Source organism: Pinus tabuliformis, chromosome 1_2 (genome assembly GCF_031772625.1).
Source record: "Pinus tabuliformis cultivar Carrire ecotype Pingquan chromosome 1_2, CPIR1, whole genome shotgun sequence".
In the NCBI taxonomy this organism is placed as follows: Eukaryota; Viridiplantae; Streptophyta; class Pinopsida; order Pinales; family Pinaceae; genus Pinus; species Pinus tabuliformis.
Window position 1 is genome coordinate 590,740,955 of NC_142298.1, and position 72,089 is coordinate 590,813,043.

The 72,089-nt window shown below is 40.0% G+C and overlaps 1 protein-coding gene across 1 annotated transcript; it reads left to right on the top strand.

The window, feature by feature from the left end:
* The first annotated feature begins 6,224 nt into the window (after nucleotides 1-6,224).
* Nucleotides 6,225-49,829, top strand: LOC149207036 (rhomboid-like protein 14, mitochondrial). The gene is made up of 3 exons (XM_089395647.1): nucleotides 6,225-6,598; nucleotides 7,213-7,610; nucleotides 49,010-49,829. The coding sequence occupies exons 2-3, from the start codon at nucleotides 7,482-7,484 to the stop codon at nucleotides 49,781-49,783; spliced, it is 903 nt and encodes a 300-aa protein (XP_089251773.1). The 5' UTR covers nucleotides 6,225-6,598; nucleotides 7,213-7,481; the 3' UTR covers nucleotides 49,784-49,829.
* Nucleotides 49,830-72,089: the final 22,260 nt, after the last annotated feature.

Genomic DNA, 72,089 nt, shown 5'->3' on the forward strand with positions numbered 1-72,089 from the left:
TTTCATAGATTAAGTTGCAATGAGTTTCTTTTAATAGGATCTTTCAAGTTAGAATTGCTATCATAGGTGTTCTTTTTGAGCAAGTGTATGGTGTGTTCTTTTAAGAATTTCTTTTACAGCAAGTGAGTGGTGTTCATTTGTAAGTAGTGATCAGAAGTTCTTTTATAGCAGTAAAATAGTAAATTGATTTCGTACTCTAATTTAGGTTAGATGCTCTGATCTTGCGTTACCTGTGCTTGTGCCTCAAAGCTTACGAGTCCCGAATTGATAATTTAATGTTGGAATTATAACACATATAATTTCCCCAACAAGTATCACAGTAGAAGCCATTGCTAAGCTCTTATTTAAACGAGTGTGGGTTCACTTTGGGATCCCATAGTCCATTATCTTAGATCGGGACAACAGGTTCCTGAGTACATTTTGGTCAAGCCTCTGATCGATGATCGATACCAAGCTCACTAAGTCAATGACCTTCCACTCCCAAACTGATGGCCAAACAAAGGTAGTCAACATGATGATCGTGCACATTCAGCGCATGTACAACACAAAGCATCCACACACATGGGATAAAAGCCTCCCCTATGTCCAACACAGTTACAACAGAGCTCTCCATAGCTTACCTGGCCACATCCCCTTTCAGATGGGATTGGTCTTCCAGCCACTATGTCCCATTGATGTGGCCATACCATTTCCAAATACTCAGGTAGATTCGGCTCATGTCCAGGCCGAAGTTGACAGGACTAACAACTTCATTGAGTGCATTTAGCACATCCGATGACATATTAGACAAATCCAATGCTAAGTACAAGAAATGTCATGATCAACATCGGGTGCCACACTGGTTCTAGGTGGGTGACAAAGTTTGGTTACATTTGCATAAGGAGCATCTCGCTAGCGCCCACCACAAGCTTCACTCGGTCCGATATGGGCCTTACACCATCACTAAGACTATGGGAGATAATGATTTTAAGCTTAGCATTCCCTCATTCCTTGGTCTGCACCCAATGTTCAATGTGGATCACCTTCGGCCATACTTTCCACAATTACTAGACACATGAGACATTGCAGAACAACTCACACCAACAGAGCTAAATCCAGACTGCATTGGAACAGGCCACAACTGATCATATCATGGACACGTAGATCAAGAACACTCGCCGCTAGAAGATCCAATTTTACGAGTTGTCAAAGCTAGCCAACTCCAATACTAAGGCAAGTGGCTCAATAGGGACCAAGTTCAATGAGAGTTTCCCCATCTCATGGAGAATCTCAACGTAATGGAGACCATTTCTTTTTATGGGGAGAGGACTAATCCAAGTGGACATTGGTGGCCACCCGCCTATTCCACTTGGACCCCCACTATTGTTTCTTTTTAGTGCCCTTAATTGTAGCATAACTTGCTATTTTTGGCAGTTTTCTAGGTCTTAAACTTCTAGAGCCGTTTTGAGAGACAAAAATATGTTTTTAGGGAAAACATAGAGACCAAAAAAGTGCCAAATCTAGTTTACCTATTTATTTTTAACCTCCTCTTTGAGAGCTTCAAAATGAGGTATTATGATAGCCAAACAGAGATCGTATGCCAAAGTTATGACCCCGGGAAGTTGACGTTCCAACTTACCCCAACGGGGCCCACAAGCTTTTGGCGCTTCATCTCCTAGGGTTAGGTTTTTGGATGTTTAAGGTTTCTCATTGTTTCTCAATGATAAAATGGCCACTGAGCCTCATTGTAACATATTTCAGAGGCATGTAGCCACCACATCTCTTCTTAGAGATAAGCTACCACCACCCGAGCCAGTTTATTTCCATTCTGTATGTAAGTATATTTCAGTTCTTTGATATTAATGAAATGAAGTTTTATTTATGCTGCATCACGGTGTTTATGTTTGTATCTGTATTCTGTTGCGTTCCTGTATAAGTTTGGATCAGAGAGGCATTGCCATTATCCACATTAGAATAATAATTATAAAAGTGCTTGCCATGGGAAAGCTACCAAACCCTCATCCCCATGCTAATGCTTTGTAACTCAATTATGGGTAGAGAGCCACAAAGCTAATGATGTGAATTAAATGTTTTAAGCCAAGAGTTGTTACATCTCCTTGCCACTTAATATTCATTACATCCTTAATGAGCCAAGGTTGAGTGGTAGGCATGTTGGGTGAAGAAATATCCTCATGAAATTTGGTATATGCCATGACTATATGGGAATTCGTCGAATGACGTTTCTAGAGCTTGAACTGATATATCATGCTGATTGCAAGGTGGTGGTTTGAAAGGCTTCCCTTGCCCCTTGCATGCCTTTACCTGAAACATTATGGGGGCATGATGATCTGTCTCACTACAAAGTGGCTTGGTGGGATAGTGGTACCCTGCCCCATACTATCTCTCGATTCAAGCACTCCACCTTGGGGTTATATTTGAAAGATATTATTTAATAAAGAAAATTTATTTTTTATAAAATATTGTTATTTGAAATAAATAAAAATACAACATCCTTAATATTTTTATAATATAACACATATTATTTATAAAATAATTAGAAATACATAATAAAATTTATTTGTCTTATGCATTAAGAAACTATAGATTTAAAAGAAGTTCATAAATCATTGAAAGAAAATTGATATAAAATTGTTATTTGGTTATCTTGTATTTTTTCCAAATAATCATAAATTCAAGTAAATAAGTCTTTTCTTTGAGAGTTCATTTGCAAATTTGTTATATATATATATATATATATATATAATTATTTTAATTGTTGTGTTAATGGAATGAGAGAATTATTTTATATTTTGAGGTTTTTATTTATTCAATTAATAATAATAATAATAATAAATGAATCATCCATGTAAAAAGCTTATCAATATTTTTATTTGTTGAATGAGTTGTTGAACACCACAACCTCCACGTTGCATCGAGGATTGAACAACATTTGTAGTCATGACACCTCTTCCAACTTTGGCACTATGGAGATCCACGCTTCTAGATTTGATGGGGCTCAACGCTTCAACTGCATATTTGTAGATTGCCTTTCACCACCGTTACGAACAACTAATAAATATTCTTGATCTTGAATGACTGGTAAATGCAACACAACTGTAAATACTCTGCTGATCTTCCACTACATAGGAAAATGTAAGTCGAAAACGACAACATTAAATGCCAACAGAATAATGACATGCTGAAAAGACTCAGATTGAGCCGTAATCTTTAACACTAGCATTTGCACCACTGTGCAAAGAAAAGCTTTCGACTTAATAAATGGAGGGAAGTGCGTGGAGGGGGAGGGATGACGGTTCAGATTCTATCAAAAATGACAAATCTGAACAGTGACATGAGGATAAACCTCACCATAGAAAAGCCTTCGGCTTAACTACAACCAAGCTGCTGATCTGAGGGAAAAATCTTCAGATATCACAGAGAAATAGTTCATCCCATCACAGGAAAACCACAAATAGCTTATATTTCGATAACTACTGACATGAAGATGACCACATCTTCCAGTTGATGCTCTTTGGTTCGAGGACATCTCTTCAACTTCATAATCTTAAGTTGTTCCAACAAGTTCCCAATAAACTTCAAGTGTTGTGCAAACTGACAACAACATTCTTTTAATGCATCTGCCCATCAGGAGTACCCAACCCTCCTTGGCATTTTTAGAGAAAAAATGGAGCGCTTACAAGAATGGCTCGAACGCCGAGTAGAAAGGTGATACCTAATAAATATTCAGACAGGAGAAAAGGTCTTTGACCTATGCAAAAACCAATCAATTGAATCCTTAGGGATCATCCTTGCCCCGATTTAAAAGATCTAAAACAATACCATATCTGGTCAAATTAGAAATAGTTCTGTGATTAGATCCTCTAAAGCATAAAATTTGATAACATTCATCCACAACTAAAAATAACATGGAATTCCCTTTCAAATCTAAATTACATCAAAATCATCATCACTCAAACAGATTGATAGATCTCAAAAGAAATTTTGAGACACCACTAAAATAGAAATTCTGTACAAGATCATAAGAAAATACAAAACTCCAAAAAAATACCCAACATGGCAAGCACTGCCCACTCTGATACTATGCGAGAGTATTGTATTACTCACAATGTTATGTAAAAGTGCATAAAAGACCTCCATTATATAGCAATGGAGGAGGCCTAGTGTAAGCTAAGGATAACTACAACAATTGGGTAGATGCAAGTCCCTATGTGAGCTTACAACTCACCATACTTAGCTCGTAGGGAAATAAATCATTGAAAAAGACAAACTCCAACATTATTTAAAACATATTTCAAGAAATAAAAGAAAACTTTGAATTTGTATTATTTATTTGTTCCTATTTCTATATTACTTTTACTTTCAATACAACTTTTGACTTTCTATATCACTGTTTACTTGAATTTTATATCTTTCTAGAATATACAAAATGAAGTCAATCCCTAATCTTAACTTTAATAAACCCATTTAAAATATCCCCACATTAAATAGTTGTACACTATCATGCATATGACTTGTACGGTTAGTGAATGGTTTACTAGAAATGCTCTTAATTATTTTTTAATATTCAAATGATTTTTTATTAATATTTAATAAATTATAAATTTACGTAATTTAAATATTTAATTTAATATATAAATTTTATTTTTATTTTTATTTCTATATAAATTAATTATAAATTATGTTATCTATATCAAATATTTTCAGACAAAATCACATTCAAATTTAAAATCTATGGATAACTAAAATTTATTATTATTATTATTTTTAAATAAATAATTATTTTTTTATTAAAAACATATATAATGTTATTAAGTATATTAAAAAATAGTAGTTTGAATAAATTATTTTGAAGAATTTTAAAATCATACTTTTTAAAATGTTTTTAGTTGGAATTTCTCGTAAAGTCTATTTTCCTATTGGGAAAGCTTGGACCAGAGGAAGGAGGATAAGGTCCCCCACGATACCCAACTCACCTTCACAACGTGACACATCCAACATGGGAAGAAGCCACGGGACGAGAAAGAATCACTTGAGTAACTAAGTTTGCTTGACTCACTCAGTGCTTAGTATCGTGAATCTCCTACTTGTAGCATGGACACAAACTAGGGGTAGCTACTCTTTATTAAAAACATAGGACTTTGCAAGTGGTAACCTGATGTATAGAGTCTAACACTTGGAAGGAGAAGTGTGATAAATATTGAATGAAGGCCTCTGTAAACGACTTTCTAAGAATTGGTGAAGTTTTCAAGGTCCCAAACACATCACTTGAGATATTGTGGGTAGGAAGAATGTATCTAAGGCTCTGACACATCCTGACCATATTGTACATGAAGATACACAAGTCCATGTGTACACTTCGATATATTATCACCTCTCTCAATTTCTCCATGAAGTAACCCACATATTGTACATGAAGATACACAAGTCCATGTGTACACTTCGATATATTATCACCTCCCTCAATTTCTTCATGAAGTAACCCACCTGGTTGACACTACACCAAGAATAAGTGCTCTAAGATAAAATGACTCTGCTACTTTATTGTTATAATGAGGTGTGTTGTTCTTTCCACACCTGAGTATGGTCACTTGGTTATTAGTAATTTTATAAGTGCAAGTGAATTTAACTAAAACAAAGACTTCATAGTAACTGCAAAGACAAATCTTTCTATATCAAGATCATTTAACAATCCTAAACCTTCGTTTCTCTATTCCATGAAAAAACTACTACTCTCCAATCTTATATTTCACAATCCTAAATCTGGTATTAAAATATAAAACATTTAATTTAACTTATTTTATAAAAAAAAACTACCGCCCTCCTATCTTATGTTTCACAAAAATAAATTGTAAAGAATAAAAAAAAAGAGAGACATAAATCCATTTTTCAAATGGGGTATCATATCTCCAATTTTTGAAATTCCAACCATTCTCACTTAAATCACATCACAAGCTAATCTCAAATTTATAATACTAAAAAAAAGAAAAATGACCACCAATGAAAACTGTGAGGTTCAAGCCGTTACAAACATATGCTGCTAAATCAAGTGACGTCGCAGTGAAAAACAACCTATACAGTCGCAGTGAAAAACAACCTATACAGATCAATCAATTTCACCTTGATCCGGTCCTTCCACCATTCAGATCTCCCATTTCATGGTGTGAAGGGCAGTGCTGCACAAGGCCCGCTGCCCAAGTACTTTTATTTTACATGTTGAAAAATAAAATGTGTGGAATATAAAACTACCGCGTCCTCCTGCTAATTTACTTGCTACCTTTAAAACAACACGGTCCTCCCTAATCACCACCATTGCAACTGTTACTCCCAATATATGTCAACAATGGCACAAGGCGACAGGAATTGGGTCGGTGAACAGAGAACCTGCCTTGAAATTGTTGTTGTTGGAATAGGTCATTACGCGTATCAGCAAATGCGTCAGCAAGAACACAAACGAATTGGGAGAGTCTCGTGATATAGTGGATGTCAGACAGATAGATCTGGTCTGCGTATTTTATTAGTTTGGGACGAATTTTGAACCGTATGAGGTGGTTGGAAAAGGGTAAATTCGGTTCTGCATTGGAGCTTCCTGAGGTTTTAGGTATGGGTACATCTCGTATTTGTACTACTTCCAGACTCCTGTCAACTGGGTTTGGATTTCAATAGATTTGGCTGTTAATTACTTCTCTTCGGCTGGATTGTCGTTGGAATTCGGATTGTGTATAGGGTTGACAATAGGGATTGTGCACAGGATTTGCTATTTGGGCTTTTGGTTTTCTTGCATTCACTTCGTTGTTTGAGCATTGATATTTTAGTGGGTATGGAGCGGAATTGAGTTTTTCTTTTCTTTTCTGTCTGTTCACCGGTTAATTTTATATATATATATATATATTTTTATTTTTTTTTCCTTGCTGTTTTTGTAGTATCGGCCGTTGTTGGTTTTGCCTGCCTGGTTGCGGAGGTTGCCAATGAATATGAACATTGGATTTTCATTTAACTTTCATTTGGGTCAAATCTTGATGGGCTGATAATAAATCTAAGTTTTGGATTTCATTTTTCTACTCCTTCTGTATTGAATTTTGGGGGAAATTGGCCTCTGGGCCATTTTCCCTTAGGATGGTGGTTCTTGACAGTGTTTTGCATCTCTGAGCCTCACATTTATTTGATTGGTATTGAAATTGATTTTTGGATTTGGATGTTTTGGGGTTTTCACAGGGCGCCTCTTGGCTCTATTTGCTCTATTTTTGTCCAAACTTGGGCCCGCGGGCTCAGTTTACATATTGGGCGGAAGTAGTGTTTGAGGACCATTTACATGAAAAAGATTGCAGTACTTGTGCTGGGTTAAAGTTCTTTTCATATATCTAATATTGGAATTCATCCGCTGAAATAAATTATTGGCAATATTCATCTCGTCTTCTACCGGCTCTTTGAAGGAAGCTACAGAAGGAAGGGCAGAAAGGGTTCCTATAAGATTGGCATTTTTTATGGCTGAATTGAAAGAACCCCTAGTGACACTGGCCTTAATCGTGGGCATACTTCTATTTGAAATTAAGCCCAGAATATTGCAGTTTTTCTTTCCTTCCATTTCAGACGTTTCGTGTGCCACGATGGAGGTAAACATGAGTGTTTTATGCTTCCCAACTCATGACGTTGTTATCCTTTCCAAGGAATATATGTTTGAATGTAGTTTACCGAGCTAATTTTTTGTATCATGAATGGGAATTGAAGTTCATATCTTTCTGTTAGCAGTCTTTTAAAGCTTAATTTGCCAGTCTTCTAGGGTTTTTGAGTCCTTACTGCAGTCCTCCATTTCATCTATTCATGATTTTGACCCCTTGGATATAGTAGCGTATTTTTATCAAAATCATTTGTTTGGGTTAACAAAGAGGGACAGGTACAATGCTCGCAGCCTCGCGCCTTGTCTATTTATAAGTGCCGAGTCACACTTTCAACAGAATTATCTAATTTTTCCATATTCCAGTTGGGCCTTCATATTGCATATGATGTCACTTAGATTATTTAACAAAAAATATGTTTTCTTACTCTTAGAAACTAAATATCCAACCTCATGCAATTTAAATTGTTCATTCAGTGAAGGAAACAACAAAAACATTACAGGAATGAAACGTTAGCATAATCCGGTATCGCCAAAACAGTGCATATTATTATTAATAAAGAAGAAACATGTCCAACCCTAGGTTGTACCTTAAATAGTTCATTCATGACGGAAACAATAAAAACATTACATGAATGAACCATTACATAATCCATTATATTCGTAACAATTCATACAATAAGAAAGAAACAATATCTGAACAAAAATCAAAAGTAAAATGCCCATTACTATGATGACGTTGATGTCCAACCATAAACATAACATCAATAAAAGTAACAGGTCACACTTGAAGGAAGCACTGATTTATGGTGGGAAGCGTGAGAACTGAGCAGATGACCCACTCTGAAAGCATGTCTTCCTTGCCTAACAATAGAGTGCAATGAGAAACATTTCTATGCAAGAAGTGCTGGATAGGTGCTGCTGTCCTCTACTGCAGCTATTGTACAATACATAGCATGAAAGACCTGTCCCTAAAATGCTCGTCACTTGTCCTCAAATATAACTGGAAAAACACTAACTAATAACTAATCTTAGCCTTAGACCATTAAAGGGTCAGCTTTTACAATAATGCCCAAGACTTCGCCAAAATTGATTACCACACTAAAAAGCCATGCAACATGTATCTAACTCCTGAATTCTCGGTAGTCTCTTTGGTACGCTGCTACATCTTGTCTTCAGTGAGATTTCTTGGTTGTACTTCCTTGCCAGCTTTGTACCTGTGACATCTTGTACAAAGTTTTTTATTTTCCCTTTTCTTGGTCCTGTCTTGTCCTGCAAGAATAATCTTTTATTGTCTGCTTCTATTTGTTTTCCTCTCTGCCTTCATTTCTTTGCTACTGTTGTTGCTTTCCTTGTTTTGGACTCAATTCTCCTGATTTTGTTCTCTTGGACATCCAATGAACTTCTGCCATCTCTATTTTCCTGTCCTCTGCCTGCACCCACTTATAGTCTTCTCTTCTATCTCCTCTTTTTTTAACTTTTCTCCAATGCATCTCTTGCTCGTTTGTCCTCCCATTCCTCATCTTTGTCAAATTTATCTTCTTTGCCTTTCCATTTTGAGCTTTTGCTTTGTTCTAGCCCTTCCTCTATACCTTTCTCTTTGGACTCTTTCCCTTTCTTGCACCCTTCTCATTGTCTTATTTTAATATTTCTTGTCTAATTGAGTCTTCATTGTTCTCAGGCTGCTCTGTCTTTTCTTGTTTTGTCCAGGGCTTTTGGTCTTCTGGGGATGTTTGTCCTTCAGACTCTTCTTCCTTCCCTGGATTCATTTCTTTTTGGGATTCTATTCTTGTTTCAAGCTTTTGTGTCCATCTCCTTGTGGGTTGGGGGAGTATGTTAGCTGACATCCCCTAGTACTGACTAGTCTTGTCCACTCGATGTTTTGGGTGTTGAATTTGTAACTATGGTCGGTCTTCATAATGTACATTTGGTCACTTGATGTAATTGTATTTATTATTATAAAGCATATTTATAAATGCTTGAGTCAAAAGAAAATTTATTTTGAGTCAAAGTCCCATTGCAACTTTTAAAAGATGAAAATTTGAATTTTTGAAATGTAAATTTTGGCTCCAAAAGTGACAAGTCAGCTTCCCTCCAAGTCAAGCCGACCTGGCCAAGAGACACATACATTCACCCAAGACAAACTACTATATAAAGGCAACTCAACCTCCTCCTTTGGCACATTCGCATTCTCTCACACAAGACAGTTGCTGGGTAAGTGAGTGAAGGACAAGAACGACAAAGAAGGCCTAGATTTCTCTCTTCTCTGTCTCTCTAGCAACTTGCACATGTGAAATCATCTCTCTTTCTGTGGTTTGCATTTTTCTGGGGCAACTGTTGCAGGGGGCCAAAATTTCCATGTTATTGGGGCAATTGTTGTAGGGCCGAAATTCTAGGGCAATTGGCTATTGCAAGAGGGCCAAAATTCTGGAAGTGTATGTCAAAATTGGCAACTAGGGCCAAACTCCACACGGGTCATCGTATTTATGACAACTGATATTTTTCTTGGATTCCTCTCTTCGAGAGGTGTAGGATTGATCTAGAGATAATCCGATTCTGACATGTACAAATGAAGTTATGAATTTATTTTGATTATGGACAAATTGTCAAGGTCGGCCAACAAACTTATGTAGGCTCAGAAGCCCAATAGTCACATCTATTCATCCTCAACGTTGCATATAAATAGAAGGTGATTTAGCCTCATTTGGACACACTCATCTTCACACATCTCTCTCTCTCCTCATTGATTGGGTACGCATTTGGGCAGCATCTCTCTCCACACGTGCGAAGGAAAGAAGGGCAATTTTCTGTTTTGGGCGTTGACCGAATTTCAGGGATAGTTTGACCAAGCGTTGACCAACAATGTTGACTTGTTTGACTGCATTTTTGAGTGAGGAATTTTGTTTGGGTAGTCCGCATTTCTGGGCATAAAAATCGAGGCAAATCGTTGACTGTTTGACCAGTGTTCACTGTGTTAGGGTTGACTGCAGGTTGACTATTTGACCAAACTTTGACTGGGCTGAATTTCATTGTTTTGAGGGCTGATTCATCTTGCTGTTTGGAGGCCGAAGTTGACTGAAGTTGATCGAATTGTTGAGGGTCAAATCTGACCTGTTGACCAACTTGACTTTTCTGGTTAGGGCTCTTTTGCTGCTGTTATAAATTATCAGATTTGTAAATTGTACTATCTCTCTCTGTTGAACTATTGAAGACTATAAGAAGAATTGATCAAGGGTTTCCACACATTGGGGTTTGTCCCTGGTTGGCGCCACATCTTGTTTCCTCTTGTCTTGGCTTGTCTTCTACTGTTTATATTAATGTTCTATCTGCATTTTACTATCATGTTGATGTGATTGAAAAACTGGATATTGATATTGGGCTAATAAAGAAATTGAAGTAAAATTGCTCTAAAGCATAGAACATACCATTGTTGTCTAAAATTAACATGGTATCAGAGCTGAGGTGAAGACAAAGCCCATGCAACAGTGAAAGAGCAATCACCAAAGACAGTTGGACAAGGACAAAAGACTCAATAGGTTCCTCATCCTACTTCCTAGCTGAAGACAAACTCCATGATAAATCTGACTATCATGGATGGAAGATGTCTCTTGATTTGACCTTCGAAGAAAAAGAAGTGATGGATTATATGCAGGGTAAAATCCTTGAAACTCCTTCAAATGCACCGGCTGCTACGAAGACCAAGTACAATAGAGCTAAAGTCAAAGCGAAGAAGATTATCAGGGATTCCATTGACAAGCATCTGGTGGCCTACATCTTCGAATTGAAGACCTCTAAGGAGATCTATGATAGGTTGGTTGCCATGTTCAAGGTTAGTAATGCTAATCAAATTCTCTTTCTCAAGAATAAATTGAAGAATATTAAGAAGGGCAAGGACGAGGACATTCAATTCTATTTGTTGAGGATTACTGAGATCAAGAATGATCTACTCTCGATTGGAGAAGTCATTCATGATAGGGAACTTACTCTCACCACCCTTGGAGGACTCCCACCTGAGTGGTATGTATTTAGAACCACTATACTCAACAATGATCGAATTCCAGGGTTTGAAGAATTGATGTCGAGATGCATTCAAGAAGAAACAAGAATGGTGGAACAAGAAATGCCTTCCAATAGAAACAACCCCACTGCATTCTCCGCTCATGCAAAGAGGAAGAACAATGCAGGTTCAAAGAAGCAGGAAGACCAGGATTCAAAAATGGAAGGAAGGGAAGATGCTTTGTTTGCAATAAGTTTGGCCACTATGCAAGGGAGTGTCCAAATAGAAGGGACACATCGCATGATGATGATCACAATCATTCCAGGGGCAACTTCAACAACAACGATCAAAGGAATGGCAGGTCCAATGGTAAGGGAAAAGGGAATGCAGGACATCAAGAAATGGTCGACCCTCCAAGAAATCAAGGAACTCTAGGTATGAAGAATCCAATGTTGTTAACAATAAGCAAAAAGAGTACTATCTTATATTGGTTCTCTCCACTGCCTCTCCTCCGGACACTTTGGGAAATTGGCTGATTGATAGTGGTGTCTCAAGGCACTTCATTGGATATAAGGAAGCCCTCTCTAATTTGATAGAAAAGGAGACAAACTTGGAGATCATCCTTGGAGATGATGCCACCTATCCCGTAACGGGAGTAGGGAATGTTACCCTGCAATTGAATCAAGGTAACACTATTCATTTGCAAGAAGTACTATATGTACCCGACCTTAAGAAGAACGTGGTGTCCATTTTAGCAATGGAAGATTAAGGATTGAAGGTGGCTTTTATCGATCGAAAGGTACATGTTTGGAAAAGAAATTTTAAAGATGCTTTTACTCTTAGGTTCAGGGTTGACACTTTATATCAAGTTGGAGGAAGTCCATTGGGAGCCATGTCTTGCGACACATCTCTACAATCTGAACTATGGCACCAGAGGTTTGCCCATCTTCATTATAAGGCCCTACTTGATGTGAGACAGATGGTGACAAGTATGCCCGAGTTCAAAGTAGAGCATGAAGGTGTATGTTCGGGATGTGCCGAAGGAAAATTTACAAGGGGACCATTCCCCTCAAGTAATAGTAAGACCACAGACATATTGCAATTGATCCACTTCGACATATCTTGTATGATGCCCGTAAACTCCTTGGGAGGATACTTATATTATCTCACTTTTGTGGATGATTATTCTTGCAAGACCTGGATCTACTTCTTGAAGAAGAAGGATGAAGTGTTCACCTATTTTCGACACTTCAAAACCTTGATCGAAAACCAATTTGAGAAGAAAATCAAGATATTGAGGACTGATAATGGGATTGAGTACGAATCCATTGAATTCCAAGATTATTGCAGAGAAGCTGGCATTAAGAAGGAGACTACAACGCCATACACTCCCGAGCAGAATGGTGTGGTTGAAAGGAAGAATCGCTTTATTGTAGAAGCTGTTCATGCCATGCTTCATGATCAAGGCCTTCCGAAGTTTCTATGGGCTGAAGTTGCCAATATCGCCGTATATGTTCAAAACTGATGCCCTTATCAAGCATTGGACTCCAAGACTCCTGAAGAAATGTTCACTGGTAAGAAACCCGATGTCTCTCATTTTAGAATTTTTGGAAGCCCGTATATTTTCATGTGCCGAAAGAGAAAAGAAGCAAATTGGGTGCATCGGGGAAGAAATGAAACTTTATGGGCTATAGTGAAAATTCTAAGGGATATAGAATTTATGTGGCTGGTCAAAAGGAAGTTGAGATAAGTCATGATGTCACCTTCGATGAAGATATTGCCCTCAGGAAGATCAACAACCTTCCTATCTTAAAGAAGGACAAAGAAGTTGACACAGGAAATTAGCGTGAAAAAGAAGACGAAACGATGCCTGATGTTGATGAACCCATGGATCCTATTGATTCTCCTCATGAGCCCTCCTCCTCCAAAAGGAGACCCTCATGTCTTAGGGAGACTCTCGAAGATGCTGAGAGGCACATTGCACCAAGGGGGACTTTCCGTGAAAGCAAGAAGCCAAACAGGTATCAAGGATATTTGATCGCCATGAGCACTATTAGTCAAAATGAGCCTTCATCATTCGAAGAAGCTGTGAAGCAACAAGTATGGAAGGATGCTATGGATGAAGAATACGAGTCAATTATGAAGAATGATGTCTGGGATGTGGTCCCTAGATCCCAAGACAAATTGGTTTTCACTTATAAGTGGCTCTACAAAATCAAGCATGGAGCTGATGGAAGTGCAAAAAAGTTCAAGGCTCGCTTTGTTGCTCGAGGCTTCTCTCAAAAGGAAGGTGTAGATTACGATGAGATATTTGCACTTGTTGCCCGATACACCACCATCCGCTCGATCATAGCCCTTGCTGCCTCGCAAGGATGGAACCTACATCAGATGGATGTCAAGACCGCCTTCTTGTATGGTTCAATCAAAGAGGAAGTCTATGTGGAACAACCCGAGGGGTTTGAAGTACATGATCGGTAATCTCATGTATGCAGGTTGAAGAAAACTCTCTATGGATTGAAGCAAGCGCCCCGAGCTTGGTATGAGAGGATCAATAGCTATATGATGAAGTTGGGATTCACTAGAAGTGAAACCGATCCGAACCTTTACTTTAAGGTTGTAAATGATAAACCTCTCATTCTAGTACTTTATGTGGACGACCTCTTTCTGATAGGTGCAAACCCTCTCATTCACAAATGTAAGAGGGAGTTGGCTTCTGAATTTGAGATGGACCTAGGACCGATGCACTATTTCCTAGGATTGGAGGTTTGGCAAAAGCCAGGTGAAATTTTCATCTCTCAAGGAAAATATGTTGTGAAGATATTGGAAAGATTTGGGATGGTGGACTGCAAGCCTATGACTACTCCGACGGAACTTAAATTTAAGAAGTTATGTGGTAGTGCTGTTGGACCCGAATTGGGAAATGCTTCTGAGTATCATCAACTCATAGGAGCACCAGTGTTCTTGGTGAACTCTCGTCCGGACATATGTTTTGCAGTTAACACATTGAGCCAATACATGGTTGAGCCTCATCATATACATTGGATTGCTGCCAAGAATCTTCTGAGATATCTTCGGGGCACAATCACTCATGGACTGAGATACACTGCCGAAAATGTGAGGTTGCATGGTTATTCTGATGCTGATTAGACTGGTAGTGTGGTGGATCGCAAGAGCACTTCTGGATGCTGTTTTTCTTTGGGTTCTGCTTCGATATCCTAGATGAGCAGGAAGTAGAAATCGACTGCCTTGAGCACAGTTGAGGCCGAATACATAGCTGCTAGTATAGCCTCCTGTGAAGTTGTTTGGTTGAGGAAGCTCTTCAGTGAGCTGTTTGGACATGTGCTGGATACCACCGTGATCCTCTGCGACAACCAGAGTGGGATTCGATTATCAGAGAATCCTGTGTTTCATGATCACTCCAAGCATATAGATATCAGGTACCACTTTATCCGGGACATGGTACAACGAGGAGCAATAAGGCTCCATCACATTGGGACTGATGAGCAGGTCGCCGATATTCTGACAAAGCCCTTGGGAAAGGTCAAATTCTTGGCCTTCCGAGAATGACTTGGAGTCGTGGAGAGACCCTCTTATGAGAGTCCTGTATGAGATGGACATTGAGCTCTGGGAGCTCCGAGGGGCTTGGGGTACTTCTTGGAGCGGTAAGCAACCGTAGGGTGAGTGGTTCAGCCTTCCCTTGTGATACCCCTTGGCAACATGTAGGCAGGATGAGTGGTTCATCCTTCTCCTGCTGAGACATCCTACCCATGTAGTCTGGGACTCATGGGAAGTACCTCTCATTTGGCCAATGAGTAGGGAAATGAGGATAGGGACCATAGTATTACCGATGGACGCATCGTGTAATACCGTACTCCCTATGCTAGGATGACCGATATTGATCTGGGATCAATAGGAACTGACTTCGGGTTAGTAAGACTGGTATGAGACACTCTCTTTTGATGGGAATTGACTTCGGGTTAGTAAGAGTGGTATGAGACACTCTTTTGATTGGGACTGACTTCGAGTCAGTAGAGAATGGTATGATACATTCTCGATCACTTTTTCTTCTTCATAGTTCAGCAAAGCAGTGCATTGATGGCAGAGATAGTACAGATTGGTAGATGGATTAGCAGGTGGAATTATCCCTAGTTGAGAAGCAGTGTTAAAATTGACAACTAGGGCCAAACTCCACATGGGTCATTTTATTTATGACAACTGATATTTTTCTTGGATTCCTCTCTCCGAGAGGTGTAGGATTGATCTAGAGATCATCCAATTCTGACATGTACAAATGAAGTTATGAATTTATTTTGATTATGGACAAATTGTCAAGGTCAGCCAACAAACTTATGTAGGTTCAGAAGCCCAACAATCACGTCTATTCATCCTCAACGTTGCATATAAATAGAAGGTGACTTAGCCTCATTTGGACACACTCATCTTCACACATCTCTCTCTCTCCTCATTGATTGGGTACGCATTTCTGGGCAGCATCTCTCTCCACACGTGCGAAGGAAAGAAGGGCCATTTTCTGTTTTGGGCGTTGACCAGCGTTGACCGAATTTCAGGGACAATTTGACCAAGCGTTGACCAACAACGTTGACTTGTTTGACTGCGTTTTTGAGTGAGGAATTTTTGTTTGGGCAGTTCGCATTTATGGGCACAAAAATTGAGGCAAACTGTTGATTGTTTGACTAGCATTGACTGTGGTTAGGGCTAACTGCAGGTTGACTATTTGACCAGACTTTGACTGGGCTGAATTTGACTGTTTTGAGGGCTGATTCATCTTGCTGTTTGGAGGCCGAAGTTGACCGAATTGTTGAGGGTCAAATCTACCTTGTTGACCAACGTTGACTTTTCTGGTTAGGGCTCTTTTGCTGTTGTTATAAATGATCAGATTTGTAAATTGTACTATCTCTCTCTGTTGAACTATTGAAGACTATAAGAAGAATTGATTAAGGGTTTCCCCACATTGGGGTTTGTCCCTGGCTGGTGCCACATCTTGTGTCCTTTTGTCTTGGCTTGTTTTCTACTGTTTATGTTTATGTTCTATTTGCATTTACTATCATGTTGATGTGATTGCTAAACTGGATATTGATATTGTGCTAATAAAGAAATTGAAGTAAAATTGCTTTAAAGCATAGAACATACCATTGTTGTCTAAAATTAACAATGTAGGATCAAGAGCGAAGTGCAGGATTAGATTGGGTGACTTGACTTGGAGGAGAAGACCAAGTTTGACCATAGGTCTAGGTGTGTCTCACATTGAACAAGAAGAATACCTCTATTGAAAAGGTTGCTGGGTTTTTCCCTCTAGTGGGTTTTACTAGGGTAAATCTTGTGTTGTGATCTCAACTGTTCTACTGTTCTTTATGGTTGAATTTCTAAAGTATAATTGCTGAATGATATATTGGAATAAGCTAAAAGAAGATTTACATCAAAAGTAATTATTAGAATTTCAGAAATATTGTGCTAACCCTAATTGCACTAAGAAAATCAACATGGTATTAGAGCTTTGGTGAAGGAAGAAGGGAACATTGAGATCACCTTGACAAAACCCTAGAGAGCATTTTATTCAAGTTCTTCTTGTAGATTGGTTTCTATGGCTTCCTCTATGAAATCTAAAAACAAGCTAGAGGGAGCATCTAATTTCAGAGCTTGGAAAGTTAGAATAGATATTCTTCTTGCCAAGAATAAGGTTTTGGACATTGTGAAAGGAAAGGTTGTTGAACTAGAAGATGATGCAGGAAAAGCAAAGTTCAAGGAGGATGACATCAATGTTATGAGCATCATAGTGGACTCCATTAGGGATCATTTGGTTCCCTACATTGCAAAACTTGATACCTCAAAGAAGATGTACAATGCCCTAATGAATCTCTACACAATCAAGAATGTTGGTCAATCAATGAGCTTGAAGAATGAACTTCGAAATACAAGGATGACTAATGACGACATTGTGGCTTCTTACTTCATAAGGATTTCCCAAATAAGAGATCAAATTCAAGCAATTGGAGAATCCATCCTTGATCAAGAACTAGTAATTACAACACTCAATGGTCTTCCTAGATCATGGGATGCTTTTGCAGCAGGTATAAGTAGTTGGAAGGAAGCGCCTACATTTGAACAACTATGGACATCGTGTGCTCAAGAAGAAGCAAGATTGATGACTAGAGATCGTCAAGATGAGGAAGTTCAAGCCCTTGCAACTTGTTTCAAGAACAAGGGAAAGAAGAAGTTTGGACCTCAACACAAAAAGTCAGGAAAATGATCTTCTTCCTCTAAGAAGAAGAAAGACTTATCAAAGATACAATGTTATGGTTGTCAAGAATATGGACATTTCAAGAGAGATTGTCCTAATATGGCTAACAAGAAAAGAAAGGGAAACAACATGCTTCCATAGCAAAAGTTGAAGAAGATGAAATCCAAAGAAGACCAAAAGTGAAAAATATTTCTTCTACTATTCTACTTTGATAGGTTCCTTTGCAGATGATGATGACATGTGGCTGGTAGCTAGTGGATTTCAAGAGAGATTGTTCTAATATGGCTAACAAGAAAAGAAAGGGAAACAACATGCTTCCGTACAAAAGTTGAAGAAGATGAAATCCAAAGAAGACCAAAAGTGAAAAATATTTCTTCTACTATTCTACTTTGACAGGTTCCTTTGCAGATGATGATGACATGTGGCTGGTAGATAGTGGAGCATCAAGGCACATGACTAGAGAGCGTGGGAATCTCTCAAGCATGACAGAAAAGAAGTTGTCTCAAAGGGTTGAACTGGGAGACAATAACAACTATGCAGTCAAAGGAGTTGGAAAGGTATCCATAGAGTTGGAATCTGGTAACAATGTACATCTCAACAATGTTCTCTATGTACCAGGTTTGAAAAAGAATCTTGTCTTTGTTTCTTGTTTAGAAGATAAAGGAGATAGAGTTGCTTTTGTGGATGGCAAAGTACTCGTTTGGTCCAAGGGCTCTAGTATAGATGATGCTAGGGTTATTGGGATTCATGATGGAAGACTGTATAGACTTGTAAGTCAACCAGATCAAGCACTAGTACATGACGAAATAAATCCAAGTGAGTTATGGCACCGAAGGTATGGACATCTTCATTTTAGAGCATTGCCTAAATTGAGTCAAATAGTGTCAGGGGTTCTTGAACTACAAATTAAAAATGATGGTGTATGCAAAGGTTGTGCTCTTAGGAAGAACATCAAGAAACCATTTCCAAATAGTGGCAACAGATCTAAGGAAGCTTTAGACTTTATTCATTTTGATGTATGCAGTCTGATGCTTGTTAAATCACTTGGTGGTTTGCTGTACTATGTGACATTTATTGATGACTTCTCTTGTAAGACATGGATATATCTCTTGAAGACTAAGGACGAAGTATTTGACAAGTTCCAGGAATTCAAAGTTGAAGTGGAAAACTTGACAGGCAAAAAGATCAAGATATTGAGATTTGATAATGGAGGAGAATACACCTCAAAGGAGCTTGTTGCTTTCTGCAAGCAAGCTGGGATTAAGAGGGAGCTAATTGTCCCCTATAATCCACAACAAAATGGTGTAGTAAAACGAAAGAATAGGTCCATTGAAGAATCTGTCAAGGCCATGATGCATGACTTGGACTTGCCGTTGTTCTTATGGGGTGAAGCATCACAGATAGCTGTGTACATTCAAAATTGAAGTCCTCATAGAGTTCTGGAAGGTATGACTCCTGAAGAAGCCTTCTCTAAAAGGAAGCTAGAGGTCGGGCACATGAGAATCTTTGGTTGTCCTGTATATATTCATGTTCCTAAGGATAAAAGGAACAAGCTTGAGCCTTTAGGAAAGAAAGGCATATTTGTTGGATATAACGAATCTTCAAAGGCCTACAAAATATACATTCTAGAGCAATGACAGATTGAGGTCAGCTGAGATGTCACCTTTGATGAGAAAGTGGCATATTGGAGGTCTAAGGAAGTCTTCATAGATTCCTTGGATGAAGTAAAGCAGGAGGCCTCAAGGGAGGAGCATTCAAGTTCTACAGAATGTATCAGAAGGCTAGAAGGGCCTCAAGATCTAGCAAAACCAGTCATAGTTCTAGAGATCAAGAAGAGACCAACATGGCTTAGATCCACATTGGAAGAGGCAAAAGGACATGCAACTCCTGATGGCACATCTAGAGAGGTGAAGAAACCTAAGAGGTTCTCCAGCTATGCAACTCTCATGACAAAACTCATTGATGAAGAACCTTCCACATATGAAGAAGCAACTAGTCAGTAGGTTTGGAAGGAAGCAATGAATGAAGAGTACCAATCAATCATGAAGAATGATGTTTGGGAAATCGTGCCAAGGCCTGAAGGGAAGTCAGTGGTGAATTCCAAGTGGATATACAAGATTAAGCATGTTGCAGATGGGAGTATTGACAAATACAAGGCACGATTTGTGGTTAGAGGATCTTCCTAGAAAGAGGGAGAAGACTATGATGAGACTTTTGCTCCAGTTTCCAGGTATATGTCCATTAGATCCATCATCTCACTTGCTCCTTCTATGGGATGGGAACTACACCAAATGGATGTAAATACTGTTTTTCTCAATGGTGTGATTGAAGAAGAGGTGTACATAGAGCGATATCAAGGATTTGAGGTATATGGAAAGGAGTCTCATGTTTGTAGGTTGAAAAAGGATTTGTATGGACTCATGCAAGCTCCTAGAGCTTGGTATGCCCGTATTGGCAGTTATTTGACAAGATTGGGACTTACCAAGAGTGAAGTCGATCCAAACCTTTACTTTAAGATTGTGAAAAATGCACCTGTAATCTTATTATTATATGTTGATGACTTGTTTCTGACAGGCACCAAGCCTCTCATCATTTAGTGCAAGAAGCAGTTGGCTTCTGAGTTCGACATGAAGGATCTTGGGTTGATGCATTATTACTTGGGATTAGAAGTATGGCAGAAACTTGGCTATGTCTTCCTTGGTCAAGGAAAGTATGTATTAGAGATCCTTTAGAAATTTGGTATGATGGATTGCAAATCCATGGCGACTCCCATTGTGACTAACTTGAAGAAGCTAAGAGGCTCTTACTCCGCATTGGTAGACTTTGCTGTGAACACCTTGAGCCAGTTCCAGGTAGAACTGAAACACAAACATTGGATTGCAATGCATATCTTGAGATATTTGCGTGGTACAACAAACTATGGCTTGAGGTATGTTGCAAACAAGGATGTACAACTTTAGGGATATACAGATGCTGATTGGGCAGGAAGTGTTGAGGATAGGAAGAGTACCTTGGGAGTATGCTTCAGTTTGGGATCTGCTATGATATCATGGATGAGCAGGAAGCAGAGGTTGATTGCACTCAACATTGTTGAAGCAGAGTACATTGCAACCAATGAGGCTTGTACCGAAGCAATATGGCTTCGAAAATTATTTGTAGGATTGTTTGGCCAAGAGTTGGAACTGATAGTGATACACTGCGATAATCAAAGCTGTGTGAAGCTTTCAGAGAATCCTGTGTTCCATGACAGGTCGAAGCATATTGAGATCAAGTACCACTACATCTGTGACATGGTGCAAAGGAGAGCAATAAGGCTCGAGTACATCTCCATTGATGAGCAGACAATTGATGTTTTGATGAAGCCGTTGCCGAGAGACAAGTTCGTGTACTTTAGAGACAAGCTGGGACTCGTGGAGATTACCCCTCTCGTTGAGAGGGAGTGCTAATATGTCTGCAACATGGATGGACATTCTCCCGAAAGGGAGAATGGGTCCAAGAGACCCAAAGGGATCAACAAGCAATGTTGAGTGAGTGTCTCTTGGAGGAGGACCCTGATCACACACCAGGAATGGTGGAGTGAGGTCCTAGACCCTGATCACACACCAAGCATGGTGGAGTGAGGTCCTTCAGCATCTGGATGTTGGCCACACACCAAGCATGGTGGAGTGAGGTCCTTCAGCATCTAGACCCTGATCACACACCGAAAGGGTGGAGTGAGGTCTTGGACCCTGATCACACATTGGAAAGGGTGGAGTGAGGTCCTTTCAACATCTAGACTCGATCACCAACCAGGAAGGGGTTGAGTGAGGTCTTGGCCTAAAGAGCAAAGAGCTCACCAGGATGGGTGAGTGAGTGCTTACTAGATGAGGGTCTCAACATTTTTGGCCTAGGTAGAGGCCAAGGGATTCGAGGACCGATCACTTTGAAGGAGTGAGTTCTAATACGCTGATGACATTGCGATGGGTTTGGTACTGCCCCAGATATGGCCACTAGCAGATGTTGACGATGGATGATGGTGCTGGTAATAATGGATAGCCTTTTCTTTAGAGAAATTTGTTCAATGGCCAATAGCAGATGTTGATGATAGATGATGATGCTAGTAATAATGGATAACCTTTTCTTTAGAGAAATTTGTTCAATTTGAGAACATCTATGACAATGATTATGAATACCTCCCTAGTTAAGAGGGAGTGTTGAATTTGTAACTATGGTCGGTCTTCATAATGTACATTTGGTCACTTGATGTAATTGTATTTATCATTGTAAAGCATATTTATAAATGATTGAGTCAAAGGAAAATTTATTTTGAGTCAAATTCCCATTGCGACTTTTAAAAGATGAAAATTTGAATTTTTGAAATGTAATTTTTGGCTCAAAAAGTGACAAGTTGGCTTCCCTCCAAGTCAAGTCGGCCCTGGCCAAGAGACATGTCCATTCACCCAAGACAAACTACTATATAAAGGTAGCTCAATCTCCTCCTTTGGCACATTCACATTCTCTCACACAAGACAGTTACAGGGCAAGTGAGTGAAAGGCAAGAAGGACGAAGAAGAAAGGCTTGGTTTTCTCTCTTCTCTCTCTCTCTAGCAACTTGCAAGTGTGAAGTAATCTCTTTCTGTGGTTCACATTTTTTTGGTGCAACTATTGCAGGGGGCCGAAATTTTTGGGTTACTGGGGCAACTATTGCAGGGCCAAAATTATGGGGTAATTGGCTATTGCAGGAGGGTTGAAATTCTGGAAGTGCAGGATTAGATTAGGTGACTTGACTTGGAGGAGAACACTAGGTTTGACCATAGGTCTAGATGTGTCTCTCATTGAACAAGAAGACTTTCTCTATTGATAAGGTTGCTGGGTTTTTCCCCGTAGTGGTTTTTCCTAGGGTAAATCGTGGGGGTTGTGATCTCTATTGTTCTTTATGGTTGAATTTTTGAAGTATAATTGCTGAATGATATATTGGAATAAGCTAAAAGAAGATCTACATCAAAAGTAATTATCATAATTTCAGAAATATTGTGCTTACCTTAATTGCACTAAGAAAATCAACACTAGGGTGGACGTGCTTAGAGTTTTCGTCAATTTTCACCTTGGTAACCATCTCCATCCTCAATGTTTCTAAGGTGGGAGACTTTAGAATTTTTCCTACATGCTTCATAATATTCATCTCCCATGACTTGATTAGTGTGGATTCTCCCCAACTAATAAATGTAATGTGCATACATATGTGAAACCTTCTCATGTTTGTGCTTCCCATGCTACTAGTAGTTCCGAGCTTGGCTCATGAATATACTTTGTGTCCCAGGGGCTTTGGTGTAAGGTGCTTATGTATGCTAAGCTGTTGAATTCCACTACTCACTCTGACTCTCTCATCAAAGTTTCCTATGTGATCTATTTGTACCTTGCCCTTTGCTAGTCTAATATTCTTAGATTTTGGTCAAATGTGAGACCCTATTTAGACCTTTTGGAGGTATTAGATTAAATTGTATAAATTGTAAACAAGTATTTATAATGACAAGAATTGGGCCAATAAGCTTAAAAAATGCCCCCATGTGTAAATGATTTAACATCTTTTATTAGTTCCTTGTGCAAAGCTCAATGCCAAGGCCTAACTAGTAAATGGCTAGGCATGTGATTGTGATAATTATGTCTCTATGTATCATTTGATAGACTTGCCACTAGGAAACATTCTAGGGCTAAAACTTGTCATTTGGCATATTTCCCCTTTTTTTCCAAAATTGATTCGCCAATTTCCATTTCTTTTGTCTTGAAAATGATTGGCCTAGATTCTATAAGGATAAAATGAGTTTACTTAAAAAATTGTCAATTTTTTTTAGAAATTATATAAAATTCTTAGAAATTTGAATATTTTTGCAAAGTATTGTGAAATGTTTTATAGTTATAAATTCCAAGAATTGATAGGATTCTCCAAGGTTTCTACCCTTTAAGTAAGTATAAATCCTTTAAATTTTTTCTTGCCTTCCACGGTATGTTTAACTATGTAAAAAAATATTTCAAAAATGACTACAAAGGTCTAATATGGATGCATACAACATGAGAGGGGCTATGAGTCCACTAGAGGGGAAGAGGAAAGGGGGTCCACAGGGGGGAGAAAAATAATCCCATGTTGCCTAAGAACTCCTATCTCTTTATCATGTACTTTATTTAAAATTTTGAATCTGAACCATCTTTAACTTAGAAACCAATCATTGAATGCATGTGGTGGTTGGTAAAGGAGTCCACCTTACATCGTTATGAAGGTATGTGGGTTGACTACAAACATCGCGGGGAAGTGTAAGAGATCCCATCCTCGTGGAAATTTGAACCTCCTCCACTGTCATGCACTCTTTTCCTATTCTAATTTTAATGTGCTCATTAACACCACCATTGTCATGCTTAAGAACCATTGAAGTTCTGAAAAAGTTCATCCTCGTGTTTTAAATTTAAATACAAACATGAAAATTACCAAAATCACCTGAGAGTGATTTGTGGACCTAAGAAGAGAGATGGATGGACATGGAGAACATAGAGGCTTGGTTGTTTATGTAACCTTCCTTTCCTTTATTAATTGCTGCGCCTTAGGTGCCTTAGAGCGAAGATATATTTTGGCTAGGTTAATTTAGAAGATAAACAACAAGATGTTTCCTTCTTGCCTACATTGAGAGCACTAGAAGTGAGAATACCCTTGAGGGACTATTTGTTAGTTTATGGTAGCATCAGACAAGTGTGCTAGTCTTAGAAGGTGCTAATGTTGGGTTGTGTTATATTCTTTCCACAATTAGCCCACGTAGTTAACCGGGGGGTTAGAGGGGGGGCAGAGCCCCCCCTTCGTTGCGCTGATTGCGTAGCGGGGGGGTCACATGGGGTTTGAGGGGTGCAGGTAACCCTCCTCTATGGGGTCCAAGGCAGCGCCTCGGAAAATTTTGTTTTTTGGACCCTATATTAGGTTGGGCGGACCTACCTATGGTTTTGTGCATGATTTTCGCACATGGTTTTGGACGCGATGGTTTTCGATCCATGGTATTGGATGCTTCGACATGTATAAATATGTATTGTAACATTGAAAGGAACATAATGAAAAATCAAGTTGGTAGACCCGGTTTTGGGATCCAGGGGAAAATCTCTGTGTATATGTGTTTATGTGTTATGCTCTCGCATTGTTTATTTTCTGTGTTTTAGAATTTGTATGCAGGTAATTTCTGTACGGGGTTAAAACCTACATTTGGTATCAGAGCTGTTTTTGGCTTCAAGGGGACACCTTTGTTGTTGAGGGGTTTCGCTTGGGCCTGTGGTAGACCCTGTTCAGTGGGAGATCTGCGAGATCGATTCTGGTGGTGAAAGAAGATGGCGAGCAGTGGAAAGATAGAGATCGAGAAATTTAATGGTTAGAGTTTTGAGTTGTGGAAACTCAAGATGGAGGATCTGTTGGTGGATAAAAATCAGTGGATCGCGGTAGATCCGGGGACTAAACCAACGGGAGTGTTTGATGAAGAATGGAAGAAGTTGGATCGGAAAGCAAAGAGCACAATACGATTGTGTGTCTCAGATTCAGTATTGCTGAATGTATCAGGGGAAGCTACGACGAAGGCTTTGTGGGACAAGTTAGGGACTTTGTACCAATCTAAGTCTTTGGTGAATAAACTGTTCCTGCGGAAAACGTTGTATAACCTGAGGATGAAAAATGGAGACTCGGTGACAGAGCATCTGAACGCATTTAATACTGTGGTAAGTTAGTTATTGTCTGTTGATATTAAAATTTCAGATGAAGATAAGTGCATCAGTTTGTTGTGTTCTCTACTAGATTCGTGGGATAGTCTAGTTATTGCAATAGGTAGCAATGCAACTGCCTTGCAGTTTGATGAAATAGTCTCATCCTTGCTGACGGAGGAGATGAGACGGAAAAATATGGAGAGCCAGAATGGTGATGCCTTGTCTGTAAGAGGACGGTCATACAACAGAAACAAAAATAAGTCATCGAGTGGGAGATCTAAATCTAGAGGAGATCTAAATCTCTAGAAAAACCTGTAAAGGTGGTGTGCTGGAAATGCGGAAAGGAAGGGCACTACAAAAGGGACTGTAAATCTAAAGCTCCTGATAAAGGGATGGGATCTGATGATGCTCCTTTTGCAGAGGTGAAAACCACCTCAGATGAAGGTGGGGATGTGTACTTGGCTTCTTCAAATATACATGTAGATCATGAGGCATGGTTGATTAACTCAAGGGCATCCTTTCACTTCACTCCCCATAGAGAGTGGTTCTGCGAGTATGAGAAATACGATGGTGGTGATGCCTTCTTAGGGGATGATAGGAAGGCTAGAATCGTTGGTCGCGGAAAAGTAAAGTTGAAGTTGCAAGGTGGAAGGGTTAGAACGCTTTCGGATGTTCTGCATATTCCTTCATTGGCCAAAAATCTGATTTCTGTAAGCAAGCTGGATGATGCAGGTGTAAAAACAGTGTTCGAGAAGGATACCTGCAAGATGGTTCGGGGAGCACTAGTATTGATGCGGGGAGTTCGGATTGGAACTCTGTACAAGCTGCAAGGTGGCACTGTTGTTGATGGGTGCAACAACTCTGTGGTTCTTGAAAGTGGACATAAAATCTAGTGGTCTTTGGAGAGAAGACCTTGTTGTGGCATCAAAGGCTTGGATATATTGGAGAGAAGGGCCTTCGAATACTTCATGGTAAAGGTATGGTAGAAGGTATGAGTAATAGCTCTCTAGATTTTGATTTTTGTGAAAATTGTGTATATGGGAAGCAGAATCAGGTGAGTTTCCCCTCTAGTGGTAAGAGGGCGAAACAAATATTAGAACTTGTGCACAGTGATGTGTTTGGACCTGTGAAGGTTCCATCACTGGGTAAGTCTGTGTACTATGTATCATTTATAGATGACTTCTCAAGGAATACATGGATATATTTCCTTAAGAAGAAATTTGAAGTCTTTGACAGGTTTAAAGAATTTAAGGCTCTTGTGGAAAACCAGACAGAGAAGAAGATAAAGGTGTTGAGGACAGATAACGGTGGAGAGTTTTGCAGTAAGGAATTTGAAGAATTCTGTAAAAAGTGTGGTATAGCACGACAGAATACTACATACACACGTGAGCAAAATGGAGTTGTAGAAAGAATGAACAAGACGTTGATGGAAAGGGCAAGAAGCATGCTCAGTGGTGCCGGGTTAGGACAGGGATTCTGGGCAGAGGCGGTGGAGACAGCATGTTACCTGGTCAACAGATCACCTTCATCAGCGTTGGAGGATAAGACTCCAGAAGAGGTATGGACTGGTAAGAAACCCTCTTTTTCACATTTGAGGGTATTTGGATGTGATGCATATGTACATGTTCCAAAGGAGAAAAGAACCAAGTTGAATAGTAAATCTGAAAAGTGCATCTTTATTGGGTATAAGGATGGTTTAAAGGGTTATAAGTTTTGGAATTCAGTAATAAGGAAGGTTATGTATAGCCGAGATGTGGTGTTCAGAGAGGTGAAAGATGTTATTAAACATGAAGTCCAACCAAAGGAACTTGAGAAAGAGTTTGAGCTTAAGGAGAAAGAATCAAACTCTACAGCAGAAGAGGAATCAGAAGACAAAGAACCACAAACTCCAATTGTGAGAAGATCAGTTCGAGAAAGAAGGCAACTGGAAAGGTATAGTCCATCTGCTTTCTGTTCAAATTTTGCTTTATCTGTTACTGATGATGATCTCAGAACTATGAAGGAAGCAGTAAATTCAGAGGATGGTAAACTCTGGAAAGAGGCCATGGTTGATGAAATGGCATCTTTGCACAAAAATGAGACTTGGGATCTGGTGGAGTTGTTGGCTGGAAAGAAACCCATTGGCAGCAAATGGTGTTCAAGAAGAAAACAAATGCAGAAGGAAAGGTGGAGAAATACAAAGCTCGGTTGGTAGCAAAGGGTTATTCCCAGGTGCCAGGAATGGATTTTGGTGATATTTTTTCTCCTGTTGCCAAGGTAGCTTATATTAGATTAATTTTATCTATTGTTGCTGCTTTTGATTTTGAGGTAGAACAGATGGATGTGAAGACATCATTTCTTCACGGGGATCTGGAAGAGGAGATGTACATGAAACAACTTGAAGGTTTTGCGGTTAAGGGTAAGAAAGAAATGGCATGCAAGTTAAAGAAGTCTCTGTATGGGTTAAAACAGTCACCAAGGATGTGGTATCAGAAATTTGATACATTTATACGGGGACTTGGCTTCACCAGAAGCAAAGCAGATCACTGTGTGTATTTTAAATTAATTGGTGACCGTGTTATTTATCTGGTCTTGTATGTGGATGATATGTTGCTGGTTGGAAATGACAAAGAAATTATCCAGGATTTGAAGACCCAATTGTCCTCCAAATTTGACATGAAATATCTTGGAACTGCAAACTATATTTTGGGCATGGAAATTAAAAGAGAACGGGCAAAGAGGAAGCTTTGGTTAAACCAGAGAAAGTATGTTGAGACAATACTGCAGAGGTTTAATATGCAGGATAGTAAACCAGTGAAGGTTCCTATTCCTATAGGTGTGAAGTTATCTGTTGAACAATGTTCCAAGACACAAGATGAGGAAGAGGACATGTCCTGTGTTCCATATGCAAGTGCAGTCGGTAGCCTGATGTATGCAATGGTCTGTACTAGACCAGACATTGCACATGCAGTGGGAGTATTGAGCAGGTTTATGTCAAAACTAGGGAAGGAGCACTGGACAACAGTGAAGCGAGTTTTCAGGTATTTGCGTGGCACTAGTGATTATGGTTTGTGCTACCAAGGAAGACCAGGATTGGACAAAGTGTTGGATATTCGTGGTTTTGTTGATGCAGACTGGGCTGGAGATCTGGATTAGAGAAGATCTACAAGTGGGTATGTGTTTAACCTATTTTGGAGGTGCAGTCAGTTGGATGAGTAAGAAACAATCTGTAGTGGCACTATCAACTACAGACTCAGTATCATAGAGTTGATTCCTTAAAGACATCTTTTGGCCAATGTTGTTGATTGAGTACAAATTAATAAGAGTATCATAGACTTCCTTTGATGTAGCCAATTCTAAAACAAATGGGATTAAATGGTCCTTGAGAGATTCAAATAGAATTCTTTGAGCCTTGACCTCACCCTTCCTAAACTTTACTTTCCTTGCAGCATCATTTTCATTTGGTTGAGGTACTTTACCTTGGACATATTGCAAAACTTCATGTTCTTCTAGGACAAGATCAATCCTCTTCTTCCATGCTTTGAAGTTTGATGCTCCTTCAAGTTTGTTTCCTTCCTTGCAAGAGGGAACCATTTGCTTAGAAATCTTGGACATAGAGATAAGATTTCTTCCTTGAGAGAGAGATTCAACAATGTGTGATTTTCAACTTTCTTTCTTCACCAAAGCTTTGATACCATGCTGAAAAATCAAGTGCAATGTAGACTAGCACTAATTTTTGAACATGACAATTACTTATGATTATTTATATGTCTTCTTTTGGCATTTACAACTTCTTCATCAAGCAATTATACTTCAAAAATTCAACCATACAAGAATAAGAAAAATAGAGATCATAATGTAGAGAATCAACACAATATTTACGTTGGGAAAACCCACATGGGGCAAAAACCCAACAATCCTTAACTTAGAGAATCAATTCAACAAGAGAGACATCAAAGTCAAAATGATAGACAAACTGACCAGCAAGATTGTCCACCAAGGATCCAAATCAAAGCCCTCACAATTTGCCTTAGCCACCTCAGTCAAGGGGTCTACAACATGGGTCTGAAGTTTGACCTATCTTCCACAGGAGTTCAGTCTTAACAACAAAGAGATATCATAGAGTTTCAACCCTTTTCCACAAATAGTAAATATAGAAGTTTCAACCTCTTTTCACAGAGAAAAACCACATATATCTCGGTGTTTTTCCACAAAGAATTCACCACAGAAGAGTTGGCTTGATCCACAAAAGTTTCGTCCCTTTTCCTCATAAAATAATCACTAAAACTTCGACTTCTTTACAGAGATTAGTCTTGCACTTTGATGTTTTGATAAGCTTCTTATTCTTTTCGTTCTGCTCTTTGTTGTCCTTCATATGGCTAGAAGAAATTGATACTTGATACTCAGATTGATTCATGCTTGAGAAGTGGACGAGTGCCTCATATATATAGTGATCAATGGGTCGAATGGGTGCCATGAAGAGCAGGGCCGACTTGGACAACTTGTGGAGTCGAAATAAAATTCAAAATTTAAAATTTTCTTTTGATAAATACATGAATAATATAATTTTATTTTGAGCATGAAGAACATGCTTTACATAAACAAGTACATCATTGATAAAAATATTTTAATATGAAGACCAACCGTAGCTACAAACTTCAACATATGGGTTATAGGAGGGGCACTACTTGGAAAGCCATGATTGAGATAGCGTAGTTCAACTTTCCAGTGTGTCATAATTAACACCTTCCATCTTACATTACAAGCCCTATACCTCACCTCCATGCTTTGGGTACAATTTGTTGTCGGTTCTTTAGGATTTGGCACTCATATGTCCACATACCTTGGGTGCGGCTCGAAAATGTTACCTTAGGAGGTTGATGCAGCTAAGAGAACAAAAAGAGCAAATCATGGCCACAATCAAATAAAAGAAAAAAAAATCAAACTACAAATTATGGCCAGGGACATAAAGATTAGCAAGTGGGCAAAAGCCTACTATGAGCTCTACCTCACTCATGTGGCCATCACTTGGTTCCTGAGCACATGTTGTTCCATTACATTAAAAGAAAGAGCCCTTGCATGTCCTGATTCCGATGAGAAATATACTAACTGAACTTAAATGGGTAATAAAACTGCTATATCATACAAAGCAAGCTCTAACCCTTGAGCTATGAGCAGTAATGCAAGGAAAAATCAAGAAGAAGTAAAAGGCACACAGGGGGGTGGAAAAACAAAGGTCGCGCTGGTATGTCATGCATCCATGAATGCTCCCTTCTCACATCTATACACTCAGGATGTAGACACCCCCATTAGCTAGTCCCTTTGACCATGGCACTTGGCCATGAAGCACTTTTCCCTCCATTGCCATCAATTATCATTCACTAATACCTATCAATTGAAGGGTGGACCAGGGAAATGTTACTTATCCTTAGGGGATAAAAGCACCTAATAGGGTTGACCTTTAGTCACCTGTACCTAGGGACGAAACACCTTTGCAATATCATGGTCCTGATTTTGGAAAGGGATCCTTATCTAAAGAATTAAATTGCCCTTAGCATTCAAGTGTGTTTCACTTAGATGCATTATTGATCTTAGTCCTTAATGACTAGTTGCTTTCACTAGAATCCATCTTTCTTTTGTTAGGTGGTTCAAGAACTCAGGCCTTGGGCACCTACTCCAAAGGTACCCAAGCCCTTCCTAGGAGTACATTGGCACCAATAGGTGAAGTGTTGAGAGTTTGGAGCCTCCGAGCAACATCATCATCTGGCACATGTCCCAAAGAACCTTCAATACCTAGGGTGTTTGTTGACTTTGACCCGAATTTGAGGATTCTTCAAGATGACATAGATGGACCCAGCGTGCCCCTGGGTTGGCCTTGACACAACTTGATGGGCAGTAGTTGATTCAGAGCCCAGTTGAGGATGGTCTCACATTGAGAGACTAGGGAGGGCTTGTTGCACTAGAAGAAGCCCTAATGTTGGAGGAAAGGAGGTCACTTTTAGCATTTGGAGGCCCATGGAGACCACTTTGTGGCACCCCAGCTAGATCTTGGGACCCCACTGGAGGCAATGAGGTGAATTTGAGGGCTAACCCTCAAATCATGGACTTCACTTGCATCTACGCCAACTAGGACACCTCATCGCCCTTGGACATGGCATTTGGAGCACTTATTGTTGATGACATCAACATGAGAGAGTTTACGAATCACACATGTGGGCTAATTAGGGCATGTTTTGATAAAGCTAGTGGGTTGGCTTGTAACCTGAGGGCATTTTAGCATCAAACTTGTTTTAGGGGCTTTGCTAGGCTAATTGTTAGTCATACTCATATAAATAGAGGAGAGAGTCGAGACTTATTGTATTGGATCATCACTTGTGACTTATTTCGTCCCTCTTGGAGTATTTTGGCCTTTTTTTTTCTTGTAGAGATGTGACTCTATGATGTACTCTTGCTATTTGGAGCTATTTCTTTGGTCTTGGAGATGTCATTTTGGAGCAATAAAGGCTTGTTCATGCATTCTATCTTGTAAGTGTACCTTGGATTTGATAATTTTTTATTCTTGTGTCTAATGTATGGAATGGTTAATTATCTAGGGTTTCTATTGTGCTAGTTATTGTTGAAAATCATTATACGTAATCTAGATGATAACATTGTATGCATTACTCACCTATAGAATGTGAATGGAAATCCCATTGGTGAATCTTTAAACTAGCTCTCCCAATTGATTTTGCTCCCTCACAAAAGTGATAGCTACAGTTTTGAGACCTAGGGTTTCATTATTCTCTTACTCCTTGCCAAGATTTAGCATATTTTACACTCCCATGGACTCTTACAATCCCAAGGATTAGGCATTGACCTTGGTCACTTGGTTGAACATCCATAAAATTTTACATAAACATCAGTTTACCTCTCCTAATTTGATTTTCAACCCCTTAAGGATAAGTTGTTAGCTAGGGCTAGGGCACAAATTTGGCTAGGGTTCAAGTTGTTGGCTTGTGGAAGGATTCAACATTGGAAGGAGTGTTGGTTGCCTCAAAATCAACCCCTTTTAGTGGCTAATCCGTCCATTTCAAGGCTAAACTCTTTTTCCCTAGATATATCTTGCCCTACAAAAAGCCCTAGTTTGCCCTAGGCTTCAACTAGGGGCTTGTTGAAGGCTTCTTGTTCCATTGGTTGCTAGTATTCATTGTTTGGAAGCTTTTTCTTGGCCTTTTGATTCTAAGGGTGCTACTTTGGCTAGCTATTTTTCAAGCTCTAGATAATTTGTGTCCTAAATATACCTTATTGGTGTATGTAAATTGCTCTATTATGCTTGTTAAACCTTGTTCTTAGAAAGAGTTGTCCTCTCTAGGTTTATCTCGTTACCTTGCTCCTTGAACTTAGCATATCCTCTAGGTGACGTAACTACAGGGAAGCCTCCCTAGTGGTCAAAGTCCACAAAAGAGCAGGAGGCAGTCGCTGTAATGATAGTGGGCCACACTTCATTGTCGTCCCTTGGTCTAGCTCTTGTGTTCTGAGCTATCCTCACAAGACTTGCTAGATTTTGAGGCAACAAGACTAGTCACAAATCCTAAATTTTATAGCATATATCTCTGAAAGTATAGTGAACCAAAATCTGAATTTTTAACTATATGTTCCCTGTGATCTCTCTTCAATATACTCAAAATTTCACCATCTGAAGCATCCCAAAAAATAGCTATAGCAAAAATGACGAGTTGACTCATTTGAAGTAGTAAAGCCTTGGGGTATATGCTCTGATAGCAAATGTTATGAACCTTGCACCTTAAAAATAATAAGAAACCAATAATTACAATCGACTTCAATGGGGAAACCTTCTTCTACAATGAATACAATGCACATGACAAGATTTGATGATCCTAAGACTAGGTCTCCTTAGTGTATATATATATATTAGGAGACAAAGGGTACAATAGTAATAAAATGAGGCCATGAACGGTTCTACATAACAATATAAAATAAAAATGTAATCACTCAATATCAAAGGCTTAATAAGGGGTTTTAAGGTTAACATGGGGCTTATATAGGGTTTAACAAACTTTCTCTTCCAATTACAATTGAGGTTATTGATTCAATTGATTTTCATATTGTGCAAACTAAGATAGAAAAGGCTATATAAATTTTGTCACTTTTATACAAGATAACATTCATGTTTATACCGGCCCTCAAGGGGTAGCTCAGTTGGCATTGACCGTGAAAATGCAGTGTTATGTGTGAGGAGGTTCGAGGTTCAACCCCCCCTCCCCCCCACCGATTCACCTGCTCCTGCGCAAGGGGCAAACGTAGGCACCTAGGGGTTATAGTTGGTAGTGGTTGGAATTGGCCCCAAGTCACAGAATTACAAGACCAACCTAGTCGTTGATTTTGTTGATAAAAAAAAATTCATGTTTATACCTATCCGTTCATTTGCAATTTATAACTGTGCATTCATTCATGGATCACACATACTATCTGTAATTCACAAGTTGACCGAAACACAATAACTCCATTAAAATCAAGATTTGACATTGTACGAAACAAAAAATGATGGAATACTTGTCTTAAAAATTACTATACCTGTTACCGAGGGTTTGACTGGTTGGTCAAGCAAGGGTGGTGATATTCCCCCACTAGGGGTAATGGGTGCCCCCAACTTAGTGACAGGTTTATCCCCCAACCCCCCCAACCCTCGCGTCCCAACTTCTAGGTGTTTCTTTTGGTCAGTTTTTGAGTGGGTGTTTGGGCATCATTGCTAGCACAAAAAATTGGACATGGTGATAAAGAAAGATCCTACCCCCTAGTATCATTGACTTTCCACAAATTGGTGTCATGGACAAGACAAACAAGTTGGGTGTGGTGATAGATAAAGGTCCTATCCCCTAGTAGCATTAGCTTTCCACCAATTGAGGTGTTGATTGGAAGAAGCATTCAAGTTATAAAGTGGTAGATTGTGAACCTTGAAAATGGTTGTTGTAGGAGATTTCACCATCCAACCATAGTCATTTATACTCAATAATACTCCCTTTGAGTTTTGGAAACATTATGAAAAGATGTTTAAGGGAGACTAATAATCTCGACCTTGGAACCACTTTCCGAGCAAGAGCACCCTAGGGAGTGTGCCCCCAAAATTCGAGAGCACGCTCTAGACCTTTTGGGCATGCTCATTGTCAATTTAGGAGCATGGCACTCCCAAGGACTCTCCTAGAGCTATGGAGCGCGCTCCTAAGGTACTCCCTTAATGATTTGTATATGCTCCTTGGACACTTTCTTTGTGCTCCCTAAAGATAATGTTAAATTCTTGAAGTAAAAGGTTCCTTTTACTTAACTTTTTAACATTACCATTAATTGTTTCAAGATGTTTGAGAGTGGTTCTAGGCTCATTAGACTTCATATGGAGAAAATAGAATTTCGTATCCCATCCAAAATTCAACAGACTTGACAGTTTTTAGGAATTTAGGGTCAATGTGATTGCGACATTTCATTAGATTCTATCACATATGAGAGTATGTGATTGGAATTTAATCAAGAGCAACAAGCCCTATATGTACCCTAGTGTTGTTGATGTTGATTGTTGAACTCCTTTGTCACGGCCTTTGCAAAAATGTACCCTGTTGAATTTTCCATGGCATATGAGAATCTAGGTTCGGGTCTTACAATCTCTTACACAACTAATTCAAATGCCACAACAAGACTACTTTGCACAACAAAAAACACACATCAGTGAATCATCTAGCACACATGACAATTTTTAACTTTTTCAAACCCTTCTTTGTTATATTAACAAACTATAATACAATAGTCTAGGGCTCCCGTACCAAGGATCATGGCCCTCATACAATCACTGATACAAGAATACAAACTAGGGCTTGGAGTCAATCACTTTGACTACCAATCAACCCTGAACAAGACAACACTTGACCTACTTGTTGATGGTGGCCACACACAACCCTTTCAGTCCATGTGTCTTGAACACATCTGGTGGGTCCTCTTGCCTTTCCATCTGCAGCTCCTCAATCTTCCTCCATCAATGAATCCTTCTCCTTTAGGTCACTGAACACGACTCACCAATCTTCCCTCTAGCTGATCATTGGTCCATTAACGAATCAACACATAGGGCCTTCTTGTGAGTTGTTCACAACTCCTACACTGTGCATTGCTGCTCCTCAACTCTTTGGGACTTCTTCCCTCTATTGCCTTCCTGTGCTGCTCCAATGATCTAGGTGGCTCCAGACACGTAGAAGTCCAAGAGGGCTAAAAAATGGTCAAAATTCAAAGTGTTCAAATTTCAACAAACTCAGCGTTAGATCAAAGTGCTCGTCGCTCTGATTCGAACGGTGTGAACGACACTCAAATTCGAGCTCGTATGAGGAAGTTAGAGCAAGTCAAAGTTGTGGTCAAAGTTGGTTGTGGGCCAGGTTTAAGTGTTCTACAATTAGACTGACACCAGGGCGTGGAAACTTAGCTCCCGAGAGAGGGAAAATTTGTGGGTTGATTAGTTTTCCCAATAACCCCTAAATTGGCAAAAATCAAATTATTTGATTATTAAAAACAAAAAAATAATTAAAAAATATTGGGGGGCGGGTTGTCACCCCTGCCACTCCAGCACCACAAAACAAACAACCATATAAATATGGGGTAGGGGTTTGGTTGACTGGGAACCCCGCCCCGTGGCCCACACCACTGTAGTCAACAACCGAGACCGACGGGGCTCGAAATCGCTTGGCCCACGTGGCTGATCCCCATCGGGTGGTCTCACAACCACCCTCCGCACTGTTGAAACGACATGTTATAACAAACCACTTGTTAAAAAAACCAACAACACGCCAAGTTAGGAGGGGAGTGGCGAGATTTGATCCCCCGACTTCCACACCTTTACTTCTCCGCCTTAACCAACGCGCCAATGAGGGCGCTCTTGTAAATTCCGCCCACCAACATTATATTAAACCCAACCTCATTCGACCATGGGGGGAACCGACAAAGCGTGTGGAGGTGGCGGAATGGAGAGCGGACTGCGGAACCATGAGCCCAGGCGGAACCATGCCCAGACAGAACCATGATTTGCAGTTCTAGGAGGTGGAACCATGATGGCATGTTTTTCGAGACATAAAATCTTTTGTAGAGAATATTCCTTGATCCCTGAAAGATTCCATGGGGAGGTAAATTTTCATTGTTAGAATGATATGAAGTTTAAAGTCATTTTAACCAAAATTTCGCAGAGAACGTGATGGTGAAATCAGAATCACCATATGCAGTGGATTTGCAGAGTCCTAGCAGAGCAGAATCTTTGAAGAATATTCTAGATTCCTTGGAGGCTGAAAATTGACAAAGTCAAAATGTAGCCGAGTTTACACTCAAAAGTCTCAGAATCTCGCAAGGATCATGATGGCGAGATCAGATTCGTGATTTGAGCAACAGATCCCCAGTGAGTGCAGAGGACAAAATCTTTGGAGAATCATGGGGAATCTAAAAGATTCCTAAAGGCCTAGATTTTGACAGTATCAGAATTTGACAAATGGATAGTCGATCTTACACCTCTCGACAACAGAAATTCAGTGGTGCAGTCAGTTTTTGCAGCTGAGCCTTGCATTTTTCGGCCAACTTCAGAGGTGCAGGGACATGAGTCAGTTATGTCATGTTTTCCTTCATAATTGCTAAGATGATGTATTATGTTTTGAGATCCCCGCTTGATGTTATGTTGTGGGATCGCTTTTGCCACATTATGTGAGATGCATTTAGCTTGTCATGCTATGTATTATTGTTGAGATCCCCGTGTAACTATGTTGAAGGAATACTCATTGCCACATTGTGTGAGATCTAGTTAGTTGCCATACTGAGAGGAAGCCTTCTTGAGTGAGAATTCCTGTAAGCAGAACGTCTCGTGGAGAGACAAACCACTCTTTTTTGAGGTTGTATGACCTTGCTATGACAAAGAGTCTTCCATGTACATCATCATCATTTCTAGCAGCATATGAAGTGGCCTCCACCATCTTGACACCGGGCCCAGAGACGTAGTCCACACTGGACAACTTCGTTATCAAATGTCTCGTGTTTTGACTTGCTGATTGTTGTCATGTTTCCTCTTGCTTAAGCATGCATATGTGTTCTTGTATGCTCTTTTAAATGCAATTCTAACAACACCACAGAAGCAAAAGATCTTGGATGATTTTGGTAGCTAAAGGAACCCGGATCAAGTTTGGTATTAGAGCGTGAACAATTGAACGTGAACAATTGAATGTGCAGTAATGGAGGATGACAAAGAAATGTATGAGAACTTGCTAAGGATTTCCAAAATGGTGGACATAATGTACGAAGCTTACGAGAAGAGAATAGAGGAAGAGGAGAAAGAAAAAGCCGAGAATGATGATCCTTCCACACCTTCCACTGAACATTCATCGCCTCCATCATCTTCTCATCATTCAAATGAGGAGATCAACCAGAGCCTTCAAGCAGATAACAATGGATTAAGGAGACTTCTACAAGAAGAGAAAAAGGAGAAGCAGAGACTAAGGTAAACAGTGTTGATCGTTCTTCAGTTTCATCTTCACACGCTGTTATTTCTGTTGGAAATGTGGAGATACCCATTACAGGAATTGGCACGAGACTCCTTACCAAGATGGGGTATAAAGGAGGAGGACTTGGTGTTAATGGCCAAGGCATGACTCAGCCATTGGAGGTTGTGCAAAGACCTCGATTCGCAGGTTTGGGATACATCGAAGGGGAATGCTGAAAGGTGTCAGAATCTTCCACGACATTGTTGAAACCGTTGAGGAAAGAGAATGATGGGAACACATCACCATCATCCCATGGTAGTGCACATTGCAGAGAAAGAGCCGAGGCAATCTCTTATTGCCAAAATTGCACTAGAGACAACCAGGAAAGGTATAATAAGTCTCAGTTTTCTAGTGTTCATTTTGATTACAAGCATGTTGTTAATGATGAGCATAAATCACAGCATCGAAAAACATGTAGTGTTTGTGGTTTACATAACCATGTGATTGTTGAGTGCTGGAAGAGAATGGTAGCACGGAAAAGGATTAGGCATGAAAGGCCTTCTCCATAGCAGGGAAAGAAACACGTTAAGCAAATCTGGAGGAAGAAGATTTATTGCAGTCATTGCAACAGAGGTGGTCATCAAATAGCCACGTGTTGGAGGCTCCATCCAAAGCAACGCCTTAAGGACAAAGCGTTTGTACAAAAACCAGTTGAAAGAGTTGATCAACAAGCGAATCTCCCACAGGGAGATGACCCATTCACTTTGATGAGTGAGAGATGGTTTTTCTAGTTGTTTAGCTTGTCATGGCCGTATTTTTGTAAATCATTTGTTGCAATTTACATTGTAAAAGTGATGATGTTTTTCCATCACCCGTTGAAGCAAAAATGATGTTTTGGCCTTGTCTTGATAACTGGGGTATTGTTTCCATTTCAATGTAAACTTGACCACAAAGTATGTGTTATAAACTTGTGGCAAGTATGGGATGCTTGGGTCATTAGTTGGTCATGTAAATTAAGCATGTAATTTTCAGAAATTTACTACAGGTTTGCAGAGGATGCAGGTGTCGGCTCATCGCTTATGGCTCCGAAGAACAAAGGTGAAGGAGAAGGAAGGGTGACCTATCAAGACAATTGTGGTGCAGACGATGTGCACAGTTGCAGATTATTTTTCATGCTTGTGGAGGACCAAAAGCTCCTCAGTGGGGAGGAATGATCCAGGTGGCTCCAGACACATGTAGAAGTCCAAGAGGGCTAAAAAATGGTCAAAATTCAAAGTGTTCAAATTTCAACAAACTCAGCATCAGATCGAAGTGCTCATTGCCTTGATTCCAACGGTGTGAATGCCATTCAAATCCGAGCTCATATGAGGAAGTTAGAGCAAGTCAAAGTTGTGGTCAAAGTTGGTAGTGGGCCAGGTTTAAGTGTTCTACAATTTGACCGACATCGAGGCGTGGAAACTTAGCTCTCGAGAGCGGGTGAATTTGTGGGTTGGTTAGTTTGCCCAATAACCCCTAAATCGGCAAAAATTGAATTAATTGTTTATTAAAAACAAAAAAATAATTAAAAAATATGGGGGGGGGGGGGGGGCGGGTTGTCACACCTACCACCCCCGCTCCACAAAACAAACAACCATATAAATATGGGGTCAGGTTCCGTCTGACTGGGAAACCCGCCTCGTGGCCCACGCCACCAGAGTCAACAGTCGAGACTGGCGGGGTCGAACCCGCTTGGTCCACGTGGCCGGCCCCCACCGGGCGGTCTCACAACCATCCTCCGCACCGTTGAAACGACATGTTATAACAAACCTCGTGTTAAAAAAAATCAACAGCACGCCAAGTTGGGAGGGGCGAGATTTGATCCTCCGACCTCCACGCCTTTACTCCCCCACCTTAACTAATTCGCCAATGAGGGCGCTCTTGTAAATTTTACCCACCAACATTATATTAAAACCGACCTCATTCGACCATGGGGGGAACTGACGAAGCGTGTGGAGGTGGCGGAACGGAGAGCACACTATGGAACCACGAGCCCAGGCAGAAGCATGCCCAGATGAAACCATGATTTGCAGTTCCAGGATGTGGAACCATGATGGCACGTTTTTGAGACAGAGAATCGTTTGCAGAGAATATTCCTTGATGCCTAAAAGATTCCATGGGGAGGTAAATTTTCATTTTGTCAGAATGATATGAAGTTTACTTTCATTTTAACTAGAATTCCGCAGAGACGCGATGGTGAAATCAGAATCACCATTTGAGCAACAAATTTGCAGATTCCCAACAGAGCAAAATCATTGAAGAATCTTTGACGGAATCTTCTAGATTCCTTGGAGGCTGAAAATTGATAGAGTCAGAATGTAGCCGAGTTTACACTCAAAAATCTCAGAATCTCGCAAGGGTCATGATGGCACGATCAGATTTGTGATTTGAGCAAAAAATCTCCAGTCAGCCCAAAGGACATAATCTTTGGAAAATCACGGGGAATTTAAAAGATTCCCAAAGGCCCAGATTTTGACGGTGTCGGAATTCGATAAATGGATAGTCGATCTTACACCTCTCAACGACAAAAATTCAGTGGTGCAGTCAGTTTTTGCAACTGAGCCTTGCATTTTTCGGCCAACTTCAAAGCTGCAGGTACATGAATTAGTCATGTCATGTTTTCCTTCATAATCGCTGAGATGATGTATTATGTTTTGAGATCCCTTCTTGATGTTATGTTGTGGGATCGCTTTTGCCACATTATATGAGATGTATTTAGCTTGTCATGCTATGTATTATTGTTGAGATCCCTGTGTAGCTATGTTGAAGGGATACTCATTGCCATATTGTGTGAGATCTAGTTAGTTGTCATACTGAGAGGAAGCCTTCTTGAGTGAGAATTCCTATAAGTGGAACGTCTCGTGGTGAGACAAGCCGCTCTTGTTTAAGGGTGTATGACCTTGCTATGACAAAGAGTCTTCCATGTACATCATCATCATTTCCAACAGCATATGAAGTGACCTCCACCATCTTGACACCGGGCCCGGAGACATAGTCCACACTGGACAACTTCGTTATAAAATGTCTCATGTTTTGACTTGTTGATCGTTGTCATGTTTCCTCTTGCTTAAGCATGCATATGTGTTCTTTTATGCTCTTTTAAATGCAATTCTAACATCACAGAAGCAAAAGATCTTGGATGATTTCGGTAGCTGAAGGAACCCGGATCATCCAATAAGGACAAACTTAGGGCATGGAGGGTTGCCCTTTTTCTCACTGCAAATGTCCTCCTTTGACAGTGAACTAGGGCTACCAATTTGGCTCTCTTAGCTGTAGTCCCTGAGCTCAATACTTCTGCCTCTCCTAGCATGCTTGATGTCCATCTCCAACACTGCACTTAGGGCTCTCTGTAGTAGTCACATAAATACCCTCCTTACTGTACGTGGGTTGCCATACACTAGTCCCAATTTGGACCACTATCCTGCACTGCCTCTTGTGCTTCAGACTTGCCCATCTTCAATCAACTCCTTGACTGATCTCGGGCCACCAGAACTGCTCTCACCTAGGGCTTGTAGATCTGCCCTCTAACAGTGAATAGGCTACCTCCTGATCACTGTTCTTGGGCTCCACTATATTGCTGCTCCAAACCCTAGGGCTTCTTCTCACTGTTGTTCCAACCATGAAACAGTACCATGATTCTTCAAATCTACTTTGAATACAATACCAAATTTTTTGCCCTTAGATCTAGGGCTTGGCACCAAATTTTCCCTTCTCTAGGGCTTATACACCTCTGTCTTAGTTCCTTTAGGACAGATCTTGTCTTCATCCTCTTAGGCTCTTACCTAGCCTAGAGACTGCCTCTCGCTAGCCCTTATTCCTCACTGTACAAATCACTCCTTTTCTGTCCAGAACCATGCTCCTCTTCTCTGATTTCAACCACCCTAACCTTCAGATCCATCCGCATAGACAAGCATACAAGCGACAACATTGTCACAGGGTATGAGATCTAGTCTTTAAGTGTCTCGACCCTCCTTTTCATCATGAATCTGAGTGTATGTTGTACATACTTTTTGGATCTGTAGCAACATGGAATAAGCCCTCACGATGGCTCACAAATCTCTGTCCTATTCATTTCAATAACAAATCCAACAAATCACGTCACCTTGCATCCATTTCTCCTTGAAGGCATCCTGCTAGGTCTCCAAGACTCCTTCAATTTTGAGCTTCCTTCACTCTGAGGTTCTCGGCCCTGTCTAGGGTAGTCATAAACCAGCGAAAGGCTTCTCCATGGCTCTTATCTCATGCGTTGCTACTTTTGGAGAATGTGGCCATGCATTTAACAGTTTGCTAGACCTCTCGGTCATCCAAACTAGGCCTTACAACCTTCCTGCAATGCCCAAAAATCCTCGGCCTTACTGTAGAGAATTTTCTCCTTAACACATGCCCAAAGTTGCCTTCTAACTTGACCATCCAACCTCTGTTGTCCTGCAAAGAACCAACACCATGTCTCTTCTGTTTGTGCCTGAGGCAAGTGGCCTTCCTTCGCTTGGCCTTCACTTGAGAAATATGCACCTGTGAACATCTTTCTCTATAGCTCTACTAGGCCAACTCGACCTCCTTGAGGACTACATGATGATCTCCTTCTTGCTTGATCAAATGATCACTTCACATGATTGCCTTTAGCCTCTCCTAGGCCTTCTTTAAATAACTTCTCCTGAGCCTCTTAGGAACCCACTAGAACTTTAGGGTTTTAGTCCTCTTAGACTTAGGTTTTAATTTTTCTTTTTAGAATTTTAAACCCCATCTGGGTCTAAAACCCCTTCACTTGGGTTCTTTGCCCACAAACCCCTTTTGTGACCAAACTCACACAAACCCCATATCTAGGCTTGTGGAGTACCTCCCAAGCTACACAATTCAACACTCCCTCTTAGCGAGGGAGGTACTTCCACTGCTTGGAAGTAACCATCATCACTGACGACACTAGCTCATCTGGCATCCATCACTACAACATACTCTGTAGAATGGATCATACTGTCTCTGTAGTGTCTTTTCCTCATTAGAACCTGAAGATCTCAACCTTCCTTAGAGCTGCTCCCTTTGAAACTAGACTCTCTCTAAATCTACACAATCTCTACTGGCTCATTCTACTTCCACTGTGCACACTCTGATCCATTGGCCCTTTAAAGTAGCTCTGATACCATGTTGAATTTTCCACGACATATGAGAATCTAGGTTTGGGTATTACGAGCTCTGACTCAACCATCTCAAATGCCACAACAAGACTACTTTGCACAACACAATAGTGAATCATCTAGCGTAGATGACAATTTTTAACTTTTTAAAACCCTTCTTCATTATATTAACGAACTATAATACAACAGTCTAGCGTTGCTATACCAGGGATCACGACCCTCATACAATCACTGATACAAGAATATAAACTAGGGCTTGGAGTTTGGTGTCGCCTAACTTGTACAGGCAAGATGCGACAACACTCAGGGCGGGGGTTGTCACTTTGATCCCTGCCCTCTCCGTTCTAGCTGTCTCCCTACAACAAGCTATGGGGGGTAGTCCCTATGAAATGTAAAGATGGGAGACTTGTTGGCAACCAAAGAGTCTGGGAGACACGACAAATTATATTATTTTCCAATTTGGATCACTAGTGTTTTTCAAAACAAAACTTCCTAAGAAATGCACCTTAGATTGTAGAGGGGGATTGGTATTGTTAACCATTACTTTGAACAAAGGTTTTGTTCTAGAAGGGGCCAGGATGAAAGGTTTGTAGGGTTCTCAAGATATGGGCCATAAACTGTGGCAGTTGAGGCTGCAGTTTGAGAATTGCAAGGCAAGGAAAGTAGGCGTGAGAGCTTGCATTCATCGAGGGATGATTGCCAGGATTTTGTTGAAGTATTTATTTGGAAATCACATCTTTAATTGTTAACATAACCATTCTTGAAAGATTAGATATAGTGCAGAAGCCTAGGCATAGGGGGAGGAAGAATTTTCAAAGTTTTCACTACCAAAACATGATCCACAATGGAAATGTCATGGGAGATCTGCTGCAGTGGAGTTGAAAGTCATCCATTTTGGGTCATCATGTGCCATCCCAATTAAATCAACTATAATTCATAATAGTAGCTAGTTTGTAATCATTGCATCAAAATTTCTAGTTGAATGATCCAATTGGATTCACAAGGCTCAACTCAAAGGATAGAAAGTTATTTTGAAAATGAGATTGTTGGACAAAATCTCATGTAGGTGGTTTATTTTCTTCTGCTTGCTCATTGAGAGCAACCAATGTTATATTTGAGAATTGCCATATTTATCTTTATGGTTTGGAAAAAACTAAGATGTTGATCAGATAATGACACATGTTTGAACACCTTATAGTGTGTGTTTAAAGGAATTCTTATTCACATTCCATCTATTTATGAATATTAGTTGAGTATGTTACACACCAAGAGTGGGTGACCCCATAGGAGAAAATTTTTCTCCCACAGTTCACATCCAGCCACCCAGCCAGCAGCCTCTGATAGCCAACACTAGCCGATGATGTGCCACTATTCATCTTTGCCACCTGCATCAGTCATATGCCTCACCCATCTCGCAAGAGCACTTGAACGAAGGTGGGTTTCAGATCAAAAGGTACTTTATTCATTTTGCCATCTAGTGCTTATGCTTATTTGTACTTTGGGCTTTTGATATGGATTATGAGGTGACCTAGAAGAAAGAAGGGTTTTGACCGTGATCTTGTTCCCTCACCTTAAATGGGGGGTCAATCTTTGATCCTACTCTAGTGGGACCCCCCATAATGGCCCACTGGGTATAAGAGGGGCACTACTTGGTAAGCCTTGATTGAGGTAGTATGTTCTATCTATCTCGATTCCATACTTACCACTTTCCATCTTACATTTCAAGCCCTATATTCCATCTCCATTTTTTAGGTTCAATTGGCCATTGGTTCTTTGGGATTTGGCACACATACATCCTCATACTTGAGTAGGGCTCGAAACTTTGCCCTAGGAGGTTGATGTAGCTAAAAGAAAGGAAAAAGAATATAATGGCCACAAACAAAATAAAGGAAAGATTATCAAAATGCAAAAGATGGTCAGGACATACACATTAGCATGTGGGAAAAAGCCTAGCATGAGCTCTACCTCACCCAATATGGCTGTCACTCGGTTCGTGAGCACCATATTGCTCCTATACATCACGAAAGGAACCCTTGCATGTCCCAAACCTGATGGGCAATAAACTACCTCATCATTAAGGGGTAATACAATTGTTATACATCATACAAAACAAGCTTTAACCCTTGAGCTAAGAGTAGTAATACAAAGAAAAATAAGAAAAAGTAAAAGACACACAAGAAGGGTGGAAAAACAAAGGTTGGATTGGTAACTCATGCATCCATGATTGCTCACTCCTCACATCTATACACTTAGGATGTGGATCTCCATTATGCTGGTCCCTTTGACCATGGCACTTGGCCATGAAGTCTTCTCTCCTCCATTATCATTATTGTTCACATAACACCTGTAGTTGAAGGGTGGACTGAGGAAATGTTACTTCCCTTAAGGGTTGGAAACACCTAATAGGTGGCCCTTTGGCCACTCCTACCTAGGGAAGAAACACCTTCACAAGTTCAAGACCTTGAATTTGGAAAGGAAGCCTTGTATGAAGTGTTAAATAGCCCTTTACATTCAAGCTTGATCCATTTAGATGCAAAAATGATTATTGTAGTAATGATTTGTTGCTTGCTAGACTTTATGATGTGATTGTTAGGTGGTTCCATAGCCATGACCTGGGAACCTTAACTGGGGCCCAGGCCTCTAGAGAAGCATATTGACAACCACAGGTGAAGCGTTGAGAGCCATAGGACTTCAAGCAGTAATAGAGCATCACACACACCTTTGGTTACCTCCAACACCCATAATGTTGTGACACTTTGCCCTACATTTGATGACTTTCCGAGATGATGCACCTAGACTCAACAGGCCCCCAACTGGCTTATCACTGCATGAGGAATGACAGTTGATCCAAGGCCTAAATGAGGATGGTCTCACCCTTTGAGACATGAGAGGGCTAGCTCCACCTTGGAAGCCCTCAACATCGGAGCAGAGATTGGCACTATGGCCATTTGGAGACCCATGAGACCACCTTTGTCCCCCAAGATGAATTTTGGGGTCCACAGAGGGATATTGACAGAAATTTGAGGGCCAACCCTCAGAGGTTGATTTTAGAAGGCCTCTACAACTTGCTTGGCACCAAGAAGCCTCAATGCATGCCTCACATGGCCCTACGCATGGATGACATCATCCCTACGACTCACACGTGTGGGAAAATCTTTATGTTTTATGTCATGGCTAGTGGGTTGGCTTGTAACCCACATCATCATTGTAATTTCACATGAGATTTAGGGGCTTTCAGGCTAAATAGGTATTGTTCCTCCTATAAATAGAGGAGAGGATCATTTTGTTTCTCATCATCACTTGGACTTGGATATTTCGGCCTCTTTGAGAATTCCAGCCTCTTGTTCTATGGGAAAAATGTGATCTATGGAGCGAAATCATCTTGAGCATTTATTTTTGTCTTTGGAGAAGTTACTTTGGATCAATAATTGGATTGTTTCATACATATTGCCTTGTAAGTACCTTGTTATTGCAAATTTTTGATTTCATGTCTAATGTATGGACTAAATTGATGATCTAGTGTAATTTTGTGCCCTAATTTTGTTGAAAATCGATTTATTGGAAACTAGGTCATGTTATTGCATGCGTTATTCATAGTATGATACATTGATATGTGAATGGCAATCCCCTTGGTGATCTCATGTTAGCTCTCCCAAGTGACCTTTGATCCCTCACAAAGGTGATAGTTAGGGTTTTGATGCTAGGGCATCAAAATAGCCTTACTCCTTTGCAAGATATAATCAATTTTAAGAACCCATAGACTCCATTGACCCTATGACCAGGTACTTGCCTTCCTTGTTGATCATCTCAACTTCTTATCCATAAAATTTCTCTCTCTGTTGACCTAATTCGACCTCTTTAAGGCTAAGTACCAAGCTAAGGTTTGGTGCGAATTCCTAGGGAGGAAGAATTTTGGAGTTTGGAGAATCTAAATACCAAGAGTGGAGTGGTTGTCACAAAATCACTTTTTCTTGGTAGGCATTCACTTCAATTTCATCCATAAATTTCTTTGCCCTAGTTGCTTGTCCTAAGGTAACCCTAGTTTAGTTCTAGCTTCAACTTGGGGGCTGATTTGAGGGTTCATGTGCGATATCCTTGTTGAAACACATTGTAGGAAACCCTTTCTCTTCACCTTGACCTTAGGCCATTCCAACTCTCAGCCTACTAAACCAATCTCAAGTGTTGTGTGCATAAATTTGGCCTCTCTAGGGAAAGAAAATCACTCTTACCCTTTGATTGGAGCCTTGTACTTAAGCTGTGTCTTTCCCTTGGAAGCCTCTAGGTCACCCTTGTACCTTCATACCTAGAATATCCATTATAGGTGACCATATACCGAGACTCCTCCCATTGGTGAAAGTCCATATAGAGAAAGGGGTTTTGGCTGTGGTGACAATGGGCCACTGCCCCATTGTCGTCTCTTGGTCTAGTAATAGCCTTGTAGGCTACCCCTCTCCAAAGCCTTCTAGATTTTGCGGCAACAGTGTATCCAATCATGGGAAGGAGATAGTAGTCCACATATTGAATTAGGTGAAGCAGATGCATCATCTGTTCTAGGTCAACTGGTACTTCCTTTGACCAGAGCTGTGTATGACATGCACACTTGAATTCTACTTCAACCCTTCAAATCCTTAAGCTCCTTATCTCCAAAGTTTTTCATTCAAACGGCCAGTTTGGATGAACTCATTTATATTTTAGATTTTGTTGTTCATAGTTAAAATTGTATGTGGGCTAATGGGGCTTTGGTTCACTGGTGATGTTAATGGGGTATTAAGCCATCCACCTGGGTTCTATTCCCACTGTGGTCTACCTTACCCAAATAGGGAATGTCCAAAGGGGATGAGGCTGGGTGCAAGTCTCTGGTGATTTGGCAGAATGGATAGCCCTCAGATCTGGAACCGAAGTTGAAGGAAGTCCATTGTATGCTGTGCTGCCCTTGACGCCGGGGCATGTTTATCAAATCAAATTCCAAATACACGGGCACAAGAGAATGCATTTCCTGTGTTCGGAGAAAGACTTTGCATTGCAGATTATGTTTGGGTATACAGTCCTCTTGGACATTCCTACATATTTCTTCAGAAGCATTTTAGAGTTCTATGGAGTTGTTTCCCCAATTATTTTTATAAGTTTGGAAGATTCCTACTAACATTGCATACTTTCAGGGAATTTTAGGCTGTTTCCAAGCTCTCTCAGGACATTCCTAGACATGGCAGTGCCTTTCCCATGCATTTCACCCAAGTCGCAAGAGCTACTAGTTTAGGCCATTCCCAGACTATTCCAAAACCACCCAACTTGTTTTGGTTCATTTCATGCTAAATTTAGTACATACATGTATTACTGGCTGGACCCCAGACCCTGGTTGTCATCCCCTTGCAGCCCACGAAATCAGGACACAGGATTAAAGGATATTAATTTGTCCCATATATTTCTAAACTTGGAAAATGTAAGATCTTGTAAGTCATATAAATTTATATTCCATGTACTACTTTCTTCGAAACCCCAATCTGAATCTTATGCTTATTAATGTTTTCACAAATATGGTTCTATGCATCTTTGTATTTATCTGGTTTTTGTCATTTTGTTACCTCTGTTTATGCTTGAATGTTCCTAGCATTTAAATGATGTCTTTTCCACCATGTGCATCTACTTTTGTGGAAATGCTTTTCAGTTAGTACTAATGTTATTTCAATGTTGCAGTGTTGTCATTCCTCTGTTGTTGTATTAGTAATTATATCTGTTAGCACTGATTGTGATTAGGATTTGCAATAGTTTTAACAACTGAGTCCAGTACAAATGAGCTTGCAGGGCATGGGAGTGAAGCAGTGGTTCATGCTCTTATTTTATCATGTGAACAAGGGACATTTGGCATATGACATTCTTTCAATCCTTTGGAAAGGTGTGCTGTTAGAAGGCTGCATTGGAAGTAAGCAGTTTGTCTTAATGGTATTGACATTGGTGGCCATATCTCATGGCTTGCTAATCTTGGCAGCAGAACTCTGGCGACTTTCGGATGTAGCAGACATATGTTTTCCTCTTTGCCAAGTTGGCTTAACTGGATTACAGTTTGCTTTGAGCTTCATTTTGACTACCAACTATGAAATGTATAGATCAGTTATAGCTTTCCCTTGCCAGAATCTGTATAGAGTGATTGTTTCAGCAATCTATTCAGTGGAGATTAGTTTTGTATATTTCTTATGCCCGCTGCTGCCTATCTCTGGTCCCGTGTGTGGTACTGTAGCAGGTTTTCTTTACTCACATGGGCCTCAGCTATACAGAAATTTGAATTCATGGTTCTTCCTGCTTCCTAAGGACATGAGGGCTGCAGATTCAGAACAACTTACTGAAACCATAAACATGGTTTGGAGGTGTCGAGCTTGCACATATGACAGTTCAGTTATAACAAGCCCATATGTATGTGCTATGTGTGAGACCCCCAAATTTGAGTTCATTGGATCACCTGAGGTTCAAGTGCACCCTCATGTGGCAGGGTTAGTGTGGAACTGTGCCAGGTGTACATATGAAAATGGCGTTTTCTTTCACAGTTGTGAAATTTGTGGAACAAATCGCCCTGTCAATTGATTAGGGAAAGGCTTTTACAATAATATTCCTGTCATCTGACCATGTATGAAGATTCTCATTGTGGTGCTGTCAAAATCAGTAAAATTGGATATCCTTCTGAGCTAGAAAATGCAGTATTAAACAACAGCTTAAATATCCACCTTGTAGACAAGCTACTAGAAAAAGCAGCTGTTTGGTTCCTCTTTGAAATAATAGAGGGTTGTGTGTAGCTGCGTGATTGACTTTCATGGGACTGAATTACATCAGAACTTATTGATAGGAGTCCGCATGACAATGGCTTGAAGGTGGCACAAATGCGTGCAGAAACAATGACAGGATGAATTTAAATACCAAAGTGAAAGAAGTAGAAAATCGACATGGTATTTATTGCATGGCCGGCTACAATTTTATCTCTGGAAAATTGCATGATTGGCTAGGAATTTTATCTCTGGAAACAACAGGAGTTGTAAGAGGGAGCTACTTTTACAAAGCCAGAACTATTTTCCTACCACCTTTGGGTTTTCATTTACATATGGAGATGTACATATTGCAGTTTTCTGATTAAGAAATTGAGTGTACAGAATGTTTGTCAAAAGTGTTTTTGTTGAATACTACTACTTTTACTATTATCTTGCACAAGCAGATGAAGGGTCTAATGTTAAAGTATTGGTTTTATATGCCTTAGCACCTGACGTACTGAAGCTATGTTAATGAATGTGAACTATGTATAAATAGCACATCAAAGTGGCACAACAGAAGCTTGGTGGGCATATAACCCAGATATTTTGCAGGATCAAAACCTAGCTCTGATGCCCAATGTTAAAGTTCCTTTCCTATCTCAATTTGAGTCCTTGGCCCACTACTTCCAAGATTGCCCACATATCTGTTAAAGATTTTTTTTTGTCTGCATGCTGTTCCAAAAAGGATAATTTCAGATAGGGGACCCATGATTTACCCCCTCATTTGGGAAATCCTTCTTCCTAGAAATAGCGATTAATTTGAACTTAAGTATTGCTTATCATCCTGAGACAGTTGGCTAAACAGAAAGAGTAAATAGGGTATTATAAGATATGCTATGAATGTATACTGCCGAAAAACCTCAAACTTGGAAGAATATTTGCACCCTGACAGAATTTGCCTACAGTCAAGGTTATCATTCCACCGTTAAGAGGCCCTCTTTTGGGGCTGTGCAAGGAAGGACTTATAATACCCCAATTTTTAGGTCTGATCTTGTTCACAGACAGTGACATCATAAAATAACATAGAATATTTTGTAAAAAGCTAACCACATTAAGATTACATACCAGGATAAATTGCTGGACTCAAATTGAAATAGGAAAGGAACTTTAACAATTGGAGGCACCATAACTCGGATTTAACAAAATTCAGAGAAAATGCTTCTAATCTGGTACACTATTTTACTATATGCACCTGTGTAGGGCCTGGAGTATGACATATTGCGTATTGGATACAGGTACTTCCCTGGTATGGGGCTGATATGTATCTGGATCTGGATATGATGTATCTAGATCTGGATACATCCAGGACATGCTTAGATTACATGTTGGATATGTTTATCATCCATGCAGAGCAGTACTCCCCAAAATACAAAATTAAAATCCTAAAAGAAATCCAAACTTAACTTTGAATACGAAGCCTGTTTGTGGATCCTCTTATTCTTCAAGTTTGGTGAATGTTTGTCTAATCCCCCCCTCTCTTTACACACACACACACACAGATTTGTCTATCTATCTACATATCGGTACTCCATTTCCCTGTTCAATTTTTTTCCAAACTGGTTGTTTCTCAAACTGTATGGATTTTCAGAAACCTCCCTGTTTCAAGCAACGTATATTTTAACAAAACAGAAATGGATACAATTGAACCAACATGCTGCTTCTATACCTTAACTGCTTTAAATGCTTGATGCATATCTGTGCAAGAACAGCTGATCAACGTATCATATCCAACACCCAGTTGTATATGCAGTGATGAGAGTGACAGAATATGGACCCTGGCTATGTATCATTTCAAGGATTGGAATACAATTCAAATATGGGATGTTAGTTATTGGAAGCTTCAGTGCTTTGATGAAGACATTATTGATGATATGTGATTGGTTATGAATCTGATAAGTAGACTACAGATAGTATAGTGACACATGATTTATATGTAATGTTTAGATATCATGTCATCTAGGCTAATGTTAATGAGAATTCTCTCATTTTGGTGTTATTTCCAAATTCATTGATGAATTGTGGTTTGAGCTTGTACACACTGCAATATATAATATAAATATTTGTTGAAATGATGGTGTGTGATCATTACTTGTGTTTATATTTGTTATGGCTTAGAGCCCTTGTTTTTTTTCGATGTGGTTCACGGACCTCAGAGATCAGTGACTGCTACATCCATAGAATATTTGTACCAGGCTGATCCACCTGAGGGATCACTTCCTGCTGGCTCAACCATGAAGCTTGACCCCGAGAGTGTCGAGAAAATTGAACCTGTGACCTCTCAATAGCAAAGGTGCTTTAAGGATGGGGACTTGACCAATTGGGCTAACCCTCGGGTCTCTTAGAATGCTAATTATTGTAATACCAGGTTATGTATTAAGAGTTGACTGAGTCAACACTTTTATTAATATTATATTTGAGGTAGTTATGGCCAACTTAGTTATTTATGTGGGCCCATAACTCCCTCATAAGGGAAGGTGCCCCACCTTATGAGGTGTGTATGCCTCATTTGTAACATATTCATTTATTCCTGGGTGATTGATTCCTTAACCTACGAGCACCTAGATCTTTTCTTCTCATTAGGTGTTTATGGTTTATGATTTAGGATTTGCTGGCTGGTTCCATTTGTGTTGTGTTGATCTCTTTTTATCTTGACACGGTGTCAGAACATGAGTGAACCTCCTCTCTCTTATTTAGCTGTTCTCTCTTCAAGCTTGTCATTTCCTATTAATGTGGGGCTGATTTCTCTCTTTAGTGCTGCCTTAGGGCTGTTATCTCTTATGTTTATTGCAGCTTTTAGGGTTTCCTCTTGCCTGTTCTTTTAGTGATCAAATTTTACAGCAGAAAAATGTGTCTAATTTAGAAAGTTTTGGGGATGCTTTTTGGTGACAATGTTCGTTAGAATGGGGTGCCCCATGTAGTGTTGTTTTGGCCCCCTTTTTATGGACTGATTTAGAAAATGTTTAACACAGTCTTGAATGTTCAGCATCAAGGATTTCTGAGTAATTAATTTCAGATTTATTTTCAGCTGATCTGGAAGATTTTTTCACTAGTTGGAAGCACCTACGGACTGCTGTATTAGTACTCATTCCATACCAACCTTTTTGTTTTTTTGTTTGTTTGTTATTGTTTTATCATTTTTCATGGATATGTCAAAGGTCTTTTGTGGTTGTTCATGTTGGTACTTTGTGCACCAATTTTTAGTGTCTATTCTGAGTTGATCTGAAGTTTTTGGCGGCGATTATTCTCTCAAGGGCTATCGAATTTTCCTCTTTGGGTTATCTTATTTCTTCAAGGGTTTTCTGGGGTTTCACCCATTTTCAAGGTCTCACTACAAAGCTGATCCAGAAAGTGTTTACCATGCAGGAAATCTGAACGGTTTCCATGACTTCTTCATTTTCAGGGCTTCATAGGTCACTTAAAGTATCGATTGCTTCGCAGCATAATTTTTTGGGTTATTCAATTGATTTGTTAGACTATTGGCTAGTGGCATCTACCTTGAGGGCTGTGGCACTAGGGCTTTTGGATCATCTTTATTGTAGGGTTTCAAATCACATTCTTGGCCCTTTTATTGGGTTTTTTTGAGGACTCCATGAAGGCTTCTTTTTGTTGGACCAAATGGACTATTACACTACACATATTGTAGTGTACTTAAAAAATTGTGTTGTACCAGTTTTAGATAGTGATGTTCTTGGTATTGACAACACTTTATTTGAAGACATATATTTATATTTTAAGGGTTTGTATTTTATATTGGATATTGCAATGATGTAAGGCCTACTCACCTATTGGGGTGATTCATAGTGGTTCTAACAATGCTGTGGCCACTTGTTTGCAAAAAAACCACCCATCTCAAAATCATTGATGTAGTGTCCACTCACAGCTTTGTATGTTATCTCTATCTTGATGGCTCTATAGATGATTCTCAAATTTAGTGATTGGATCAACATGTTTTTGTAGGTCTTATCGTCTTTATTAGACACCTTCATGCATCATATTTCATTGGTTCACATGGATCTTGGTCTCATTTGGGTGTACTATTGTTAATAGCTTTCTTTAGTCTCATCAATAGGGCAAACTCCTTTGTGCTCCTTCAGTGGACCATCGTACTTCAATGGGGTTCTTTATTAGATTTCATTTTAGAGGGCACCTTTGTTAGGTTGTGGATTCATATTAGCATTGGAACAATGACATTTTGGAGATGCTCTATCATTAGTTGGCTCATATTCAATATGAGGGGGGCATTGCAATCTAATGCTTTCTTTGTTGGCCTCTTGTCCATCTTCAACGGGGATGTTGTTCATGGGGCCAACCCTGTAATGAGATAGGCATCCATAAACTATCTTTGTTCGTTATCTTGGCTACTGCTAATCCTCTATTTGAGTTGGATATCAATACACTGGCTCTCACTTTTATCTTAGCGGCCTTCACTCCTAGTTATACTTGGGTTGAGTATTCACAAACCCAATCTCGTCAGTTGTTGTGCCGATGTGCATTCCATAGATTGGTATGGGGGAGATGTGTAATTCCTTAAATGGTTAACATAGAGTTGGCATGTGGTATTTAAAAAAATATTAATAATAAAAAAATATTTCACTCTTCACCATAAATAAAATATTTCTATGTCCATGTTAAGTAACATAATTTTATATCAACTTTATATAGAGAAAGTGTTGGAAAATGTAACTATGTTTGGTATTCAATAATGTACTTGAGTCATCATGTAATGTACTTGTCAAAATAATAAAGAAACTAATTTATTATTATTATTATTGTGACTTATTAAAGCATGGGTTTCATGCTTGGGTTGCCATGTTTTAGGTCAGAGTCCCCATTGAGGACTTCTAGGATTTATTCTGAGTCTATAGAGTCATTATACATTTAAAGAGACCCTTCTTGGGCTTTTGAATCATGTAAAAAGTTTAAATTATGAGTCAAATATGAACTATGTAACCTCCACACCATGTCGACCTAGAAGAAGATCAAGTTGGCTTAAGGACCCTATTCGACCCCACATGAAGCCTATAAAAGGAAGCTCATAGAATTCATTTGGAGCATCATTCTCACACAGAAGTTTGATCTCTCTTGTAGCTGGGAAGAAGTGCGAAGTTCTCTTGTTGCTGGGAAGAACTGTGAAGTCTGTTGTTGGGAAGCCGAAGTGAATGCGAGTTTGGGGAAGTCTAAGGAGAACGAAAAAATCGAAATTTTGGTGCTTGTCTCTCTCTGTTTTGTGGTATGGGTTGGGAGATCGAAGTCTCCTAAGTTTCACTGTTGCCAAAAGCTCGCTGTTGTCGGAAGCTACTGCCTAGTCGAAGTTGCTGGAAGGGGTCGAAGATCTGGAAGGCTGACTTGGTGTGGAGGGAAGGTCTGGTCTTGGTCTAGGGTGGAGAGTGTCAAAGAATACTATTGAAAGTAAGAATCATCTTGACTGGGTTTTTCCCTCGAGAGGGGGTTTTTCCTGTCATGTGCCTATATCTTGTGTCTCTTGTTTTGTGATCTTCATACACACATAATATGGTAATTGCTTGATGAAAGATAAGATAATAAAGAAGTAAAAGAAGCCAACACACTCACAAGTAACTATCAAGAAAGGAGAGACAAACCCTAATATAATTACTTTGATTTTCCAACATGGTATCAGAGCTAAGGTCAGGGAGAGTCGAAGATCACTTTGTTGGCATGGATTCTCCCTCTATGATGAACTACATAAGAATGGTTTTCAACACTGCTCGAAGTTGGATTAAGAAGGTCATCTACTACTTGTTCAACAACGTCAAGAGTCAAGGATTCTTGGTTTCTCTTACATGTTCTCTTACTGATGACTCTGCTGTTAGAGGCATGGGATCAACATCATTGAAGCTGGATAATGGAGCAAAGCTGCATTTTATATGTTTCAGGTTTGAAAAAGAATTTGCTTTTTATTGTTTAGAAGATAAAAGGGAAATAATTGTTTTTGTTGATGGAAAAGTATTGGTTTGGGAAAAAGATTCTAGTATTGATAATACTAGGGCTATTGGAGTTCGTGAAACTAGTGAAACTAGGTGTAAAGAGATATTAGACCTCATCTAGTCCAATGTGTGTGGGCCCATGTCTGACAAATCACTTGGAGGTCATCTCTACTATGTAAGATTCATTGATGACCATTCTAGAAAGACATGGCTCTACCTCCTCAAGACAAAGATGAAGTATTTGATAAGTTCAAGGAGTTTAGGGCTGAAGTGGAAACCCTAACCAAAATAAAGATAAAAACTCTAAGGTATAACAATGGTGGGAAATACACTTCTAAGGAATTGATTGCATATTGTAAGGGCGTTGATATTAAGAGGGAGTTAATTGTTCCTTATTATCCCGAACAAAATAAATTGGTCGGAAGGAAGAATAGGTCAATTGAAGAAGGCATTCAAACTATGCTCCTTGATCAAGATCTACCAAAGTTCTTATGGGAAGAAGCAGCGCTGACAACCGTATACATTCAAAATAGGAGTCCTCATAAGAGTCTTGATAATACAACACCCGAAGAAGTATTCACAAGAAAGAATTCGAGTGTGGATCACCTCTGAATATTTGGAAGTCCATCATATATTCATGTTCCGTAAGACATCTGCTATATTCTCAAGAAGTATGAAGGAGAACCTCTCAAGACAAGGTAGGTCAAGGAACAAAGGTATGCTTTAAATACATTGATTTCTTTATATTGAAAGGATTATTCATTTGACAGTCTATTACTAACATTGTTATGTCTAGCTATATTGAATCATAATGATTCTTGTTTTTGGGTGATTCATCTCTTCATAAATCTACCCACCCCGTCTCATATTTTGAATTGATTTTGTAGAACCCCAAACAGGTACTGGAAAATCCTAATCGAAGGGTATGCTACTATGAATGTCTGAAACCCTAAACTGCTTAGGGATATTGTGAAATGCTAATTGAACTCTGATCATGTCATGTTTTGGATTTTGGTATGATCACGGAAACCTAACTTGTTAGGGTTGAATGATAAGGTTTAAAATCCCGAACCTTTGAAGTCTTGGTGATTGTTGATGTTTCTGCATTGAAACCCTAGTCCATTATGGTTTGGTGGAATGTGTAATCAAGATGGTTGTGTGTCTAACTCTTATTGATCATTGTGAACTGGGGTTTGACTAACACATGATATGAAAAGTCTTTGCATGATGATGAAATCTAGGCATGTATGGATATGTCTTTTTGGTCGAAATCCTAGCTTGGTCTAGGTCATATTTATTACTGTTGTTGGACATATGATATGCTTATGAATGATTATGAATTTCTAGATATATGCGTTGACCTATTTATAGATGGTCATAAGTCTTAGGATTCAAAGGAAGTCCTTGTATGAGATTCTAGTATGATGATATTTGGAAATATAGGGTTTTGTAGCTAAACCCTAGTGAAGTTAAATTGTCTAGTATATGTGATATAACAATCTAAAATATATGAAATGATTTTTGAAAATAAAAATCTAGGGGTTTGCAGTTAAATCCCAGTAGTAACATTGTCTAGTGTGAAATGTAACAATCTGAGATCTATGTATTTAATGATTGTTGAGATTGTGAAAAATGGAATTCTAGGGTTTTGGAGTTGAACCTTAGTCGAAGTAGAAATCTCTGATGAATGTTGACAATATGATAATTTGAGATTTGTGAAAGATTGTTGAAATTTGAGTTTTGGATGGATTTGATGATTGATCAGAAATCTAGGGTTTGCAACTAACCCTAGTGGAAGTTGGTCAGGTTAATGACTAAGTTGTGATTGACTTTGATTGATTCTTTTGTATGAAATCTAGGATTTGTATGAATCCCTAGTGAGAAGTCTAATATATGAATTTTGAAAGGTTGTTAGATGCTTTATATTTTTCTAAATTGTTTCTAAGGTTTGCTATATGTTGTAGTAAGGTATCTCATACAATTAGAATACAGATTGGAACCCTAGATGGAATGAAAGTTGTTATGAACTAGTCTAGGGTTTATGACTAAGTCCCTGGCAAGATGTTGAAGAGTATGTCTCTTGTTTGTAACTAAGTTTGGGTATCTGATATGTATATAGATGAAATGCTTCCGTGATTCTAATATGACTAACTTCATGTTTCTATAGATTTGGTTGTACTTGCTATCTAAGTTATAGAGGTACACAATCTTCAATCTGGTGAAGATGCTCATTGATAAGCATGATGAGGATGATAGTGACTCTAATAAAATGGTTGGAAGCCATGAAAGATTCTCCGATGATGAAAAGAAGAAGCATAACTCCCTAAGTTAAGGAGTCTGGATGAAATCTCCCTAGGTTAAGAGGGAGCTTGAATGGAAGGAATCTCCCTCGGATAAGAGGATGATTGAGAATATTCCTTGTATAAGAATGATTATATCCTCTCTGTTTAAGAGGGAGTGACAGATATGATTCTCTACTTCATGTAGATCAGGACTAATAACATGTTGACGGTGCTGGAGCCGTCAACATGTCAGGGGATCTCCCTTGTAAAAAGTCCCCACTAGACCTCAAACCGTTTGGTGTAGGAGTCCTAGCGGCGGGTTGTACGGTATCACCTTGACCGTGGTTCCGCGCAGAGGAAGTAGGATGTCCTTGTTGGTAGAAAGGGTGTGACCAATGCAGCAAGTCGAGGAAGATGTATGAAGGGTTCTAACACACGGAATGGGGAATGAGTGCACCCGTTAGAAACCTGTGACAACATGCGGCTCGAAAGGGAACACATGAGAGAGATAAATCACAAGCTAGAAAGAAGGTTAGCCAATGATCCAAAGTGATGGTTAAACAAACAACACATCTTGATAAGATTCATACAAACATATATAGAAAATTCCACTACATACATGCGTAAACAACAAACAACTACATATATCATTAAGAGTAACCAAGACAACTGAACTACAATAACAACATATGCATGAAACATGCTGGCTCTGTTATATTAAGAAATTGAAAGGTCCAATCATACATACAACCATGGCCAACTACTAGTCTCGACAACAGAACGTTACAATCACTGCCGCCTACTCCTCCAAAGAGATATACTAGCTTTGCACTGTGGAGAAGCCAAGGGTCATTGCAATGCACTCCAAGCTTCTTTTAAGATACACCTATAGGAAGCTTGGCTCCCAAAAGCCCCTACAATGAGTTATGAGGTTCTATAAATAGCAAAGGGCGGGGTGAGCCTTGACATTCCCCTTTGTGACTCTTCACATACCCTCATGACTCTTCAACTACTACATGATTGTTACATTCGACTATCGATACTTGGTCTTTCACTTTTACAACATGTTACATTACAATCTGCACATGTACCCATGTGAGACAAAATAGGCTCGAGTGAGCCATACAGGACATCACTAAGACTTGGATAGTTGTGGGAAGACCAACTCTTCGACATCCTTGCGATGATCGACGGTGGCGAACTGATGCCAAGCTTGGTAGTCTGTGATGGTGTCTGTGTGCTCTGTGGTGACATCCTTCTGGAAGTGAACTATTGCCTCCATTGCATTTGGGTACACTGATTTGTCTCCTCTATCCAACTCATCTGATAACATGCGCATCATAGTCTTGAGTGTAGCCAGACCAACAACATACTGATGCATAGTGTCTGCGCTGATCTCCAAGTTTGCGCTGGTGGCTATGCGCATCAACTTGTCGAAGTACATGTCCAGCTCCAGTCAGACTTGGTTCTTTGTCTTCACCTCGGTGAGTGTGCCAATGGATGGGATCACATGCATGCGCACAATGACATCCATGCTCTTGAACACCTGTGCATATGATTGACATCGCTACTCACCCTTTTTTCTTTGTGCCAGCTACTGGGACGGGTCTATAACCTGTATGGGCGTAGTTTCATCAATCTGTGCATGTTGCGCCTCTTGCTATACCTGTTCCTGCCGCTTTTCCTTCTCTCCTCTGCACAACTCCTGTTCTTCCCTGAGTTGCCGCTTCAACTCCTGCAACTCCTTCTCTATTTCTTCCATCCTCTGTTTCTCTCTTTGCCTTTGCACGATCCTCTTGTCGCGCTGTCACCTCTTAGCCTCAATCTCCAAAGCTGCTTTCATCACAAGTGGATCTGCTTTGAACTTGCAACTTTGCTCCGCCTCTGTGCTGTCAACAACCTTCCTCTTGCCTTGGTCATGCGCAGGTCTGCTACCCTCTACTGCTGCTCTCTGCGATGCCGCTGCCATTTCATATTGATATCCTTGTCTATGAACAACTTGGTGTCTTCATAGATAGGCAAGCTCATAGACACTCGCTCAACTGCATCTCCAGTTGCGCTCTCAACGGTGTCCTTTGACCTTGCTCTCTAGGAGGCCATTGTACGCGTACTTGCTGAGAGGCAGACGAACACCTGTGATACCTGGAGATATAACAACACTCATGGCAAGTAATCAGTTAGTTGAAAACCAAAACACATTGGAGGATTGACATGCAACATACCTGTGTGACTGACTGTGAAGATTGCGTAATTTTCACCAGGGGTCTGGAACACTGACTGCCAAAACTATGAAAGTCACACTTCGGGCTGTCAGGACGCTGAATGACCGCTGGAACTGCGCAATGCACAGTCTAGCATGGCCTGCTGAGGACTGAAACTACACAATGCGCAGTTTTAGTCAGCAGTGACATGCAAACCAGCAAATTGCATTGCGTAATTTCTGGGGCCAGCAAGGCACTGCCTCCCAGAATTTCACAATGCAAGCCTGAAGGTCAGTGCTGGGCCAGATTTGTGCAGTTTCTAGAGGGAAGGCAGAGCCTTCACTTCCTGAAATGGGCATTTGCTTGCTGGGCAAGGCAAGGTCTAGGCCAAGACAGCCCACAGTTGCCGACAGGCAACTAAAAACATGAGAAGTCTGAATGCGTGGCGAAGCTGAGTGAAAACAATAGTAAATGATCATGCATGCAAACAGTGAGTGAAAGATTAAGAAAACAGGAAAACAAGCATGTGTGTGAAGTGAGTCGCTGCAACGATGACCGTGAGTGCAAAAACAATGTCATGCATGCGACAACAATGAGATGTAATGAAAAACTGAAACAATGCTTCTACAAGCTAACATGCATCAAAACGACAACAAGCGTTCATTGAAACCAAGTAGACAACACTTACATAAAGCGAAATACAAAAAGCGACAAAAACGTAGCAAAAGACATGAAAAATAGACTTACCCCGAAAAAGCTGAGCTAAATGTGCCGAAGACTCCTAGATGCGATGTGGGATGTCAGAGCTCCAAGATCGATGTGAGGAATGAGCTCTATAGCATCAGGTACATAAGTTTTGATAATATTGAGGCTTATGATGCACATGCCACAAATCTAAGAAAAGAGACACTTGGCGGGAGGTTTCTAAAATGGCTTTTGCATATAACCTCTTGCTGCTAAAAATAGATCCCTAAAATCTGGGGACGCTTTTGGTTTTTTTCTTTTTCGGGAAAGAGTAGCCCATGCATGCAAATCATGATTGCTCAGTCCTGGAGGGAACTGGTCAACCTGAAAGCAAATGCAGCGGTCTGTAAGCATGGGGTTGATATTTGTGTAGTTTCTGGGCTGAGCAAGACTCGCTGTCCCTCATGCATTGCACAATTTCTTGATTGAAGCCCTGGATGTCAGTCATAATTGCGTAATTTTTGAGATGAAGCCCAGTGTTGGGCTGGATTGCGCATTTATGAAGCCTAGTAGGAAGCCCAACAAGATTTCACGATTTCTGGAGAGAAGGATGGTTCCCCCCCAGAATTGTGCGATTTTTAAGGGAAGCATCTTAGCTAGAAAAATGACTAAGTCCAGAATGATAGCCTGCAGGTGGGAGACAAACAAGTTGACATGCACAGGCTGGCAGACCACTGAAACTTAGCTGAAGCCTATGTACTTACTCAGTGCAAGACACGATGCTAAGGATGGTTGGTAGGGAGGCTCCAAAAAAAAGCTAAGGCAAAATTTTGGAGGGTTGCTGTAGCCACTGCAAAACTTGGCGACACATTGGTAGAACTCCAGCTCTCTGAATGGACCTTGTTTCATGAAAAGAAAGTCTAACTCCTTCGGAAGTATTGTTCAGTTCTTTGATCATCTTGACTTCCACACTAGCTTGATTGAAAGATGTAGCACCTGCCATGCTCTCGGTCGGTTAGCACACATTCTAAGCCAGGTCAACACAGTTGTTTTGATTGGGGATGGGGGGTATATTGGTACACAAGCAATATGATAGTCAGAGTTTAAGTTTCATATCTGGTGTTGCTTTGCTGCCAGCAGGCCTAGACAGTACCTCGACGGAGTCACACAAGAACACAAGCATCGCTCTGTTGCTAGCGAGCGTGGTCAATACCCTGTGGAGTTACTTGCATCACCTCTCTGCGCAGGAAGCCTTTCTCTTCTTTTTCCTTATTCATTTTTTCAAATTTTTTCATATTTTCATTTTTTTTCTCAAAACTACACATAACACTTATTCATTTTAGAGGTAGAAGAGGGATCCCAACTTATTGAGAGCAGAAGAGGTTGCTCTTTGAGAGAAGTATTTTGTATATACCTCTGACATACTTGTTAAGGTTTTCCCCCTCACCTTACTCTACGTGGCTGAGCTGACAAGGGTTAACCCAAAAACAACCGACCATATTAGGTGATACTAGTTAGCGCACAAGCTTTGTGTTTTCATCAAGGTCCACTTCAAACAGAACGTATTTTCCATTAGTGTATCATGGACTAAAGGCAACAAGTTATACATAAAGAGACATAACAACAGATAACCAAGTATTGATAACTGCACAAGTCCTATTGCAATTTACCCTTCTTGTTTCAAGAGTCATGAACAGTTTCATGCGAAACTAACCTACGAACGTAAACAAGCAAACAAACAACAAAACAAAGAAAAGAGTAGAAGAAAATGCGAAAGCAAGGCGAGTAAGCAAAGCAAGCAGACGAGCAAACAAACAAACAAGAAAGCAATCATGCATGCAAGCAAACCAACAAGAAGCAAACAATACTCCTACTCCTAAGCTAACAATGCATGGGTCTTTTCACATGAAGTGATACTTTTCAATGCAGCCACCGGCACATTGGTCGATCCATGTTGGTGAAGGCATGGTTCGTGAATAGCACAGTCACGCGAACCAGAAAACATGAAGGATATAACGATGAAGACAAATACACTCCGAGTTTAAATGCGTCCACAAAAAAGAAATGAGTGAAAGTGCATGACATGCACTCTGTGGACTTGCCATGGTGCTGTGTTATACTATGTGCAGATGTTAAGCTTATGCATTCTATTGACTGTGACATGCAAGCAAATGTGAGACAGGTAGACCACTTACGTCACGCAAGTGTGCTTGCTGTGCAAGATTCCTCCAATGAAAGAGCGACAAGATCATGTGATTCGAGTGGAGGAAGCGAAATTTGGGTGTTTGGTTGATTTCCAATGTGAAGCAGAGAGTGATGAGGAGCCTTGCGTGTTTCAACAATTTCTTGATCGGAAGTGAAACCAACCTTAGGACAACGAGGGCTTGACATAACCATCAGCTCGAGTTGAAGTGCCTTGACAACTTGGGGGGTTTTGACTTCGTCGACAAGTAGATCATCAGAGACCAGTGGCCTAGACATATTAACAACGAGTGAATTAACATCATGATCGAATGAAGAAGTACATAGATCACGATAGGCACGATAAAAAAATTCGGGATGTTTGTTGGCATCCTCATGATTTGATAAATCGTGCAGAGGGGTAGATGAGAAACAAGAATATTCACCCTCTTCGTATCCGGAAAAAGCAGATGAAGAATCAAGTGGATGTTCAATGAAGAATTTGTCCTCTCCACTGTCAAATGATGTATTGACATCCGGTGCGTTCTGCGAATGATCGGAAGTAGATGCATCCGTGGATGGATTTACACAAGGAAAATCAGAGATAACATAATCACCAATGATGTCAGGAAAAAGCAGAGGAGGCATGGACAAAAGGAGGTCATCCTTCACTGTGGGTTCATGCTTAGATGCTCGGTCATACTCTTCATGAATGATAGTGTAGGTTGTTTGTGCAATACCAACTCCGTCGATGGCTTGATCCTCGTTCACAATAGGTGTAGAGCCTGGAACAGAAGAACACACGACAGTGCAATCCAGAGGATCAGCAGAATGGGGAGACGGAGGTTGAGGTAACAAGTGTGTATGTATGGAATGATATTGAGAGTAGTGAGGGTGGGAGGATGTGATAGTTGAACAGACGTGTGTGCATGTTCTTCCACATCACTTTGCGGTGGTGGAGTTGTTTGATGAGGGGAAGGTAGACGGTCACTTGTAACATCGACTGTGTCCGCTTGTGATTGCGCAACTCCATCACCGAAGTATGCTGAGCGGGGTTTGAACTTCAACTTCATCTTGGGACATAGTGATTTGGTAAGGAATTATTCAAATCTGTCCATGAGATCTTGGAATTTCATCTGACTTTTTGGAGCTTCAAACATGAATAGACAGAAGTGCTGCTAAAAATCCATAGGCGATTCATGCAGGGCCTTCTGTTGTTTTAAATTTTTTTTATCAAGTGCTTCAGGATCAAAATGGTGAAAAACAGATTCAATTAGATCACTGAACTGCTTGAATGAGTGCACAGAGTTATGAGGCAGTATGCTACACCATCACAATGGGTGGTCGCGAAGTGTGTGTGCGAGCAACGAACAAACCTTTGTTTCATTAAAACCTTCCACGTTCTCCATGAGTGCATGGAAGTCATCTAAGTGCTCAGGCCAGGCCACTTCACCTTCACCATCATATGTGATTTGTGAAAAGTCATCCTAGAACTCCCTCTTGACGTGAACGATATGTCCGTTGGATAGACATTTTGGAGGGTGAACTCTAACAAACTCCATGATAGATGTGTGAAGATTCAACACAGATAGTGAGGACTCATCTGGTCATTTGGCCCTCCTTATAGCACCAAAATGTTGACGGTGCTGGACCCACCAACGTGTCAGGGGATCTCCCCTGTAAGAAGTGCTAACTAGACCTCAGACCGTTTGGTGTAGGAGTCCCAACAAGTGGGTCATACAGTATCGCCTTGACCACGGTTGCATGCAGAGGTAAGTAGGATGTCCTTGTTGGTAGCAAGGGTGTGACTAGCATAGCAAGCTGAGGAAGATGTATGAAGGGTTATAACACACGGAATGGGGAATGAGTGCGCCCTTTAGAAACCTGTGACAACATGCGGCTTGAAAAGGAACACACGAGAGAGATACATCACAAGCTGGAAAGAAGGTTAGCCAACGATCCAAAGTGATGGTTAAACCAACAACACATCTCAATAAGATTCATACAAACATATATAGAAAAGTCCATACATACAAGCGTAAACAAAAAACAAGTACATATATCATTAGAGTACCCAATACAACTGAACTACAATAACAACATATCCATGAAACGTGCTAGCTCTATTATATTAAGAAAGTGAAAGTTCCAATCATACATACAACCATGACCAACTACCAGTCCCAAAAATGAAACGTTACAGTCACTGCCGCCTGCTCCTCTAAAGAGAGATACTAGCTCTGCACAGTGGAGAAGCCAAGGTTTGTTACAGTACACTCCAAGCTTTCTCTAAGATACACCTATAGGAAGCTTGGCTCCCAAAAGCCCCTACAATGAGTTATGAAGTTCTCTAAATAGCAAAGGGCAGGGTGACCCTTGACATTCCCCTTTGTGACTCTTTGCCTACACTCATGACTTTTCAACTACTACATGACTGTTACATTCGATTATGTGACACTTGGTCTTTCACTTTTACAACATGTTACATTACAATCTGCACATGTACCCATGTGAGACAAAATAGGCTTGAGTAAGCCATGCATGACATCACTAAGACTCAGATAGTTGTGGGAAGACCAACTCTTCGATATGCTCGCGATGATTGACAGTGGCGAACCAATGCCAAGCTTGTTAGTCTGTGATGGTGTTCGTGTGCTCTGTGGTGACATCCTTCTGGAAGCGAACTCTTGCCTCCGTTGCATCCAGGTACACTGATTTGGCTCCTCTATCCAACTTGTTTGATAACATGCACATCATAGTTTTGAGTGCAACCAGACCAACAACATACTGATGCATAGTGTCTGCGATGATCTCCAAGGCTTTGCTGGTGGCTATGCGCATCAACTCGTCGAAGTACATGTCGCGCTCCAGTCGGACTTGGTTCTTTGTCTTCGCCTCAGTGAGTGTGCCAATGGATGGGATCGCATGCATGCACACAATGACATCCATGCTATTGAACACCCGTGCATGTGATCGACAACATTGCTCACCATGTCTGCTCCGTGTCAGCTGCTGGGATGGGTCTATAACCTGTATGGGCACAATTTCATCAATGTGTGCATGTTGCGCCTCCTGTTGTACTTGTTCCCACCACGCTTCCTTCTCTCCTTTGCGCAACTCCTATTCTTCTTTGAGTTGCCACTTCAAGTCCTACAGTTCCTTCTCTGTTTCCTCCATATTCTGTTTCTCTCTTTGCCTTTGTGCGGTCCTCTTGTCGCGCTGTCGCCTCTTAGCCTCAATCTCCAAAGCTGCTTTCATCACAAGTGGATTTGCTTTGAACTTGCAGCTTTGCTCCGCCTCTGCACTGTCAACAACCTTCTTGGTCATGTGAAGGTCTGCTTCTCTCTATTGCTTCTCTCTGTGATGCTGCTGCCATTTCAGATTGATATCCTTGTCTATGAACAACTTGGTGTCTTCATAGATAGGCAAGCTCATAGACACTCTCTCAACTTCATCTCTGGTTGCGCTCTCAATGGTGTCCTTTGACCCTGTTCTCTGGGAGGCCATTGTACGTGTACTGTTGAGAGGCAAACGAACACCTTGATACATGGAGACATAAAAACACTCATGACAAGTAATCTGTCAGTTGGAAACAAAAACACATTGGAGGATTGACATGCAACATACCTGTGTGACTAACTGTGAAGATTGCGCAATTTGCACCGGGTGGCTGGGAGACTGACTGCCAACACTGTGCAGGGCACAATTCAGGTTGTCAGGAGGCTGACTAACTGCTGGAACCGTGCAATGCATAGTCCAACCTGGCCTGCTGAGGACTGAAACTGCGCAATGCGCAGTTTTAGTCAGCAGTGACATGCAAACCAACCAATTGCATTGCGCAATTTCTGGGGCTAGCAAGGCATGCCTCCTAGAATTGTGCAATGTAGGCTTGGAGGTCAGTGCTGGGCCATATTTGTGCAGCTTTTGGAGGGAAGGCAGACCCTTCACTTCTAGAAATGTGCATTTGCTAATCGGGAAATGCAAGGTCTGGGCCAAGGCATCCTAGGCCCGCTGACGGGCAACTGAAAACATGAGAAGTCTGAATGCATTAGTGGAATTTTGAGGTCTAAAATGGGCCTCCTAAGGAAATTATGAAATAATAGTGGAAATAATAAAATAATGTTAGATTACATAATCAAATTTTAGAGCGAAAAAAGAAAAAATTATTTTTTCAACTCGTATTTTCAACTTATGTCCCTATGGGTTTACTCAACTTTCGAGTGGAAACACTCGTTGGATGCAAAATTTGATTCTTTATCCAATGAGTACTCATGTTGCATACTTTTCGTGGACCCTACTACATGAAAAAATGAAAAATACTTAGACAACGTGATTGCAATAATGTTTTTTCATGTATTTCTCATTTTTTGTGTAGCAGGTTTCTTTGAAAGTATGCAACATGGGTACTCCTTGGATGAATAATTAAATTTTGCATCCAAAAAGTACTCCTACTCGAAATTTGAGTAAAACCGTAGGGAGATAAGTTAAAAATACGAGTTGAAAAAGTAGTTTTATTATTATTATTATTATTTTTACTTTTTTACTCAAAAAATGGTGAATTATCCCCCATGGTTGACATCATCATCTTGAATCCTATTGGTTTTTATCAAGTTTATTTTGGTTGTACATTTTTCTTAGGAGGCCCATTTTAGGCCTCAAAAGTCCCCTAATGGCATGGCGAAGTTGAGTGAATACAAGAGTGAATGATCATGCATGCAAACAATGAGTGCAGGATTCGGAAACGAGAAAACAAGCATGTGTGTGAAGTGAGTCGCCACAACGATGACCTTGAGTGTAGAAACAGTCTCATGCATGTGACATCAACGAGATGCAATGAAAAATTGAAACAATGCTTCTACAAACCAACATGCATCAAAACGACAACATGTGTTCATTGAAACCAATCAGACAACACTTAAAGCGAAATACAAAAAGCAAGAGAAATGCAGCAAAAGACATGAAAATCAAACTTACCCCAAAAAAGCTGAGCTGAATGTGCTGAATACTCCTAGATGCGATGTGGGATGTCAGAGCTCCAAGATCGATGTGAGGAATGAGCTCTACAGCGTCGGGTACATAAGTTTTGATAATATTGAAGCTTATGACGTGCATGCCACAAATCTAGGAAAAACAACACTTGGCGGAAGGTTTCTAAAATGGCTTTTGCATGTAACCTCCAGTTGCTAAAAATGAATCCCTAAAATCCAGGGATGCTTCTTCTTTTTTGATTTTTAGGGAAAGTGTAACCCATGCATGCAAATCAGGATTGCTTAGCCCTGGAGGGAATCGATCAACTTGAAAGCACATGCAACAGTCTGCAATCCCGGGGATGAGATTTGCGCAGTTTTTGGGTTGAGCAAGATTGGTTGTCCCTCATGCATTGCAGAATTTCTGGACTAAATCCCTCGCTGTCAGTCAAAATTGCTCAATTTCTAAGTTGAAGCCCAGTGTTGGGCAGGATTGCACAGTTTCTAGAGGGAAGGTTGCCTGGTTGGATTGCGCATTTCTGGAGCCTAGCAAGATTGCGCGATTTCTGGAGGGAAAGCTGGTTCCCCTCCAGAATTGCGCAATTTTCAAGGGAAGCATCTCAACCAGAAAAATGACTAATTCCAGAATGACAGCCTGTGGGTGGGAGACAAACAAGTTGACATGCACAGGCTGGCAGGCCACTGAAACTCAACTGAAGCCTACATACTTGCTCAGTGCAAGACATGCTGCAAAGGATGATTTGTAGGGAGGCTCCAAAACAAAGGCAAGGCAAAATTTTGGAGGGTGGTTGTAGCCGCTACAACACAGGGGTAAGTTTTAGTGAAGACCATGAGTAGGAGAAGGAAATTGGAGAATGCATTTTGAGGTGCTGCTAAAAGAAGGAAAGCAGGATCCGATTGAAGAATATATTGCTGCATATGAAGTTGGAATAATAATGTATGATTGAATAATATTCTGTCAAAGATTCAGTTGATAGTCCTACTATGGAAAGTTGAGAAGCAACCTCTGTTGTTTGGAAAACCCCATAGGTTTATATTTTGAATATGTACATGTGAAAATATTATTGATTAGGGTTGTGTTTGTACAGGTGAATCTCTCAAAGGTTTTGACAACATGCTGGTTACCAATCAGTTTTATCGAGAGAGATTTATGTTCTTTGATTTGTTGGATTAAGGGGTGTAGAGCCTTTGTGAGTGAAGCATTGCCTGGGAAGACATTTGGTTAGCACATTGTGTTGATGTCTAGAAATTGGAAATATGGTGTTGATCATAGAGCTCCGTTTTGAATACACACCTGTATGTTTTGGGTTGGTGGTTAGCAAGTAAGCCTGATGGTACCTGAAGGGGATGAAAGCTTGATTCCATCTTAGTCCCACCTGGATAGATTGCCTTGGTCAGAAATCTAGTCCATGGCATTGCGGTGCCTAAACTGTGGAGTGACCGTTTGGATAGATTTCCCTGGTGAGGAATCTAGTCCATGGCATTGCGGTGCCTAAAGTTCATGGTTCATATAGTTTGAAATCTTCCATTATATTTGTACATTATGAATACCTCCCTAATTAAGAGGGAGCATTGGAAAATGTAACTATGTTCGGTCTTCAATAATGTATTTGAGTAATCATGTAATGTACTTGTCAAAAAAATAAAGAAAATAATTTATTATTATTACTATTATTATTATTGTGACTTATTAAAGCATGGGTTTCATGCTTGGGTCACCATGTTTTAGATCAAAGTCCTCATTGAGGACTTCTAGGATTTACTCTGAGTCTATAGAGTCATTGTATATTTAAAGAGACCCTTCTTGGGCTTTTGAATCATGTAAAAAGGTTAAGTATTGAGTCAAATATGAATTATGTAACCTCCACACCATGTCGGCCTAGAAGAAGATCAAGTCGGCCTAAGGACCCTATTCGACCCCGCATGAAGCCTATAAAAGGAAGTTCATTGAATTCATTTGGAGCACTATTTTCACACACAAGTTCGATCTCTCTTGTAGTTGGGAAGAAGTGTGAAGTTCTCTTTTAGCTGGGAAGATGTGCGAAGTCTGTTTGCAAGAAGTCGAAGTGAATGTGTTTGGGGAAGTCTAAGGAGAAAGGAAAAATCGAAATTTTGGTGCCTCTCTCTCTATGTTTTGTGGTCTGGATTGGGAGATTGAAGTCTCCTAAGTTTCGCTGTTGCCGGAAGCTGCTGCCTAGTCAAAGTTGCTGGAAGGGGTCAAAGATCTGGAAGGCTAATTTGGTGTGGAGGGAAGGTTGGGTCTTGGTCTAGGGTGAAGAGTCTCAAAGAATACTATTGAAAGGAATAATTATCTTAACTGGGTTTTCCCCTCGAGGGGGGTTTTTCCTATATGTTGTGTCTTGTTTTGTGATCTTCATACACACATAATATGATAATTTCTTGATGAAAGATAAGATAATCAAGAAGTAAAAGAATCCAACACACTCACAAGTAATTATCCAGAAAGGAGAATCAAACCCTAATATAATTACTTTGATTTTTCAACAAAAAGATGAAGTATTTGTAAGTTAAGAAACCTTATATTTTCACTTAAAATATAAGAGCATGAGGAATATATATAATTCTCTTCATTTTAAAAAATATTTCATGTAGGCCTTAAATAAAATATTTGAATATCCATGTTAACTAATATATTTTCATAATAACTTCATATATTCTATATATAGAGAGGAAAAAAATTCAATGTTTATCTTAAATGAAATAATAATAATTTTATGTCAAATTGATATAATATAAAGAGAAAAAATAATTGAAACTAAAAAAATTCCAATTACTTCCTAATGAAAGTGAGATGTGTAATTCATTCAATACACATGGTTAAGAATTTAAAACATTAGGGGATTTTTGAGGTCTAAAATGAGCCTTTTAAAGAAATTATAAAATAATAGTGGAAATAATAAAATAAGATTAGATTACATCATCAAATTTTAGAGGGAAAAAAGAAAAAATCTATTTTTTCAACTTATCTTCCTATGGATTTACTCAAATTTCGAGCGGAAACACTCATTGGATGAAGAATTTGATTCCTCATCCAAGGAGTACCCATGTTTCATACTTTCGATGGACCCTGCTACACAAAAAATAATAAGTACATGAAAAACGTGATTGCAATCACGTTTTTCATGTATTTCTCATTTTTCATGTAGCAGGGTCCATTGAAAGTATGCAACATGGGTACTCCTTGGATGAGGAATTAAATTTTTCATCCAATGAGTACTCCCACTCAAAATTTGAGTAAAGGGAGATAAGTTGAAAATACGAGTTGAAAAAATAATGTTATTATTTTTTAATCTTTTTAATTTTTTACTCCAAAAACGGTGAATCATCCCTCATGGTTTACATCATCATCTTGAATCCTATTGGTTCTTATAAAGTTTATTTTGGTTGTATATTTTTCTTTGGAGGCCCATTTTAGACCTCAAAATTCCCCCTAATGAATATTTGATGCTGGAGATTTGAGTTGTTTGCTCAACAAAACCCTAGTTGTGTCGTCATGCCTTGATGGCTTCAGGCTTTGGAGGCTTGCTCCTCTGCGACCTCCTTCAACCCTAGACATTCTCGCCTTCAATGCTTTGGTTGCAGGTGGTCCTCGCTTTTACGGTGCGAAGCTTACTAGGTTTGTCAAAAAGCTTGATGAAATGCCAAGGATCACAATCCATGCCAACCAATATCTTGCGATAGATCTTAGATTGGAAGATCAAGGTTTAGTAGTGCAATTCATAGGCATTTGGCCTCCCCTAGGTTGTTGAACCTTTGGATTGACAAAAAATGGTTGTAATTTCCTTA

What these genes read in the sequence shown, in the direction of transcription:
- LOC149207036 (XM_089395647.1), top strand. Translation starts at nt 7,482, where the DNA reads ATGGCTGAATTGAAAGAACCCCTAGTGACACTGGCCTTAATCGTGGGC. An exon ending in TTTCGTGTGCCACGATGGAG is followed by an intron (nt 7,611 to 49,009) that starts GTAAACATGAGT and finishes ATGAGCTTGCAG; the next exon opens with GGCATGGGAGTGAAGCAGTG.